This window comes from Pleurodeles waltl, chromosome 3_1, assembly GCF_031143425.1.
Source record: "Pleurodeles waltl isolate 20211129_DDA chromosome 3_1, aPleWal1.hap1.20221129, whole genome shotgun sequence".
Classification (NCBI taxonomy): Eukaryota; Metazoa; Chordata; class Amphibia; order Caudata; family Salamandridae; genus Pleurodeles; species Pleurodeles waltl.
Window position 1 is genome coordinate 820,255,814 of NC_090440.1, and position 72,089 is coordinate 820,327,902.

The following is a 72,089-nucleotide window of genomic DNA, read 5'->3' on the forward strand; positions in this document are numbered from 1 at the left end:
CATGACCCCTACCCAACGTCACCGGACTGGAGGTGCCAGACATATGCAGTCCCCCCACAGAAGAGGCCCCCAGTGACGACAGCAGCTCTGCACGCCTGGATCAAGATGACCAGCCCAGCCCATCAGGGACCTCGGGACAGTCGGTTCCCCTGACACAGTCACAAACTACCACTGAACCTCCCCCCTCAGGAAACACTGCCACAGCACCCGCCCAGCGGGCCCATCCCTCTGTCCCCAGGACAGGTCAATCAGCAGTGTGTCCACCACTAAAGGGAACCCAGGCAAACCTACTAACACAGGATGATCAGGGACCTGGGGACAGTGGCAGTGGGCACACGTTCAGGGGACAGAGGCACAGAATAAAAGGGAAGCTGGGAGGACAGCTGTGCGACAGAGGGAGGACAGGCCCAGGGAACCCACTCTCCACAAGGCACTCTCCAACATCATAGGAGCTTGCCACCATTCCCAGGAAACCATGGGCACGGTACTGGCCAAGTTTTAGGAGACCCAGTGGTTGCAGGAGGAGCACTACCTGGGGATCAGGGAGGACTTGAAGTCCATCAACACCACCCTGCTCACCATTGCAGGGGTGCTGGCAGACCTTGTCAACACCATGAGGGACACAGTGGCACACCAACGGGTCCCTGACACTAGCCTGGATGATAAACAACCCTCCACCTCTGCCGGCGCTAGTGGACAGTAGGCACCGCCACAGGAACAACAGGCGTTCCTCTGCCCTTGTCCTGCGCCACAGACACTGCCGCAAGTACCACCACCAGCCCCGTGACGTGCTTAGACAGTGGCACCACAGCTGACATGGCTACCATCCCCAGTGGGCAGGAACCTGAGGCTGGAGGAGACTTCCTGGACTCTGCCTAGCTTCCATGAGGCACGACTCTCATCACTGTTTGCACCTGCAGGTGGAAGGCAAAGCCGCAGCAGGGTGGGGTATGTCTCGGCCTCCATGGCGTATCATGCTACCTGTTTGTAGGCAATCTTGTGGCACACACACCCATGCGAGGTAATGGGACCAGCCACATTGCATGTGGAGCACTCTGGGCACAAAGCCCCCTCCAGAACCAGTGGAGAAAGACATCCACTACCTCAGTCCTTGGCAGGATGAAGCACTCTGGGCACAAAGGCACCTCCAGAACCAGTGGAGAAAGGCATCCACTACCTCAGTCCTTGGCAGGATGAAGCACTCTGGGCAGAAAAGAGAATGACACACACACGCAACACACAATACCCCCACCCCCACCCTCACCCACAACATCATACACACAAATACATGCAGCAACATTACATATACACCTCCTCGCCCCCTGGAAGAATGCAAGGACAAAAGGAAATGATTCTAACGAGTGTAATCAATAAAAATCAGATAGTGAAAGTTCAAAAATCAGTATATACAAATATGTACACCAACTACACAAGTAGATCAGAAGATGTGTAAATATTTTGGATCATGCAAGTGTAGAGAAAGATCTGTGTGAATTTGGTTGGGAAGATATTAATGGGGTGCTAAAACCTACAACATTTCTAAAGACTCTACTAACAGAACTTACATGTACATGTATTTGCCTGTTGATATGCTCTTCTCAAATGTTCAACATTCTGCAAATGTACCACAAGGGAAAGAAAATCAAGTGAACTATGAAAATGTATCTGCGACAGGAGTGATAAACATAATGTTTTTTATATTCAGATCATAAACATTGTTTGGTGAGTATATACAATTTTTTTTTAAAAAACATTATTATTTGGTTCATTTCTATAGATGTCTCTTCTTTCTCTATTATAGCCGCTTTTTTGGGAAACAGTGTGCACACATGCTGCTTGGTCTGCTGGTCCTCCACTGCCACAGGAGAAACACAGGACTTTTATATTACTCAAACTGTGGCGTGACATGACATTTGTGGATTGGTTTTGGGACTCTGTGTCACAAACAGCGTACCCACATAGCATTTTCCAATGCCTGACTCATGGGTAGTATACAAACAAGTGCCCAGGAAGTGGTTTCCAACATGCCAGGACATGTGATGGCCTAGCCTTGGAACTTTGCCATGATCAACCGTCTTCTATCTATCCTGTGCATGGTTTGTCATTGGCGATGCTTATGTCCCAAAAAAACTGCGAAGTTCACACAGCATTTGTTGCTACATGTATGACAAACACATTTCCTTTCTCATTTCCGAACTGAATAGCATCTGATGGTTGGCCACATTTAGAACACGTGCATTCAAGCACATTTGAGAAAACGTGTCTTGTGATGTTCACACAGTGGGACAACTACATTAGTAAGAGCCAATTAACACACATTGACACACAGGCGATGAGTTACTGTATTGAGTTGCGTAGCCTTGCTATCCTCTATTAACGCACAGCATGCCCAAACTGGGTAATACCAATTTGTATTTCACACGTTTGGCCATCTATTGCGTCAATGAAGAGTGCAAATCCGGTACAACAACTATAGGATCATGGTCCGCAGTAGTAGGATCTGTCACATGTGCCCATACACCAGAATGCACGATGTAGGTGCATACAGCCTATCTCTGTATAGTCACACCTGTCATATACTATTAAAATTGAGAAATGACCCAAACCCAGTCAAAGACAGAAATTCTGACGCATATGCGTCAATAAAGACACACATGTGCCAAAAAATTATTCATATGCGTGGAAAAATGACGCTCACTGCCATGATACATCCATTGGCCCTGAGCGGTAAATCCCACACTGTACCCCATGAAATTGGTTAACTATGAAAAATAATTGAAAATATAGATGCAGGGTGATTGCTAAGCATCTGCGTAAAAAAAAATGACGCTCAGACTGTAAGCGTAATAATATTTTAATGCATAAGAATAAAAACACACCCCATTTGAGGCAGGAAGTGATGTAATAGGATATCCTGTTTACAGAACTGGTACAGTGAGTCTACTTTCACTTTCACTTTGCAGTCTGTGATATTTCCTGACTGTGTGGCTGTGTTTGGACTTGTCTCTCTGTGCATTTTGTGAATTTGTCTCCTGTGTGGTCTTTAAAATGTCTTTTAGTGTTTTCCTAAGTGTCTGTGTTATCCTGTGTAAGTGTATTTTTGTCATTTCCAGTGTCTAATTTTGTCTTTGTACTGTTGGGAGTCTGTTGTGGGTAGTGTTCGTTTGGGGATAGTTGGGCTGTTTTAGTGTTAATTAGTTTTCATTTCCCTCTCCTACTTTCCCTTTATTATCCTCTGTACCCCTTCATTACATTTTTTGTTTTAAGCATGTTGGGTATGCCACATCTTGGTAGGATGGGAGAGGAGGAGCTGGGGGGATTTATTTGGCTGGTGTGCCACTTCCTACCATTAATGTTTGAAGCAGGTGGCCGTGTGATACAGGGGTATCACACAGAGGCAAGGAGGCTCCGGTGGGCAAAGGTCCTGTGTCATCTAAAATGAATCTACAACACACCGCGCAACGAACACCAGCTGAAACACCGTTGGGCTGACCTGGTTGCCAGGGAGCAAGACCTGCTGGACCACCTGGGGATTGTGATTGGTGGCCCTGTTGGTGAGTACTATTCAGAGTAATGTGCATATTTAAATACTCTGTAGTGACAGTAGCAGATTTTTTCATATGCTGCAGGCAATGTTTTTGGTCCTGTGGAATGCAAGTTAAACATACAGTTGCCGTGAGTTATACAATAATTCCTACACATTACCGTCATTTGTTGATGCACCAGCTGCACTAACTTACAAAACACAACAGGAGCCTGTAAATTAGTGCTGCCTTCACGTCAATAGATGATGCAAATGTGGCTCTAATATATGTTTTATGCATGGTCTGTGAGTGTACCAGGAAAGACCTGTTTTTAATCCAGATATTTTAAAGAAATAATGTGTCCCTCAATTATTTCTGATACATGTCTGAACTGGATTCTGACACATACGTAACAAGTTATATCTGACCTCAAGTAACATCTTAGACTAATATTTGGACTTGGTTGTGCCGCAATTAAATTAGGGATGGATGCCAAAAGTAATGAACACGCGTTCATATCAAAATGTTTGGTGCAACTTACCATAGCTGTGGCACATAAAATGAAGCAAATGATACAAATTGAGGGACAACAACTATCCATGGCCCTCTGTACATTGGTCCTGTGTGTTTTACATTGGTCTTAGTCACAATAGCTGGCCCGAGCTAATGCATTTGCCATCTCTGTCACTCTATTGCCATGTACTTCTTCTAAGTTATGGGATCATCATGGGATACATGACGTTGGGGAATGCATGATCACAATGGATTAAGTACATGATGTCATGCAAGGGAACACTGACCAATTCCATCATACATATAAAGTTGTACTTAGCTAGTTTAGTTTGGCACACTCATGCTGATCAAGTGCAGCATATCTTTAATAACTTAGCTCCCAGTATGGAGGCCATCACTGACATGGGCGTATGCTACGATCAGTAGACCAGCATTCCTGTAACTGCTCTCATTTTGAAGGTACATACAAATTGAAAACTACATCAGCATGATTGACACACTGGTACATGTGCTAAACCATGTACTAATGATATCACGGTGTCAGTTTGCTATAGATCCGCTGATCAACCAAATTGGCAAATGTAAGATGATGAATGTGGCTCATCTGTGATTTCGGAAACCCATACTGGGTAAACAGGGCAATGAGAGACACATTTCAGGTGCAATGACTACACCTGTGCCCAGGCAGTCTGTCATGGATGAATCCAATATACACTGTCAACATATATCTCCTTGTTGTATCCAAATATGAAAACTGCTCAATCCATGGCTAGCCTCAAACTGTCATGAAATAATGCACAGGATCCCTGCCATTATGGTGTCATACGGGGCATATATGGCTCAGGGGACCCTTTTAATGTAGCATATGTAACCTAGACACAACACAGGCCCTACATGTAAGGGACCATAGAAAGCATGATAAATCATGCCCTTAATTCAACCCACAGGTGCGTCACACAGTAAAGGATTGTCCTTTGATGCCCAAGCCACAATACCTGAGTGACTGGTATTGCAGTCCTCCAGGGAAGTGGCTTTGCATGTCTCTCATTGATACACATGATGAGAGGAATACACTCCATAAATTTGTCTGAAAACAAATGATGGAGCATGTTTGCCACCACATGATAGTTAGGGCAACTGCATGTGTGCAGATATGTGTGTATCACTCACTGGAGTGCCCGGGTCTGCACATGTTTGCAGTGAGATGTTGGTTGCAGTATCATCATGCCTGAGAGGCTTTACTTTCTGATTCAATCTTACACACAGTAATTGTATTTTAAAGTGTTTTACAGTGCACAGACATTGAGCACATTTCTCCCTGCCATGCTTTACAGGTGGACCTGCCCCCTACACTATCGGAGAGGTGGCTCGATTTGCGGACCCAGACATCTCCAGTAAGTGTTAATAATTCTGTTCTGTGTTGTGTATGCTGCTGTTGTGTGATTGACTCCTGTTTGTTGGACACATAGCAAGGTATGATGCGCTGGTAAATGATCAGATCCGTTCCTTGAGTGGAGTATCATTTTTATTTCCATCTTTGAGGTGGGCAATCATTAGCGTATAGTCATATTTTGGGATTGTAGGGCAGCCCTGTAGGCCCGGCCATGTGAATAGGGTGACCTTTGTGGATAAAACGTTTATTAAGAAAATTTAGCAGAGTACCATATTTATGATTTAGTCAGCAAGTCAAACCTTGAATCTCACAGAATAGGGAAGCCAAAGTCTTAACCACAGACTTGACCGTCCCTATTCACTAATGAACATGTTTGACTGTATGTTTGACTTCCTAGCAGCATTACCGCCACATTCTGGATGTGGAGTCTGCATTCCGCAACATGGCAAGGCGTTATTGCCATGAAAGAGCCTCCGGAGTGTGGGGGGCATTTGCCCAAGGGGGCCCATCCGTGTCCAGCACAGCCACCACCACTAGCACCACCACTACCACCCAGGTGGCACCTACCATAGCAGGCACCACTGCTGGACCCTCAACCTCCACTGCTCCTGGACCTATCATAGCACCACCTGCACCTCCTCCTACACCCATGGCACCGACAACGGGACATACAACTGGCACCCAGACCACCCCTGCTGCAGTCACTGACACAGCAGATTTTCAATGGATGCAACGTGGCATTGACCGTATGTTGAGGAAAATGAACAGGATGCAGCAGGAGGTGGCACAAGGGAATTGGAGGGTGCGTGCCATAAAGAAGACCCTGCGGAGGGCGAACTTGTAAACATTTTACCTTCAGCCATGATTCCCTCCCCCCTCTTTCCTGGTTCTTTTCATTAGTGGTTTTAGGGGGCTTCATGTTAGGTTAGATTAGGCTGTTAGTTTAGTTAGTAGTAGTTGGTGGTGGGGTGGGAGCATGATACTTTCAATATCTGTTTTTTATTATGTGTGTAGGGATAATATTGGGGTTTTGGTGTTTAAAAAAAAATATAGAGATATTATTATATATATACATATATATATAATATATATATGTATATATATATATAAATACAAAAAAATATATATTTGTTTAGTATAAGATAGTATGCGTTTAGGTTAGTATATGTTGTCCTCCATGTGTCCCGTCTTATAAGGGGGGGTGGGGGGTCGATGTTTAGATCATTTCGTTAAATGTGATAAGTAAGTTTAGCTTACGTTAGTTAGGGCCAGTTGTGGGTAATGTGTAGTTAGGATAGGTTAGGTAAGGTGTTTCCCCTGGTTTTAGTTTCTGTTTTTACTGTTAAATAAATATTTAGGTAACCCTTTACAGTATGTGTCACATGCTTGTGGATCAGGGCCTTGGCATGGGTGAACAGTGTCTCCTCAGTATTTGCATTTGTGTCCCATCCTTCAAACAAATCCCAATTGAGCTGTTACATTGGCAGCTACACCAGAGCTACTTTGCTCAAATTCTGCCATCCATTGCAGCCACCACTCAAGGTTACTATGTATCCCAAAGTGTTGTTAATTTATGAGGTATGTTTTCAATCTCACATACATTTGGACCAGAACTGGTATCTCATGTAGTATGGTATACATAACTCACACCTATCATTTGTTACATTGTTCAGCCAGGTTACATATTTGTACGTACACTCATACACATCCATTCATGCTGTATGGTGTGTGTTAGGTAAAATTTGGGTCAAATGTCACATACGTAAATTTTGGCTAGAAGAAAAAGTTGAAGGCAATAATGTTTGGCTTAGACATCCCTTGATGAAGCATTATTCTGTCCAACACAGCATTATACTGTATAGTTTCTATTTCCCCCGGAATTAACCCTCAGGAAGGGCAGATGATGGTACAATCCAGACCACAGTCCAAAGTTATCAGCCAACATTCTTTCAGGTCAGTTGTATTGACAATCTATAATCATTGACCTGAGGTAAACATCACTGATAGCCATCAAGGTTGATATGTCACATTACACAGAGACAAAGTTGTTGTGCAAGTGCTATTTATTTGAAAGTGCTGTAGTGCTATATGCACATTGTCCATGATTGTGAGTACATTAGTGTGACACCTTCCATTGTGATCCTACACAAGTGCAAAAGGGCATGTCATTGGACATGCTGGGGTGAAGTGTCAGGCAGTGCAGAGGGACAGGATTTGCCAATGAGTTAGTGAGAGACAATCACAGGGCAGGGTGGCAAGATGAACAGTGGGCTGGAGAACAGTGCTAGTGAGCAGCTGTTGCAAGACTGACATGTTACAAAGCACAGGACCTTGGTTATAAGTGGCCATGTGGCAGGGACAAGTGCTACCGGGTACTCTTACGGGTGAAGGTGATCTGTTCCAAGTCTTCATCTTCTGATGTGTGTGTTGTCTCCTCTGCCCTTGGTGGTGGTAGTTGTGAAGGGGCAACACACACCTCAGTGTTTGAAGATGTGGAGTCAGACATCCCAGTAGCTGCCAACTGTGGGGCTATTAAGGGCAGTACTGCAGCAAGGAGGAGCTGCTGGTTCTTAAGTATAGCAGGCACATCACTGTGGTAGGTAGCCAGGTCGGTCCTGAGGGGGTCATGATTGTACAGTATTCATGCATGCATTAACAGGATTGTTGTTGGAGGTGTTGTGTCAACTCTCTTACAGTTGTGCTGATTTCCTTCACACTTTTTTTGAGTTCATGCAAGATTGATGTTCTCCCTTGCATGGCTGCTGCCTGTTCAGCAGATGACATCATGCACAAATGCACCCCCTCTAGGCTGGCTGCCATATTTTCCATCCCCACCTGCACCTCCTTGGCCAGCTCCCTCTGTACTCCAAGTACAGCCCTCTCAAAGCTGGTGCCAGTGTCGTCAGAGTCCTCAGCTGGGTTGGAGCTGGCAGGTCGTACAATTGGGGTGGTGGGTGGGCCCTCTGTGATGGCTGCTGTATCTGTGCTCCTTCTTGCGACTGAAGGTAGGGTCTGGAAGGACCCCAGGACATCTTGGAGGGTCTGCTGGCTGATGTATGTCAGCTTGTCATCCATGTCATCAGGGTAGTCCAGGACAGGCATATCCCCAGGAGAGCCATCGTCCTCTGCAATGAGATATGGTACAATTAGTGTGTCTGTGTTGTGGGATTTGTAATGTGACATGCCTGCCTTCCTATTTGTTGCACATTGTGATCTTGGTTCCAGTTCATTACTCCTGTCTTTAATATTAGCATTCTCCCATGGCCTATGCCCCACCTGCATGTCACATGTAATGTGGTCAGTTTGTGGACTTGTCAGCATCACATCCTCTAGGCGTTGGTTCTGGCCAAATTGTGAAGTGCCACCTTCTTGTCCTACTCAACCCTCCGTCTACTTCCATTCTCATGGTGAGGCCTTTCACTGGCTGTGGGTGTTTTCACATCCAGCTACATGTTGCTGAGACCTAGCATATACTATGTGTAGCATTGGCATGGCACACTACATATGTCAGCATTGGTAGTGTTTAATGTTGATGTTGGGGAATGTGTGCTACATTGGATTGCACTGATGGTCCTAGCAGTGTTCCATTTCCTCTTCTGACTGTGAGGGTGAATTTCACTAGCCGGTGACATATGTCCTCCCCCTCAATGCTGTTGTCTGAGCAGTATGACATTTGGGATGTTGCATGGTGTCATTGCAGCTGTTGTGACCCAGGCACAGGGTGGACCCTGACATGTACAGCATGGGTATGAAATTAGTGCTGTGTACCTCATAATGTTTATGACAATGGCTAATGTTGGTAGCAACTATGGACAATCACATTTGACAGGATTGGAACATTTGTATTGATTACAGGGGATTGATAAAGTTGTCATCCTGAACCCTCTAATTTGGGTGTGTTTGATCCATGGGGACTTTACTGCCATTAGCTACTTGACTCGACACACAGCAGAGGAGGTAGTGACATGCCCCCATGCCGTGCCCCTTTACACATTCCACTCCCTGAATATCATGACTTACATGCATTGTGTAGTAGGTATGTCCCCTGTTTGCAGTTAACATTTGTGCATTTTAATTCACGATGCGACTTACCCTGCATCTGTGTTGTCTCCTAGTAGTCTGCGCTGTCCTGTCCTTGAATCCCTGTGACGATCTCCTCAGAGATGACAGCTGCCACCATCTCCTCCATGTGGTCCAGGGGCTCCTATGGTGCTGAACTCCCATCTCCATTCTGCAGTGCTGCCTTCCTGTTCTTGGCCATCTTTTCTTTGGTCCTGCGCTTGCCGTCATGCCAGCTTTTCTTGAGACAAAAAGTTGGTGCTGGTGTTCCGTCACCTCTTTCACCAGAATTTCCTGCTCCTCTGCACTGAAGCGACACTTTCTTTTCTTCTTCTCCCTCTCCTGGGTCTTGTGTGGGTCCTCCTGGCTGGTTCCTGGTCTGTTGTCATCTTCCTGGGGTCTGTGCAAGCATCTGGGATTCATTTTGGCTCTCCTTAGCACATTTTGCAGTGTTTGCACCGCGTTTTGACGGCGCGTATCCGGTTTCTGGCTCGTAAACTGGCTCACAGTCATTTTCGCCGCATTTTTGTTGTTTTTCTTTACCAAGTGACGCATTGGTTTGAGTAAAAAAAGATGACTCACACCAGTGGTTTGTGCTGCCATGCGTCAAAGTCTAAATTTGATGCCCGAGCGGCACAAATAAATGGAGTAAACCGGCAGTAAATATTTGTACGCAAAACTGCGTAGTGCAGTTTTGTGTCAAAAAGTAGAAATATGGCCCCGGTTGTATTTTGTACGTTTTCACCGGTTTTGCGTCAAAAGCGGCGCAAGTGCGGCGCTAAAAAAGTATAAATATGGGCCTTTGTGTGGTTGCCTAGTGTGAATACACAAAGAGCCCAACTTTCATCTTGACCAAGACATGCATTCAGCAGACAGGCAGAGGCACAGAATGGTTAAGCAAGAAACTGCCCAACTTTGAATTCACAAACCAACTTCACCAAAAGATATATTTTTAAATTGTGATTTCAGATACCCCAAACTCCATATCTCCATTTGCTCCCAATGGGAAATTCCACTTAATACAATATTTCAAGGCAATCCCCAGGTTATCCTAAGGGAGAACTAGGCGTTGGAATACTGAAAAATAAATCTAGCAGCATTTCGCTATCAGGACATGTAAATCACACCAGTACATGTCTTACCTTTTAAATACACGGCACACTGCCCATGGGGCTGCCTTGGGTCTACCTTAGGTGTAACTTACATGTAGTGAAAGAGAAAGTTTGGTCCTGGCAAGTATGTACACTTGCCAGGTCAACATGGCAGTGTAAAACTGCACACACTGCTACTGCCTGAGATATGTTTGCAGGGCTACTCAAGTGGGTAGCACAATCAGCTCTGCAGGCCCACTAGTAGCGTTTGATTTACAGGCCCTCTGCACACCTGATACACTATACCAGGGACTTATTAGTAAATCAAATATGTCAATCGTGAAGAAACTAGCCACCAATACAATTTAGGCAGACAGCATACACACTTTAGCACTGGTTAGCATTGGTAAAGTGCCCAGAGTCCTGAAGCCAACAAAAACAGGTCAGAAAAATTAGGAGGAATGATGTAAAAAGTTTGGGGATAACCCGGCAAAACAGGCCAGGTTCAACAGTTAAGTATTTATGCATTATCCCCACGCTGTGGAGCACTAGGAGTAGAGACACACTCCATTTGGTGTTGTTGCACCCACACTTAACTGAATACTGGAAAGGAGTGGTGCACTGTATTAAAGATGTCACACACAGATCAATTCCACATACTCCCCTAACTTGTCTCCTGGGGGGGCTTTCCAAAGCCCACAAAATGCAAAACAACTATATGGTTTGTAGACCTGGAGCTGACTCTTGCTAAGAGACAGACTGACTAAATGGAGGGAAGAACTGTTTAGATGGGCAGGATACGAAGGCACCACTCTCCTTAGAGAGACGAAACTGGGCTGAGTTACATTAGACAGGGTAAGAGCTTAGGAATATCTGGTTGATCACTGAAATACGAATGGACCGAGCCCTACAGTGTGCAATTGTGCTGCCTTGACCATGTGCTACTGAACTCCAAAGGTGTATGTTTATAGTGTCTAAACTGCAATAACGTTTGTTTAAGAAAAGAAGTATTTATGCATTACCAAAACAGTAATAAAGTAAAAACAAATTAACAAAATTACAAAAAGCCAGTTAGGGGAACAGGAGATATGCGTTTTTAAAGATTTAAGGGAAAAGAGGTCCAAAAACGATTCCAGTGGTGATCAATAGTTGCGGTAGACTGGGACCTAGGTGCAATTTGAAGTTGATGGCGATGGAGCCAAGGCTGAATAGAGCAAGTGGATTTGTCATACTGAGTATGGAATTTCAAGTTAAAAAAAAAATTCAAGTTCTAATTCAATAATGGACACCCCACTGGTTGAAACTGAAACTTTAGCTGCTGCCTTGGAACCACAGATGGGATACCGGAAGTAAGTCAGTCCATCTAAGTCTACGGAGCTTTTACGTTTATGGTATAGAAATCTTTGAAGTTCCAATACATAAAGGGACTTTGTAATTTTTTCAGGGGTGCAAATATCTCCATTCAGGACATAGTTGAAATTTAATGCAATACTGTGGAACTGCAACTCAGATACTTTTTGCATTGATTTTTTGCATTTAGGAAGGTATAAATAAGTCATTTAATTGATGTAAGTTAATTTGTAAGATAATTTAAATCAAGTCTCAGTGCTAATAATCTTTATCAATGTAAGGACATGTTCTAATTATAGTAAATTTCTTAATTTAGGAATATTGTTATGCTGTTGGTTATGTTACGACAATCATTTTTAACCCCTTCACTGCCAGGCCTTTTCCCCTCCTGTGGCGAGCCTTTTTTTGACTATTTGGGGCAGTTCGTGCTTAGGCCCTCATACCTTTTTGTCCACATAAGCTATCCATACCAACTTTGCGTCCTTTTTTTCCAGCATCCTAGGGATTCTAGAGGTAACCAGAGTTTGTGGGGTTCGCCTGAAGGAGACCAAGAAATTAGCCAAAATAAAGCAAAAACTTTGTTTTTTTACAGAAAAATGGGAAAAAGGGTTGCAGAAGAAGGCTTGTGTTTTTTTCCCTGAAAAGGGCATCAACAAAGGGTTTGCGGTGCTAAAATCACCATCTTCCCAGCTTTCAGGAACAGGCAGACTTGATTCCGAAAATCAAATTTTTGAACTAAATTTTGGCCTTTTACTGGGACATACCCCATTTTTAATATTTTGTGTACTTTCAGCCCCCTTCCAGTTAGTGAAAGAAATGGTTGAATGGGTGTGAAACCAATGCTGGATCCCAGAAAGCTAAACATTTCTGAAAAGTAGACAAAATTCTGAATACAGCAAGGGGTAACTTGTGTAGATCCTACAAGGGTTTCCTACAGAAAATAACAGCTGAAATATAGAAACATTGAAATTTCCTACAATGTCATATTTTCAAAAGCAATATACCGTTATGTTTGCTGGATACTTCTAGTTGCGGGCATATATAGGTCTTGTAGGTTCATCAAGAACTCTAGGTATCCAGAGCCAATAAAGGAGCTGCACCTTGCAACAAGTCTTCATTGTATACAGGGAATACAGCAATTCATTTGGTGAAATATAAAAAGTGAGAAATAGGTATCAAGAAAACCTTTCTATTTCCAAAATGGGCATGAGATAAGGTGTTGAGAAGCAGTGGTTATTTGCACATCTCTGAATTATGGGGTGCCCATACTAGCATGTGAATTACAGGGCATTTCTCAAATAGACATCTTTTTTCACACTGTCTTACATTTGGAAGGAAAAAGTGTAGAGAAAGACAAGGGGCAATAACACTTGTTTTGCTATTCTGTGTTTCCCCAAGTCTCCCGATAAAAATGGTTCCTCACTTCTGTGGATAGGCCTAGCGCCCACAACAGGAAATGCCCCAAATCACAATGTGGACATATCACATTTTCCCAAAGAAAACAGACCTGTTTTTTGCAAAATTCCTAGCTGTGAATTTTGGCCTCTATCTCAGCTGGCACCTAGGGAAACCTACTAATTTTTTTAAACTAGACACCTAAGGGAAGCTAAGATGAGGTGACTTGTGGGACTCTCACCAGGTTCTGCTAACCAGAATCCTTTACAAACCTCAAAATCTGGCAAAAAAAAACACTTTTTCCTCACATTTCGGTGAAAGAAAGTTCTGGAATCTGAGAGGAGCCACAAATTTCCTTCCACTCTGCGTTCCCCCAAGTCTCTCAATAAAAATGGTACCTCACTTGTATGGGTAGGCCTAGCACTCACGACAGGAAATGCCCCAAAACAAAATGTGGATACAACACATTTTCCCAAAGTAAACAGACCTGTTTTTTGCAAAATGCCTAGCTGTGGATTTTAGCCTCATGCTCAGTAGGCACCTAGGGAAACTTACCAAACCTGCAAATTTTTTAAAACTAGACACCTAGGGAAATCCAAGATGGGGTGACTTGTGGGGCTGTCACCAGGTTCTGTTACCCAGAATCCTTTGCAAACATCAAAATTTAGCTAAAAAAACACGTTTTCCTCACATTTTGGTGACAGAAAGTTCTGGAATCTGAGAGGAGCCACAAATTTCCTTCCACCCAATTGTACCTCACTTTTATGGGTAGGCCTACTGCCTGTGAAAGGAAATGCCCCAGAACACTATCTGGACACGTCAAAATGATCCAATACAAAACTACCTGTTTTTGCGGTGGGGGGCACCTGCATTTTTGGTCCTGGGCTCAGCAGCCATCTAGGGAAACCTACCAAACCCAGACATTTCTGAAAACTAGACACACGAGGGAGTCTAGGGAGGTGTGACTTGCGTTGATCTCCCAATGTTTTCTTATCCAGAATCCTCAGCAAACCTCAAATTTAGCTAAAAAATAAATTTGTTCCCACATTTATGTGTGGGATCACCACACCAGGACAAATATCCTACCACCCAATGTTCCCCTCAGTCTCCTGGTAAAAATGATACCTCACTTGTGTAGGTGGGCCAAGTGCATGTGACATGGAAGAGCCAAAAACATGTTGAAATTGAGGGGGAACCAAAGCGGATCCAAAAGGGCAGTTTGAAAAAAAAACATTTTTAGGCTGACAAGTGAAGCAGAATTTTTACCGGTATAGATGAGACTATGCTGAGTGGTAGGAATTGTCTGGATTCCTGCAGATTCTGGAAGGTTCCATCACAAAAATGTGGGAAAAGTATGTGATTTTCAGCAAAGTTGGAGGTTTGCAGGGCATTGTGGGTAAGAAAATGGTGGGGGTGCATGTGAAGCACACCACCCTGGAATCACCCAGATGTTTAGTTTTCAGATGTGTTCAACTCTTGTGGATTTTTCTACATGGCAGCGTCCCAAAGTCCATAAAGTGCAGCCCTCACCATTCCAAGTGGGCCAATTTTGATAGTTAGCCAAGCTCTCATGGCCCAAATGTAAAACCAGAACCCAAAATAATCAAATGTCCTCTTGCTTGCCGTGGGATAAGATGTTTTAGTATGTGGGGGGAGATCTGAAAGACTGTTACCCTCTTCAGTTGGGGTGGGGGCATAACCAGGCCCATACTGGTTGGTAGCCACCACCCCACTATTTTTTGTTTTTTTAATTCCCTGGCATCTAGTAGACTTTCTGCCCCTCGAGGTGTGGAAAGGGGGTAATTGCCCCATCTGCCCACTGGTGGGCAGAACTACTTTGGACCCATTTATTTGGGGTGGGGGAAAGGCCATAGCCCCACCCTCTTATTTTGAAAAAAAATCTTCCCTGGTCTCTGGTGGGCTTTCTGCCCCCCCTTGGGGGCTGATGGGCCTTCCAGAAATAGGCCAATATGCCCCCAAGGGGGGCAGATATGGCCACCAGTAATGTGCCCCCATGGGGAGCGACCCTTGCCCAAGGGGCTGCCCCACCAAACAAAACACAGACATACACACACAGCAATCCCTGGTTCCTTAGTGGTTTCTGCCCCCAAGGGGAGCAGAAATGGCCTAAAATAAATTCCCCTCCCCCGGGGAGCGACCCTTGCCTAAGGGGTCACTCTCCTTGTGTGAAATTGGCACCCCAAAAAATCCACGATGCCCAGTGGTTTCTGCCCACCTTGGGGGCAGATTGACCTAATAAAAATAGGCTGATCTGCCCCCCAGGGGGGCAGAAATGGCTTAAAATAAATTTGTCCCCCCAGGGTAATGACCCTTGCTTAAGGGGTCACTCTCCTTGCATGAAATTAACACAAATAAATAAAGATCTCTGGTGTCTAGTGGTTTCTGCCCCCCTTGGGGGAAGATTGGCATAACAAAAATCGGCCGATCCACCCCCAAGGGGAGCAGAGATGGTCTAAATACAATTTGCCCCCCCCAGGGGAGTGACCCTTGCCTAAGGGGGCACTCCCCATATATAAAAAAACAAAAGTAAACATAAACCTAAATATATCCCTGGTGTCTAGGGGTTTCTGCCCCTCCTGGGGCAGATCGGCCTAATTATAATAGGCTGATCCGCCCCCACGGGGGCACAAAAGGCCTCAAAATATTTTGCCCTCCTGGGAAGTGGCCCTTGCCCAAGGGGCCGCTCCTCTTTTGTACAAGTATAAAAAAAAAATCCCAGGTGTCTTGTGGTTTAAAAATAGGCCAATGGGCCCCAAGTGGGGCAGAAATGGCCTAAATACAGTTTGTCCCCCACGGGAGCGACCCTTGCCTAAGGGGTCACTCTACTTGCGTAAAATTCGGCTTGAAAAAAAAACTCCCTGATGTCTAGTGCTTTCTGCCCCACTTGGGGGCAGATTGGCCTTATAAAAATGGGCTGATCTGCCCCCACCGGGGGCAGAAATGGCCTAAATATAATTTGCCCCCCATGAGAGCAACCCTTGCTGCTCCCCATCTCTAAAAAATGGAAAACAATCTAAAACAAAAGAAATTATCCCTGGTGCCTAGAGGTTTCCTATCTGCCCCTAGGGAGGGCAGAAAAGGTCTTGAAACAAATTGACCTCCTGAGGAGCGACCCTTGCCCAAGGGGTCGCTACCCTTATGCCAATTTCCTTATTGGAAATAATCCCTGGTTTCGAGTGGGCATTTCAGCAGCCAGATCGCTTCACGATCCGGCTGCTGAAATGCTCTGAGAGACTTCAAAGGGAAGGAAATTCGTTTCCTTCCCTTTGAAGCCTCTCAGGCCCACATCACATGATCGGAAGAGAAATGCTTGTATTTCTCTTCTGATCGCGCTGGAAGCTGATTTTCCATTGTGATGGGAGGTGGCCTCCGATAAGGTCAGCGCGCGATCGTGCGCTGACGTCATCAGACATCACTGGAGGAGGGTCGGGTGGAATGGGACGGGCATCCCCTTCCATCCCTGCCCTGGGGAGTGGGAGGGAACCCCACGGAGGGAGCACTAGCACTCCCTCCGAGCTCAAGTGCCAGAATGTAATGGTTACGTCCTCGAGCACTGTGCCGGCGGACGTAACCATTACGTCTCGGCACAGAACTGGTTAATTTAAATGTAATTTATTTATATCAATTAAAGATTAAGGTACAGTGCTTGACCTGGCCCTCTCTGCAGTGCCACCTCTAAATGTTTTGCCATTGCTCCTCTATTTAGGGCTGAATTTGTTTTGTTGGCCTTAGGACTCTGCATTTTACCAGTGTTAATCAGAACTAAAGTGCTTGTACTCACTCCTCTAAACATGGTTGAAGTGACTTATGCCCAATTGGCATATTCATTTTAATTATAAGTCCCTTGTAGAGTGGTATACCATATACTGAGAGCCTGTAAATTCAATGCTACTAGTGGGCCTGCAGCACTTATTGTCCCACCCTCTTACGGAGCACCTTAAAACATGCTCCAGGTCTGCCACTGCAGCCTGAATGCAGTGTTGTGCAATTGAAAGGCTATAATTTTTTATTTTTTATTTTGCATGCCCTGGTAGTGAAAACATCCCCATTTTATTTTTCACTACTGTGAGGCCCACCCCTCCAATATCATAACATTGGGTATTCTTTATTACATTTAATAAGCTGTGCATTCCGAATGGAAGCTTGTTGGTGTCTTTGGAACTGTGTTGAAGAGTCCTACTTAATGATAAAGTAGGGTTTTTTATCACAATTTTAAAAATGCATGACACTTTTAGAAAGTTGGCATTTTTCTGCTGTCAACCCTCTTATACCTCTAATCTGACCTGGGTCAAATGACTGGGTGTACCTAACAAGCTTTGTGAATTCATCCCAGACAGTCAGACAACAGAGAAATTAGGTGTGCCTCCATGGCTCATCTGTTAGCCATATGGCTGGGGGGAGCTGAGCACAGCCCCGCTTGCAATGGAATAGCTTGTGTGCTGCCTTCACATAAAGGGCCTACCAATCACACATTGTCACTGCAGCCAGTTTGGAACCAGGGAAGGCAGGACATTCCTTGCACTTCAAAAGCCACTGCCCAGAAGCTTATCCCACCTTCAAGAACCAGGTTACCAGGATGCAAAAGTAGGACCTCAGACATTAGCTCTTCAGTACACTTCTGAACCTGATGATACTTTGCCAGGAAAGACTGCTGTGCTGTTTGGAGGACTGCCATTCTGCTAGGCTGCTGCTCTGACGCACTGCTACACTGCTAGACTGATGCCCTGTTGTTCTGCTGCTCACAAGGGCTAGTTTGCTGGCCTCCTTTTCAGAGCCACAGGGACACCAAAGGCTTCATTGATCTTGGTCCCGCACCTAGACCCAGCCTGAGTGAGTCTTTACTATCCAAGTCGTGGCCCTATAATCCTTGACCCCTGGGATGTGATGCTAAAGGTGCCCAGATAGCCAAAATGCAAAAGTGGGGACTTTTCTTTGGCTAAAAACTGCTTTGAGATCCAGGAGGTGACTGGGACCAACGTGCTTGCCTATCCACATGCAGTGCACAGCCTGTCAAAATGACTTTGCTGTTTCTCCTGCTGTGTTATTCTCCATAACAGCAAATACATTTCAGCAGTCTTTTGCAAAAGGGGTTAGCAACTTCGAGGAACTTTCTTCGGCTACTACCCTCTGCCTCGTTCAACTGGAGATTTCTGACTTCCATTTCAGAGACTTAGGGCCGATTTAGAACTCGGCAGATATGTTAATCTGTCATAACTGATGGATATATGGATATCCCCTCTGCTAAAATCTAAATCCCATTATATGGGAACATTATATTTATGTTCAGGTATTATTAGTGTTAAACAATTCATTTTGTTTTAGTTTAGTTAAATGCAATTTACATCCTTTATACAGTAGTTTGTATCACTATAAGGTTTACAGGAAGGTATTTAAATTAATTGAGAATAAGGTTAGGTTAAGCATTAATATTTTAGAAAAAAATATTATTAACTAAAGTTAGAGTTGGTTTAAAGTACGTTTAATGAAGGCTCATGTTTACAGTACAGTACAAGATTGGCTTAATTAGAATAATTTTACTTTAATTTTAAAAGGATGAGGTAGTTGTAGGGTCATTGAAGTGGGCATGTTGTGCAGCTAAAATACATTAAAAACTTACCTTATGGATGTAAATGCTGCAGATGTAGTGGCATCAGCGTGTTGATCAATCAGTGTAGCAACATGTAACCCCTTCAGATTTAGAGATTAGTGTCTGATCTGTCATAATGAATAATTAGAACAATTGCCTGTTGTGACCAATGTATCTGCCAAATGCCTTCAGATGGAGATGGGCTAGGATAGACAGTTGTGAAGTGTATGTAGCAACTATTGTAGTCATTCACTTATACAGCAATAATTTTCAATTTCTGTCACTTTCTAACATCATTAAAAGTGATGCGAGCCACAAATCTTCCCATCTTTTTATGTTTGTTAGGACTGCTAATTGTCTATTGGTTTGATATTTTCTGTGAGGAAAAAGATCTTTGAATGGTTAACATTTATTTTTCGCCTATACATCTGTTTGCACCTCAGTTTCACTCAACCAGAGGGAGACTAAGCCTTGGTTAAAACAGGGAGTAAAATAGTCAGAAAGTACCACTTTCTGAGTAAAACTTGATTTAAATTAGTTCCAGCTAAGTAAGTTTTTGAGGATAAGCTTTTGTTAGATAATATCAACTTTGCTCAACTCTGAATAATGAAATAGGGCTTTCGTTTTGTAGACTACATTTGTTTTATTTCTCGAGATAGCCTCAACAATATTGCTAAACTTCCTTAAAGGTAATTCTAGCACCTACCACCCACAGAGAAAGACCAGTCACAATTCATGCACTGAAGCTGGTTGGTACACATGTCAGAATGTGTCTACGGGTTTCACTATAGCTTCAGCTGGGACATGTTTACCCCGCTTTTAAATTTGAAACAAGTGTCCATATTACAGTAACATTTGTAGACCAGATTAAGTGATAACTAGGTGGGTGCTGGTAACTATCAACTCTCATATTGTAATAAGTCTTTTTTTTTTTTGCGGGTAGTCCCACAATAAGCACCAAACCATGATAAAAAATCACATGGCTAGATATGTCTCTGACCTTCATAAGGGGAGGCTTGGCACTATAGTGAGCAATTGAACCAAGGTTGTACCTTTCTTAATAGAATGTTCATATTGATATAAAACTAATTCGCAAATTATTGTTGGAAGCCAAATATTATATTCTATTACAGAACACCCTCATGCAGGAAGAAAAGTGCCTGTCTGTAAGTTCAAACAAGCACTGATTTAGCCAAAAGGTTTGAATTTTGCACAGATGCAGATACACAACATTCACACACATATCAATATAAGTACTAAATATATGCAAATATGAAGGCAAACCTGCATACCTACCTATATCCATGCACAGAAACACCCTCAGACACAGGCCAGTATATAAATAGACCCCTAAACATACAGACCAAAAGACCTATGTTTTGTTAAGTTGGTTGCTGGTATAACACTGTATACTGCTTAAAGGCAAACTCAAAGTTCTGCATGTGACAGAAGGGTGGAAAAGATTGAAAGAGTGAGAGGACATTTCTGACCAAAATGGAGTGCTAATCAGTAGACGACTTTAGGCAATTAAAAAGTAGCAGGAAAGGGTGTGATGTATCAATGTGGAGAGAAGACTAGTAGTGCTAATCATTTTGCAAATAGGCCAAGCCTAATTTCAGTGAATTATTATTGGCACTTCAGAACAAATCTAAATCAAACTTTATGGTATCCTTATTTTATTATTTATGTCTCAGATTAAAGCAACATAAAGCAAGAAATCATCTACTATCTCACAAATATTTATTTTACAATTTAATTTCAACTCATGAAGATAGAGTGGGATGAAAAGAGCAGGTCCAGTCTTCCTTTTCAGACAAAAGGGCAGGCCTCAGTTAGCAAGGCAGTCCTCTGACTGACTGCAAGGCAGTCCTCCTTTCGTAGTATCCACAGGTCAAGGAGTGTATTGAATAATGCTTCTGAGAGCCCTATTTTTATACATGGTGGTCACTTTGAAGTTCAAGAAACATCTGGAGTTTTCCCCAAAATAGAGGTGTCTGGAATATATTTCCTGCCTCCCTGCCCTGGTCCCAGCCTATCTGGGGTCTCAATAGGCTAGTGTAAAGTTTGTTTTGTATAAGCTAAAGCAGTGTCTGAATTAGAAGTAGGGTTGTACACAGCTCTGCCTCAATCCTGCCTTGGATATCCCATTCTGCCAACAACCAGTCCCTCTATTGTGTGACTGTAGGGGAGGAAAACACAAAGGCAAACTGTCAACTACATCTAATCATGTATGCCCAGGAAACAGGATGTTATCCTATAAGAGAGGGAGACCTCTCAGTAGTGAAAAATGAATTCACTACTAGGACATGATGACTTCAAAACTACACGTCCAACTGTTTATTTAGAATACAGTTTGTCCTAGTGGCTGTTTAGAGCCTAACCTGGGAGTGACTTATATGCATCTAAAAGTGACTTTTAGGCTTGGTATAAAGGATTATTTTGCCAGGTTGAATTTTCTGTTTAAATCTTCATGCAGGTTTTTAAATAGGCTATGTTAGTTGGTGCCACAATAAGTGCTGCAGTCCCACTAGTAGTATATAATGTACAAGCCCTGGGCCCTGGGTACATGTATTATCACTTTACAAGGGACTCACAAGCACATTAAGGGCCTTATTATAACCCTTGTGGTTTTTAGACTGCCGGGTTTCCGGTGGTGGTCTGACCACCGCTAGAGCAGTAGTCCAACTGCTTTGGCGGCGGTCTGACCACCACATTACGACTGTGGCGCCACCATCGCCATTTTACCTCCACAGGAGGGGATGGCAGTGCTGGCAGTCCTAATCCTCCAGAGCAGCGCTGTAAGCAGCGCCACCCTGGGGATTACGACCCCTGTCTCCGCCAGCTTTTACAAGATGGTAGCACCGCCATGTAGAGGCTGGCAGCGACGGAGTATAGGGGGTATCGGGGGTAGTGGGCATAGGCAGTGCAGGAGCCCCCATGGCCAGCTCCATCACGCTGTCCACTCTCTGCATTGTAGAGAGTGATCAGCACGACGGGTGCTGGTGCACCCTAAGCACTGCAACATTGCCGCCAGCTCTATTATGAGCTGCCGTCAATGTTGTAGACTGTTCCCCGCTGGGCCAGTGGGTGGAAACCGCATTTCTGCCTGCTGACCCAGTGGGGAACTCATAATAGGGCCCGCATGAAGGCGACCGCACTGGTGGCAACCTGACGGCAGGAGTTTGACGAGTGGCCTTTACCATCCGCCAAACTCATAATGACCCCCTAGGTGTGCCAATTCCATGTAGGACAATTTTAACATGTTTTTGAGGAGTGAGTACAAGCACTTTCACACTGGTTAGCAGTGATAAATTGTGCAGAGTCCTAAGACTGAAAAAACAATTCAGCAAAAGAGGAGGGAAGAAGGCAAAACGTTTGGAGGTGACCCTGCCGAGAGGGTAAAGTCCAACAATTACATAACGCATCTATACAGATATCATTACACATAAAAATATAAAAACATTAAAAACACACCTATCCAAGCATACTGCCACTCACACTCTTGCAAACTTAGTAAATGGAAGCCTATAAAAGCAATACAATTTCCTATTTAATAATCAAGTATGCTTTTATGCAGTTAAGTCATTATAATTCTTTTCATTCAGTTAATGGGAATAGGGAGTTATTTGCACATAGTTTTGGTTCCTGAGTCATAGCTGTCATCAAAATATCACAAATTAGTTGGCTTTGCATTTTTGTGTTCTTGTTTACAATTTATTCCAAACATGTGTGTCTAAACATTCCTATGTTGGTCAATGTTCTGTATTGCTTCAGAAGGTTTTAGAAATTCATTTATATATTGAAGAGTTGTCTTAATCATCCTGCTAACCTTAAGATCCACATCCATTTATCACTGTTATATTTTATTTGGGTGTTGTTGCTCAATATTCCTAAATTTCCTACTTCAGTTAGTTTCTCCTTTCATTTATATCCTTAGTGACAGGAATTAATCCTACATTTTGGTCATGAAGTTTACTTCCTAGTCTTCATCTTCTAACTGTGGCCAGTTTCATGTGAGTCCTGGGCTCAGTTGTCACAGTAACTCATTTCCTTTAATTTCACAACATTATAGAATAGTAATTTGAAGCCTTTGTTCAGTATACCTTCACTTTGGTGTTCTACTGCTGATGAACTGCTGCTCCTATGCAGTCTTCATGTTCAACAACTGCTTCTGCATCTTCTCCTGTATGATTCTTGTCTTATTAGCCCCACACCCTGATATAGAGCTGCCATATCCTGCAATCTTTCATAAGTGAACTTGCCTTTTGTCTTTCTCCTTAGCTCTCTCTGCTGCCATAAGCTTCAACTGGTTAAAATCCATCAAGAAGAAATGTATTTTTCAATACAGCCCCAGGAGCTACTCTGTGTTGACACTGCCCCCACGTCAGGCATGCTTCTAGTTTTTGCAATTCATTTCTATGGCTGTTCCACCTGAAGCACTGTTCTACATTTAGAGGTCTTATTTCAGTAACCCTTCCACATTGCTTTTTTTGTGAGCCTGTAACTCTCTTCAAGCTACCACATCTTGAGTTATCTACAAAGGTTCAGCCTAGCTGCTTTCATGACTTTTCTCTCCTGGAAGTCACATGTCTACCTCTCAGTACTTTTCTCTGTGATTTGCACATTACCATTACACTTTTGGGCATATTTATTGTTTGCTAGGCTGTACTCTATTCCATTAGGTCAGTAGTGGTATGTGCTTCTTTTCCTTATAGGACAGTCCATTGTATTTAGGGATCTATGCTAGGCAGGCTGAGATCTCTGTGGCTTCCGCAGAAAAATACTATGGTGGCTTCACTGAACATACTTAAACCTATGGGAGAGAAAGCAGGAAACAAGCACTGTCCAAGGAGTGCCCAAAGATACAAAAACAAATTTGTTCAAGCCAGAAGTGGAAGAATTCAATTCATCAAACCTAACAGTGCACATGAAATGCTAATCAGCATGACAAACACACGAATAGGGAGATAAGCCACCAAATAAAGCTGAGACATATGAGATAGACAATCATTGCCATCCAATTATGAAGCTGAAGCAAAGGCCACTTTAAGTATATGATATGTGATGGAAAGCTATCTGTAGATGAGACCTAAAAAACAGAAATGTTGTTTTTCTCTAACTCCTCGTAGAAGAAAGACTAACATGTGCAATCTTTGTTTTATATAAGAAGAGATTTCTATTTGCAGATTTGGTTTACACCATAGCTATAGACTAGAGATAGGCTGTCTATGTTTGTATGACATTATGCTATTCATGTGGTCTCATTCATGGTTGGTATTAGTAGAGCTTCCGTTTATGTTTATAGTTCAAGAAAGCATAGCAGAACACACATACAATCTAGCTATTTGAATTCACCAGTCTTTGGGATCCTGGCTTAGGCAAAATGAAAGACATGCATGCCTGATACTTTAAAATGTTATACAACAAGGGTACACCATGTAACGATAAGGCAATTACATGCAAAAAGCACTCATGACTAATGTATTACAGTTCATTGCTACTATATAGGATGTTTAGTAAAGAACTGCTCTCTAGCACAACTTTTGGATTCATTATACTGCTATTGTTAGTGTACATACTAGACACCACTATTTGTGCTATTATCATATGTTCCCAGACCACAATGCATTAACTATGTAATGCATTATTCACAAGTACTCTACTATGTTTTGTGTACAATAGTGTTGGCAGGGATTTTCCCTGCTTGAAACATACATATTTTGGCAGAAGATGTGCTGTAGTGTGTTCAGCACCATTGCTATAAGACTATTGAAACTAAGAGAGATATGCAACTAATAGATCACTGTTGCCTTGAATTAAGCTTGAGTAATGATAAGGCAATCTGGCTAGAAACATGTAGGAAAATGAGAAATCTATTTTTCTAGTACTACACAGACTTGATGAATAAATATCCAAGCAATTGTGACATAGCATCCAAAGAGAACGAAGTTGGGGAGTAGGAAGAATGAAGAGAGAAAAGAGTAGGTTCTATAAAGTGATTAGAACATGGACCAAAGTACAACTCTAAAGAACTCCACATACTACAGTCATAGACTTGAATGTAGGATTCTCTATTTTATTAACAAATAGATAATAAGCAAATTTACAATCTCAGTACCTCACTTCTTATGCACATGCAAGTCTGTAGAATATTCAGGGGTCTAGGATGAGCAATAAAGTCAACCACTGATCAGATGGCATGCATCACCATTATCCAGCCTGGAGTGAATATCCACAACAATTTTGAGTATGGGAATTTAACCACACAGTTCAACTCAAAATTTCATTTGCAGCTTAACTCAACACCATACATGCATAAGGGTCTATTCACAAAGATCTCTTATGTCAGTGTTGCACATTGTCATGCCTCTATTTAAAAAATGAATCTCCTTCATTGGACCGGTAGCAAACAGGTAGGAATGTAGATTATGTTATGATTCCTACCATGAAGTATCTGCTTCAATAAGCAATTTCATAAGAGCATCTGTAAAACCCCAATGGCTATAGCTCAGCCCATAAACCCAGATGATTTACATTACTGAACACACAAGTATATGAATGAGGTGTACACTGTTTTTTCATAACTGTATACATTCCTGTACTCATTTTGACTGTTAGTATATTATTTACCATCGAGCCAATTGACGTGAACAAACACTATGCTCACAGATTATTTTTTATGTCTGGACCCCTTTAAAAAAATGTGACAAGATCACTTTGGCAAATAATTAACAAAAGGGTCAAATAGCAATAGGTCTATAATTTTCTAATTCAGTTCAAAGACCACAGACCATGGTATGTGCACCATTTTGGCATAAACCCATGTTTGCTGACTTTAGTAAATATGGGCTTGTATCAAAATGCATGGGTGGTGCACAGGGATGCCTATATACCACTGATGTAATGCCTCCCCCACACAAGGTAGTGCTATGCTCTGTCTTGCATTACATTTGGGAAAAAAAACCACACAAAGCCATGTAAGCCTTTATTTATATGGTTTGGCAAATCCCAACATGAATTTTATGTTGAGCTGTTCCACAAAAGTGGTGCAACACTAACACAATATCTTTTTAAATGTGGGTGCCTGTTTTTTGCAGCCACCATTGTGCAGCATACTCTAACCTCTGCCATCACTGAACAATTCATAGGTACTGCAAAACTAGGACCCGAAGGTAATTATTTTCTTTTTCTATATAGGGTTTAATCCAACAACACAATATAAGCATCCCTACTGCAAGATCAAACACACAAAAATATGTTGAAAAAATTAAAAGCCTGTAACATACATTAAGTTTGCCAGAAAAATATATACATTTCAGATTCAGATTTGGTTAAAATACTCTTGTCAAAAAATAACAACAAATAACACCCTCAAAATAATTTCCAATAATTTAATTTCCAATCAAATTAATCCATTCAACAAATTACGTCCTCAAATTTATTTTGTTGCGTACAATAAGAGCTGGAAAAATACATCAGTCAGAGCTTGCCTAGGACAACTATACAATTGATCCAGTTGATACATTAATGCAAAAAGAAAGGACTCTGATGTTTCTGAACTTTCACTAATATGAAATTGGACATTTTGGTTTACTACTTCACATACTCATTAATGCCTTTGTCAATTGGGCACTAAATGCTTCAGAACTCATTCAAAAAGCATTTTTGAATACATAAAGTAGGACTGCTGGAGTATTACTTCATACACTCAAAAATGCATTTGTGGGTTGGCCCTGATTAACATACTGCATTTTATAATTTTATAACTCAAAATCTTGTACTACTATTTCCATATCACAAAATGCATCTCATAAACATACAAGTATAAATCTAATTCTAGTTCAGTGTTTTTGTATAGTGTATAGTCACCCAAATTGGCCTTCCAGTGCTGACACAAACACATCTGCTGGTTTCCCAGAAATACTTTGAATTGTGTAGTGGGCTATGGTTTAAAAAGATGTGTTTACCAAAGCGTTCTAAAAGTGGATTCAGGTTAGTCCAAACTAAGGTCAGAAAGCTTGAGTGAAGGATATGTGGAAGAAGGATTGCCCACCATATCTTGCCTTGTTAACCTCGGTTACTCTCAGCAATTTTAGATTTCCAGACCATAAAGGTCTTCTGGGGACCTATTGGGTAAGAAGTTGCTGAATGAGGGGAGGACCTTTTCTGTGTATTGGCCACTGAGCACAAAGCTTAAAATGAATTATTTTCTACACTGGAAGTCAGTGCAGGACAGCCATGGCTGGGGCAGATGAGTGATATTTTGAAACTTCATGCAGAATATGTGTATCTGTATTCTGCATGACCTTTAGATGTCTTATAACATTCTTGGGACTACCCAAAAAGAGGGAATTTCCATAGTCAAGACAGGAGTTGATCAAACCCTGTATAACCACTCCTCACGATGTGGGTGGAAGCCACTGAGAATTACTTTTTTTGAGAATCTCAGTAATCTGAAGCATGTTCCTGATAGTTTCTTAGCATGTGTTTCCAATGTCAACTTAACATCTAACCAAAAACCTGGACGTTTTACTGCATGGGAGCATTGTTGACACTCTTCCATGTATCCCAGTCAAGCTAGCTTGTTCCGTCTTGAGAGATTATTTCCTCCAACCAGCACCTCCGTTTTCCCCCCATTAAGCTTAAGGCTACTGCCTGACATCCAGCCTGTAACCTGTTTAAGACACAAATTTAGGTGTGAGGATATCTGACTTGTTTCTGGAGTGAGGGCTAAGATCTGCTGTGTATTGTCAGCATATGATACAAGTGCGAAGCCGTGTGCCTGACTATTTCTGCCATGGGGAGAATATATATATTGAAAAGTGTGGGGTTTAGGGAGGAGCCTTCTGGTATGCCACAGTTAGTGGGGTAGGTGGCTGAGAAGAAGGTTTCTTAACAGACCTAAAAGCTCTTCTTGTCTAGGAAGGCTGCAAGCCAGTTAAGAGCGTTGCCTATAATTCCAGCTTCCCCATCTGTTTAAAAGGATAGGGGGAGAAACAGTGTCAAAAACTCCACTTAAATCTAGCATTATAATGGCTTTTGAGTTGCCTCAGTCCAGAATTGCCTGAAGTTCCTCCGTGGCTATTAGGAGAGTGGTCTAAGTGCTACTGCCAGGTCTAAAACCAGTTTGTGTGGAATGGGGGACTGAAATATTGTCTGGGAAGCTGGAGAGGTGCTTTTTGACATGTTTCTCCAGCACTTTCATTTCTATAAGGAGCAGGGAGATGGGTCAATAATTTGCTATGAAAAGTGGATTGGCTGATGGGTTCTTTAGCAGGGTTTTCACAATGATGTGTTTCCATGTGGGAGGGATGTTACCACTGGCCAGGTAGTTATTGAGGATGCTCATTAAAATTGGCAGGATGATGCTCTTAACTTTAATTAAAATATATGGGGATGCTGGATCTAATGGTGAGCCTGACTGTATAGAGGCACAAAATCCCTTCTATGTCTTCCTTCTTTTGGAAGGGGGGGGTTTAATTTGGCTTTGCCCCAGAGTCCACATGCAAAATGCAGTTTATTGCCGATGTTGATGGCAGGGAATTTAGGATGTTTTTTTACTTTATTAATAAAGGCATTTGTGCACCTGTCACCATAGTCCACCGACTGTGGTGACATGTTCACATGGGCCTGCCGTGCTACTAGGTGTCTTCATTAGGCTATCAACTACGTTAAACAATTTCATGGACGAGTTGCTGGCATTTTTTATGTGTTGAAATAGGAAATTCTGGCTTATGGCATGTTGGTACTTTTTTGTAGCTTTTCTGTAATTTTCTTTCTAAAGATCGTCATAAGATTTCCTACAGTTATGTTCCTTTTTTTTAGACCTTCTTTTTAGTTCTGCCAGCTTGGGTGTATAACAAGGAGCATGGCCCTTGGTTTAGTCGGGCTTTTGAGTTTAATATGGGACTCAGGAATTCAGAGAACTATTGATCCAGCTCTCGAAGTTTCCATACCTTTCTATGGTATCTCCCTTCAAGGCTGTGAGGAATTTGCTAAGAGTTCTTGTCCATTTGTCTACATCTAGTTTTGACCATGCCCGATTGGGTTTCAGAAGAGGAGCTGTTTTTGTGCAGTGCTAGGCATGTCTAACCAGAAGGGAACTGTGTAATGGCCTAACCACAGAATGGGAAATGCATCTTCTGTGGCTATAACTGTCATGTTAGTAAAAACTGGGTCAAGGAGGTGACCCTGGCAATGTGTGGGTGTCTTGACTATTTGTTTTAAATGAAGTGCCACAAGATCCTGTGCTAGCGATGTGGTAGCAGCATCAGTACTATGCTCAAAGTGAAGGCTGAGATCTTCTAGCAAATAAAAATGTGCTTTCTGGAGATTGCACTCAGTGACTATTTCCAGTAGTGCTTGAACAAACTCTGCAGCAGATCTTGGGGGCTGATAGGTTAAGATGCCTGGGTATGTGAAAGCGGGGAGAGCTCAATTGAGAATTGAAGGTTTTCACTACCCTTGATCTCAATAGGTGCACACATCCCCTTCAATTCTTCATTCAGAATTGCCGCTAACCCACCACCCCTTCTATCTTTTCTATTGCATCTGCCAATTGAATAACCTAGGGGTAGGATGTCATAATGTCTGGTGCAGTTTCCTCTCTGAGCCATGTTTCAGTGAGAAACATGACATCAGGTTTATTATCTTCCCGAAAGATTAATAACTCTTGGCTGTGTTTAGGCAGCGACCTAAAATTCAAATGTTAGTTTAACACCATGTTTAAAGCATTATTAAGTCACAAGTAAATGTTTATAATTATTCAGTATATATTAGAAATGTAAAATGTTATGTATGTAATTAATCTAAAATAATTGGATTTTTAATAAATTGGTTACTTCTAAAATAAAAAGGTTATGCAAATATTTTATTATACATTTGTTATGAATTACATTTAATTTGTTTAACATAAAATTAATTGCCATTTCCAACCATAAATAACATTTGTTAACCATTCAGTGCCTGCTGCCTGTGTCGTTGCATGGGACTGTGATCAGCTTGGGAGTTGGTCAAGATTGGTAGACAAATGAGGGACGAGATGTTAGCAGGATGGGCTATCTTTCCAGGGTGTGTGGCACCTACATTAAAAGAGATGCCTCAATCACACACACAGGGACCTGACACCAGTATTTTATCACCCCAGACTACCTGGAGCTTTGGAAGAGGAAAAGAAGAACTTGCCAGAATCAGATGTGGAGGTAACCAAAATGTCACACTCACTTCAAAGACTGGCATCAGGTATAAACACTGGACCTTTTGAACAACCTCTTCTGTATACTCTTGGAGCTATGGACATTACTGAAAAAGGACTGCTTTGTTACTCAGATGACTGCCCTGCTGCTTGAATTCAGCCTTTTTTCCCAGGGGACTGCCCTGCCAGTTGATGTCTTACTTGTTCCTCAGAGAACTGTCCTCTACTAGTGAACTGAACTGGTGCTTGAGGCCTGGGTTGATCCCCCGAAGGACTGTCTTGTAGCTCAACATCTGTCTTCTTCCCTAGATACCTTCCCTGCTTCTTTAGGCTTGCCCTGCTCTGTGAATAAGAAGACTGAATTGCTCCCTTTATCCTAAACTAAACAGAGTAACACCAAGGGTAAGTTGGCTGACCTCTTGTTCTGAGCTGCAGGAACACAACAAGCTGCAGAGACCTTGAACCCCGCACTTGGCGTCTGCTAGAGTGAGGCATTGAACCCTAAAACGTGCCTTATCAGGTCCTGGACCCTTGACTGGCTTTAGAGCACACATCTCAGTGAAGGAGTGTGAAATTCTGAAGTTCTGGGTTCTTTGTGATCTCAACCAGACTCGCTTGTGCCAAGACTCTGCCACCCACTACGATTGATTAAAACTTAAAAAATGAATATTCCTGGGTGTACTGATTAGATGTCTGTTGTTCTGGCATCATTGTATTTATTAAAATGTACTGTATTTTTTTAGGTTGGTTTAGGATTTTTCTAGTGCTGTGTTATCACTTTATTACTGTTTGCTTGCTGGTTGAATACTTAACACAATCCCTCTTAGTTAAACCTGAATGGTTTTGTGCCAAGCTACCAGAGGGCTAAGCACAGGTTAATTCAGTGACTTTTGTGGTTCACCCTCACAAGGATTGTGGTTGCTGCTTGAATAGGGTTTCCACCCACTCAAAAAAGAACTCAATTTCATACATCATACATAATAGATAATAATTTATATTTTATCTGTTATTAGTCATTGACAATTATCTTGAATGCATACACAAATTCCATTGCAACATTATTCCTGGTTATATATAGCTGGTATTGTGCATGTCTACCAACTATGGTTCATGTCATTTAATAAGGCAGATCTCATATCAAAAACTGAACTGGTTACAAATGTTAATGTCAGCATGAAAGTCAACAATGTTTGCCACATGTCCAATAAAATTAGGGAGCTTTCATAACTGCCTTACTCTCCAATTGGTCCAACCTATTCTGAGTTAATTACAATGTCCATAAAGACAAACCTTCTGAAGGAAATAATCACATTATAGGTCGATTTGCATCTCCTGGGAATATAGATCGATTTGCATCTCCTGGGTGTTGTGGTAAACCAAACACTAATACCTAAATGTATCCAGGTGAGATGATCTATTACTTAAAAATATACATCCTTGGTATAACCTCATGTTACAAAAAATAAACAATTAGTGCTCACCTATCACACACTCTTCAAATGTAAGAAAGAGAATAAAGACTACATCCATTAGTAGTTTCACCTTTGATGCTTTATCTTTCAAAGATCTACCATTGCTAAGGTATGCTAAAAATGGACCAAAAGGAATTTACAAAGGAAATGTTAATTCAATGTACATAAGTTACTGAATGAAATAAAACATGATTGACATCTATATTAATTAGTTATGTCTAATCCTATCAAACCTCACCTTTATCAATACATTGCTACAGCTTCAACTTTCATGTCCATCAGCATTTTAAATGGTACAACATTTCCTATTCATTTCATCCTGATGACCCCATGAACAAAACTGAAGTCTACATTACCCATCCTTCACCGGAAAAATATTGTTATATATTCTACAACCTGCAAAAAATATGGGTCTAGTTTTTACAATAGGAATACACTTTAAAAAAAAATATTTATGCAAAGTTTATTTTAACTTGAACAAATACAAAAAGACATCACATCTGAAAGGCAGTAATATGAAAATGAACCAGTCAAAATATTTTTTAATCAAAATATTCCCAGGAAAAAAAACCCTCTCAATTATCAATTATAATATAACTAAGTGATATTATCAACTGTTACACTATTGCACAGACATTTTCTATGGGGCATCAGAAATCAACTTTCAAGCAGATACTATCCTAATACGATCGTAAATAAGCTTCAGCAGTAGCAACCTATTGCCATAACTAAGTGATGTATTCGACAATTATGCTGCAGCACAGATCTTTTCTTTGGAGTATCAAAAATGGCCTTTCAACCAAATTCTTTAAAGAAACAAGCCATTGAAAATAGGCCAGTCAAATATAAAGTTGAATTTGTTGTTCTAGACCTAGAAATCAAACAGATTCATTAATTTAGCTCCAGAGCATTTCTGTTGACCATACTGCATCAGCGTCAATCTAGACAATCATAAATAGATTTTCTACAAAAACCTGTTCTTCAGATCTCTGTGGGTGGACTGATCCTAGTGCTAATAAAATTACTGTCTCCATCTTACCAGTCCATTCACATAAATATAGTTTATAGGATCTCCCTATTATTTGTATGGCTATTTCTTAATTCTTTTGCCTCAACAACACATCCACACAATAAAATATGACGTAACATGAAAAGGAAAAGAAAATTGGCAATGTGGCTTATTCACATATCTAAAAACAATTTATCATAGCCCCTATTCTGATTGAAATTGTTCACTGGTTGATTCCTAATTTTTGGTGATCTTAATATCAGGAATGTCCAGGGATGTCCAATTACCTATGGTCATTGTGACTTAATCAATTGTTTATTCATGGATTGAAGGCAATCCGTTACTCCTTTTACAATAGAAAAACCAGGATTAAGTACTCACAATTGAGGAACACTTTGCAGTGAGTACATCATAGACAGATTCCCGGGATATCAGGTATGTTAAATCTTTGTACTAATGTTTTTACTACAGAATGTGTAATCCTATGGCAGTGCTTAAACCCCATCTAACTGTGTTCAATTTGTTAAACTATCTTGATTCGTCTTTTTTTTCTCCCTGATTTGTCCCTGATTTTCATCTCTCCTATGACATTCAACATGGTTGGTTCTCAGAAACCACAAATTATTTAAGTCTATGATATTGTGCTTTTCTATACAGAGAACAACCTGCAGCTGTATTATATAGACATGGCACACTTTACCAGTTTATGCCATGGCACACCATTCAAAAGGTGCGCCTGATGCCAACAGGAAAGGTGCATGGTATTATGCAAAATGCACTGCCCGATGGGCAGCTGTGAACATGCACTGCCCATCGGTCAGCACATTCATGTGAAATACAGAGCAGCTGCTTAGAAGCCCCTTTGCATTTCATAGTGCAGCTACATGTGCACCAGCACACTGAGTGGCTCATTATGACTTTGGCGGGATGACCACCTATGCAGCCGTCCCTCCGTGGGCCATATTACAAGTTTCTCGTTGGGCCAGCGAGTGGAAACAGTGTCAGCGCAGTGGAAAACTCACCACAACATTGCCACCGGCTGGTGATCGAGCCGGTGGCAATGTTGCGGTGCATCCTTTGATTGTAGTTGACACATGACACAGATCCAGAAGGGAAAGGGAAAGCGCTGACCCAGAAGCAGCAACGAGAGCTGCAACTGAGCTGTGGCTGCAGCACGAGCCGAGTGAGCACGGTGGTGCACGGCCATCTCCGGCCATCCATCTCCAGCTATCCATATCCGCGCACACCAGCGCCTGACTCTGTGCCCTGCAGGAGTGCCGCAGACGGGCAGCTGGGATGAGCGGGACCTGAGACGAGGGGAGGTAAGGCTGGGCTGGGCACCGAGGGAGTGCGTGTGTGAGGCAGTGCAAGAGGGGAGGAGGCAGAGAGGTGCTTGAGCAGCGATGTGTAGTGCAGTGTGGTGTGTGGGGGCGGGGGCTGGTGTAGTGTCTGGGTCAGGCTGGTTGGGCCAGGCCGGGCTGGGCTGTTACTCTGGACATGGGGTCGCTTGTGGTTTGCAGTTGCAGTTGCAGGGCCGTTGGGACCGGCTAGGTGGTGGCCCCACTTACTTGCTTCATCTCTTGGCTTGTTGCCCTGTTTCCATTAGCATCTGCACCCCTCCATGCCCCCATGCCCCATTTCCTCCCTCCTGGTTTCCCCCTCTCGGCTCTGCCCTCCCTGTCCCTCCTCACTGGCTCTCCCACCCCTCCTCCCACCTCCTTGCAGTTGGGGCCCTCCCCTTCCTCCGAGAACTTGCCTTGTGCCTTGCGGCCTGCGGGCCCTCGGGCCCGAGAGCCCTCACCTCCTGAGCACCTGACCTCTTGACCCTCCTCCTGAGCCTCACTCCCCGCCATGGTCAGGCCACTGGTGGTGCCGATAAGTAGGCAGGGCCGGGCAGAGGGCGGCAAGGAGAGTCGGCGCTGGCCAGACCCTGCTGAGTGCTGGCGTCAGGTGACAGGCAAGTGCAGTGACCGCACCCAGTGATCGCCAAGGTGTGTCCCAGCATCCGCGGAAGCGGCCTACCAAGGGTGGGTGTGGCTTGCGGACCACCAGTGAGCTCCACTTGACCAACTCAGCAACATCAGCAGCACCAGCATTGTGATCTCTTTACCCTTCATCTGACTCTATCTCAGCCAAGCCCAGTGCATTCATGAGTGACAGGTCAACCGCCGACCATCAATTCCTCCTTGACACTACTTCAACTTCCACTTCCACTACCACAATCACCACCACAATCACCCCACCAACCGAAACCTGTGGGCTCCACAGGAGGGGTAAAAAGCGAAGGTAATGTTGGAAGGAAAGCATATGACCATGCGGTCAGGCAAAACAAGAAAGACGCCCCCCAATAAATTTGCAATGGGAAAAAGGAAGAGGAGACCTCAAGCTCAGGACTGCCAACACGAGGCACAGAATGCCTCACTCTTCATTGAAATCGAGTTAGAGCCACTCCAGGGAGGAACAGATGAGCAATCTGTCTTCAGACCCCATGTTGGGCACAGACTGGAACCAAGAAACAGCCTGGTTCAATCCAAAAAAGTCACACCTCCAAACTGAAAATCTACACAAAGTTCTCCTTTTTTTAAAACAATAGACCTGCCCTCCCCTCCAATAGCTATGACACACCGGGGTTACAGTCACCACTAATCCCGTCGATCCTCACATATACAGCAGATAGCCATCCATCAAGAATCAACTCTGCAACAACAGGGGCTTCTTCAAGCCCAGTCCCGGCTCCGCCTCCCGCAGCTAGCACAATCTTGACACCCTTGGGGCAATGTGCAAAATTCCTCAGGGCAGAGGTGCACGAGGAGCCCAGACGGACCCAAGTAAATTCATGGTGGACTTCCCCTCAACAGAGTGCGGCCCATCAAATTCACCTAGTGCTCTGTGGACTGAAGACGGCGCAGCCTGACTTTGTCAACAAGGTGGAACAGCTGCCCACAGACGCTCTGGCCACACCTTCAATGGCCCCTGATGATGCTCGCTTGGAAAGTGCAACAAATGTTGTCCCTCTGGCCCCCTCCTGTTCATCTCCTTCAGCAATTATGAAAACAGAGGACCTCAACACAGGGGGGAGTTGAAACTCTATCCTATCTAAACTCAAGAGTGGGAAGATATGCTTGTTGCATACTGTCAAGACACCCCTTCAGCCACTCAATTCACCTCAGAGCCCAGCCACCAGTCTCCAAATGATGAAGCAAGTAACAATGTGGCCACTCCACTTCTTAGTCAACCGTCCCCCAATGACAGAGCAAGGAGCAGAACAAGCTCCGTCACAAGCGCCACATCAACTGGACAGAACTTTGCCTCAAACCGTCTCAATCCACATACGGATTGTGCTTGGGCTTCCCTGCTTCACACCATGCATCTCCTACTTGAAGCACTCCATTTTCAATCGGACAAAATAGATGTACAGCTAAACCTGCTCAACACCTTGGCAGTATCTGTAGCAAGCATCAATGAGAAACTAGGCGACCTCAAATCCCTGTACATGAACTCACATGAAAACTCCATGAGCCTTCCCACAAGTTGCTCATGTGGCCCATAATAGACAAACTAGCCACACTACCTTGATGCTAACCAACCTCTGCGCATCTCTACAGATGGAAGCCTCCAGCCAGCACCCACATTTGCATCCCTCACCTGGTCTTTCCACACAAGTCCTGGGAAAGATTCACTTGGAGCAAATCAAGACTACAACCATCGGCCTGGGAATAAAAAGCGATGACAGAGCAAACGGCCCCACCCAGGAGATTCCAGCGATAACAAACTCTTGCAATCTGACTCCAATAGTAACTGTACCCGTACCTTTAAGGGATATACCCTTAACTGGCAGCCCTGTGGACGGCAACGCCATGGTGAAACTCAATGCCAAACAGAGACGCACTCATCGGAGGAAAGGTCGCAACACGCGACTCGCAGGGAATGGAGCGATCTCAGAAGAGACCCCCAAACTAACAATACCTGACATCTGGGTCACCAATGAAACTATGTGTACCGGGCTACCTGCCCAAACAACAATCGCTGTGGTCCCATCCTTGAGTTTGGCCACCAAGCAGATGAGCGCTGCCAAAAGTGACTACCCCTGGTCTGCTGAAAGGACGGACATCCCCGGAGAACCCCAAACTTCATCTTCCTTAAGTCACGGACAACCTACACAAGTAACTTCCCCCAATCCTTCACCGGCCCAGCTAACAGCCTCTCCTCCGCAGGCCCTGGGAGCAACTATTATACCTCCTAGCCCCACACATCATGCACAAATGGGAAACACCACAACTCGCTGGTCAAACAATAGCAGGAATCAGGGAGGGTACTTACCCCTAGGGAGCCCTCTACACCCACTTAAGAAATCTAAAACTCAACCAGATCCCTCAACTACCAACTCACTAATCTTTTATCCTCACTACTCACATATTTCCTTCACAAGGGGCATCAACTCAATGAATCTCTTAGCAGTAGAATTTCTCCACCCAACTAACATCACTGCTCCCGAATCTACTAAAGCCACATGGAAGACAAGCCTAATTGCCCAAACAATCCTAGGAGGAAGCACAACCTTCTAACACTGGGGTGTCATTATCACTGTGCACTGTGAGGTTGGATACCTAACTCTCTGCTATCACCGGATCCTGCCCTTGATTCAGGCCCCCAGTGCAGGAAAACACTCTCCGTACTCAGGAGCTCTCGAGGCTGCTCTCCGGTGCTCTCAAGTTCTTCCACGACTGCAAGGGGTGCATCTCGGCACCAAAAATCCATCTCCTCAGCCATCCTTTCTTCAAACGACAATGAATCAAGGTGGTTTTAAAAAACATTCACCAACTGCAATAGGCAAGGGTGACAAACCTCAGACAAAAAGATGGGCTCTATATTGACAAAGGAGACTCTCCACCTGTGCTCATGGAATGTTAACAGCCTCCTCTCCAAAGCTCCGAACTCCGACTTCATCCAATACATAAGCACTTTTAACATTATATTAATGCAGGAAACCAGGCTAGAAGAACCTTATCACTTGCACGTCTATATGTGCTTCATCACTCCAGCAACCAGGAAGGCGAAGTACGGACACCCACAAGGCGGCCTGGCCACCTTTGTCTCTCCAGCGCTCTCGGCCAGAGTCCCCTTTGCATCCCACCTCCTCCCCAATCAATATTGTGTCAATCGCCGCCATGACGAGTGCACCCACAGCAGATATAGTCCTCGTAAACACATACCTTCACCCCAAACTTAAACTTAGTGACACCAACAATCTAGTTGCTCTACTTGAGAACTTCATAAGCAGCGGCGTAATAGCCGACGCAGCCGATGTCATCGTCTCAGGCGACTTCAATTTGCATCTACTAGGATCTGCAACAGATAAAAGCACAATTGCTCATTCAAGCTCTTGGGACCTTCCCATACAAGGAGCCAATGAACACGACCGTCCCACAAAGATCAGCAGGACTTTGCTCAATGGCTTAGCCCTGAACGGCAGATTTAATGAGGCATCGCCTCTGGCTGCATCATATTTATTAACTGCAGCCTCTACCACAATTGACTACACGTTTGTTTCCCTTCCATTATTCAAGCAAGTAGCCTCCTTCCAGCTAGGCAACAGGAGCAAGAGAAATCACTGCCCACAGGAATTATCCATCATCCTGGGGATAACCAAAATGGAGAAAATGAATATTGCACATATCACCACCTTCACCACAGACTGTAAACATGTCAAATGTGGGAAATCGACCATTGATCAAGTCATCGAAGCAGCAATGGATCTCACACTTGAACTAGAAACAAATAATGACAGCGAAGTGCAGAAATGGGCATAACTCACAACCAGGCTTAGTGGAATTTTTGCGGAACCAATCACTAACAGGCGACTGCCACCTCCTGCAGCCGCAACTCACCTGGCACAAGCTGACAGAACAGCACTATGAGATACAAAGAGAAAAATCAATTCCAGTATAAGGTGACTTTCTTGGCAGCCCGGGCAATCCAGACCTTCTGACAATCCTAAGGCACCACAAACAGGCAGTGAAGAAGCTAAAATGGGATATCAGTAGGAGCCGCAATGAAGACTTATGGGCCAGGCTACATTCAGATGCAAGGAGTAACAACTGCACACGCTTCTGGTGTACAATATACAACTTCACACGTCCACATCATGGTGCCATTACATCGCATATACCAGAAGCTTTCTGGGCCAGACTTCTTGGAGTCCATTTCAATGGACCGATATCACTTAGCATGGTTGCAGAAAGCACCCTCTCCCCAGGAAGTCTTCCCCCACACAGGCCCACACTAAAGGCTGCACTCACATTACTCACTGACTCGGTCACTATAAAAAATCAGATAGCCAAGGGCCGGAGAGAAGGTGCCCCGGGACCTAATGGCCTTCCACCCGCAGTCTTCAAGCACAATAATCCCTTCTGGTAAAAGACTCTCGAACCCCTCTACCTGGAAACATGTCTGACAGGAATGATTCCGCAGTCCTAGAAGGGGTCTGTAATCTTCCCCTTCTTGAAAATAGGGGACAGGTCGCTGCCGGACAGCTATCGTCTGATTGCCTTAATGGATTACGGCGAAAAGTATTTTAAAAGCCTGTTATTGGAACATCTGCATGCATGGTCTAACTGAAAAGGGAATAATCCCTATTACTCAAACGAGGATTCTCCAAACACACCGGCACTATCACGAACATCATGGCCATTGCCCTGTTAACCGACAAAGCTGTAACACTGAAACGTCAGCCCCACCTATGCTTTGTCAACTTCAAGGCCACATTTGACCATGTGGACAGGAATTTGCTATGGAAAAAGCTTGAAACCTGGGGGCTTCCATATCCACTCCTAGGCCTGATAATAGCCCTTCACACAGACACCTGGGTCCAGATTATACTGGGCACAGTCACTCATCTCTCAAGGAGAATCCCTACTACCAAAGGCATAAAACAAGGCTGTCATCTGACCCACCCACTGTTTAATCTATACCTAGCAGACTTAGTGGGTGAACTCACCCTCACTAACTTGCACCCTCCAAAAATTGGGGACCTTGAACTACCATGCCTCATGTACGCCGACGACCTGGTACTGATCAGCTACACGGAAATAGGCCTTCAGAGACTACTAAACGCCACTGAGCACTACTCAGCCACTAATGCCTTGACAGCAAACATTACTAAAAACTGCATACTGTCAATTAGACCATAGGCACCCTTAAAACCTGGTTTTGAGGTGAGACACGACTTTTTCAAATAGACAACTATAAATATCTTGGAGTTGTTGTTGACAAATCAGGGAACTTCGCGCACCAAAGAAAAAGCCTAATGGGAAAAAGCCTAGCCATAGTGCTCTCTCTAAAAAGACTAAAAACCCTCCTGAATGGGCCCTCGTACACCCCCCTCTTAAAAGTGCTAAAAGCCAAGCTCCTCCCTACAATAACATATGGGAGTGAAGTACAAAGAGGAAGGGACTCTGACATCCTAAACCGTGCAGTGAGCAAAGTTTACCGGACGATCTTTAACATCCCCAGATACACCTCACTTGCCCAACTGAGACTGGGGTTTGGTCTGCTGAATCAGTCCCTGGCTCGACACGTTGCCTACATGAACTTCGGGAGCAAAGGCTGTGATGCCTCTCTGGGCACTCTTAACTATCATATGTGACAAGAGCTTGAACGCAAGAACACCTCCCTGTTCAGAATCCATTTAGATGATTCGCTTAAGAAGACGAGGCTCACTGACTTGTGGAGGATCCCAATTGCACACAATGCCTTCAAGAAAGCAGCTGGAAAATCACTTAGGCTTCAGTCACTACTGGAGGACAAAGCAGCTTTCTCATGCATGGATGACTTTGCACACCTAAACGTCCTTGACACCACAGTCATACCTAGGCCAGGGCTTCTAGAGACGTACAAAGGATGCATTCTTAAGGTATCGACTAGGTCTCCTACCACTTGCTATAAATTTGGCCCCCTGGCGTAGAGACGTAACCAACTCTATCTGCCGTCTGTGTGGTGAGGACACGGAAGACCTCCTCCATGTCCTCTGCTCATGCATCCATCTTGCACCAGAACGAAAAGCCCTACTAAAAATCAAATTTAATGAAAAAGGTATATGGACACGGAGACAAGCAGTAATGATGTGCTTTGCACCTGGGGACCTGCAGTTGAATTGTGCTTTGGTGAAGTTTCTAAGGGAGGTGTCACAAAATCAAGATTGAATTAATCAGCACTGCCGCCCCTGTGATCCACACGAGGTTAGCTCACAGCTCAATGCCTGACAATGGACTATAATGCCAACAAGCGATGCTGAACTCATGCTGGAGCAAGCATAACCTCAAATAGCAACACTCTTTTAAGCGTTAGAACGAGTTCCTAAGGAGCTCAAATTGAAACGTCTGTACAATGTGAATAATCCCTCGATGAATACTTAGTAACATCAGAAATGTATTTTTCTTTTTTAAATAGTGTATCTTCTTTCTTTTTTCACTTTTGTTATGGTTTTAAGTAACTAAACAATAAACCTTTTACTTACTTACTTGCTCTGGGCACACACAATTGAGGGTGCACCATGGTACTGGCCGGAAATGTGATCCCGATGAGCATTACGGCCCTTAGAGTCATTTATATTGGATTCCGGTTTGAGTGAAAATAGTTCAAACGTCTAGCCAGAAGAGTGTTTTGGATCATATTAGATGACAGCTTCCACACTTTCTTCTTGGGCCTTTTTCTTATTTGGAACATTTCTTTGTATGACTATGATGTTCTATGTTTTGCCATACATCTTACTCTTATTTAAGGATCTGCTTATAGGGGAGTCATAACTGCTTGGGAACTTTTTTTTCTATAGCCTACATTTTACATAAAAGTAATAGTTGGACTTCAGTGACTGGTTGAAACAAACATGAGCAGTAAAGATGTTTTATTTGTACATGTTCAGCTTTTTGAAGGATGTTTTATTTGTACATGTACGGCTTTTTAGGCTGATATTTTTCGGGAAAATGTATTTTGTAAATATTTTGTTTCTTAAATTATCCTCCTCCCACTGACATTATTCACAACCTTACCGATTGTTTCAAAGATATGTGAACTTTTGTTTTTCACTATACCATATTCTACATAAAATTACAACATGGGATTCAAGAGTGATAAGCATATTTTAGCTGTCTGCACATGGTTCGGTTAGGCTGATAAATGCTAGGGAAGGGTGTTGAGTAAATATGTTGTTGCCTAAATTCTCCCACTGACCTCAGTCACAATCTGTATCAAATATTTCCACACAAGACCAATTAATGTAACATTTATTACTGCATAATTTCGGATTCAAAACCGCGGATGAGGGGGGTGAACAAATGTGGTACAGAGAAGTCTATAATAGCGTTAGCTTTCTAACATGTCACTACCACAATACAATGCACCATCTGGCAACTTTTTTCTCCTACTCCAAATGCCATGTATTGCATAGGCCACTGAAAGGATGTGGAGCACCCTGTCTTTGACCATCTCTGTTTGTACATGATGACTGCATTCCATATTCCTGTGTATAGAGCATCAGTAAAGTAAAACTGCTGTCCTACTATATGAACCAACACAAACAGATAGGGGGTCATTCTGACCCCCGCCGGCGGCGGAAGCCGCCCGCCTGGCGGGAACTGCCAGAAGACCGTACCGCGGTCAAAAGACCGCGGCGGTCATTCTGACTTTCCCGCTGGGCTGGCGGGCGACTGCCAAAAGGCTGCCCGCCCGCCCAGCGGGAAAGCACCAGCAACGAGGAAGCCGGCTCCGAATGGAGCCGGCGGAGTTGCTGGTGTGCGACGGGTGCAGTTGCACCCGTCGCGATTTTCAGTGTCTGCTAGGCAGACACTGAAAATCAATGTGGGGCCCTGTTAGGGGGCCCCTGCAGTGCCCATGCCATTGGCATGGGCACTGCAGGGCCCCCCAGGGGCCCCACGACACCCGTTCCCGCCAGCCTGGTTCTGGCGGTGAAAACCGCCAGAACTAGGCTGGCGGGAAGGGGGTCGGAATCCCCATGGCGGCGCTGCTTGCAGCGCCGCCGTGGAGGATTCACAGGGGCAGGGGAAAACCGGCGGGAAACCGCCGGTTTCCCTTTCCTGACCGCGGCTTTCCCGCCGCGGTCAGAATTGCCCTTGATGCACCGCCAGCCTGTTGGCGGTGCATCCTTCAACGCCGGCCCTGGCGGTCCATGACCGCCAGGGTCGGAATGACCCCCATAGTTAATTACCAAGATTCCTAGTGTGGATACTGCTGTGGAAGTTAATGAGAGTTTTACTTCACTTGCCTTGTTAGGTATGTATTCAGCTTTGCTCTTACAGATGTTTCGTTTGTAATATATCACAAATGCCCAAACTTTATGGATTCTGACTTATAAAAACACATTCAGCAATCTCAAAGTTGTAGAATAAAAGCTTCCTTTTACTGTGACAAGTCCCAGCCAGTATCCACATTTTGTAAGTTTTGTTTGATTGCTGTGATCTTCAAAGATTATGGTCTGACAGCTCGCAATGATACCTTCAGCAATGTCTTCAATAATTGTGCTTGCCTTGGCGACATCGCAAATGAACACAGACCCAATTATAGTATTCTTGTTTTCATACCTTTTCCATTTGCAGTCATAGCTTCAGATTCAAGAGTTTGCAGAATAGCTCTTAGCATTTACTGGGCATTGTTTCCACCACTTTTCCCTTCCATTCGTGACACATTGAAAAATTGTTTGACATCTGCAAAAATATATACATTCAAATGATTATAATGTTAGTGGCCCGCAAGACAGTTTGGATAGCATTAAATGCACTCACATTTAAAGAGAATGATATGCAATATTTTTCTTTCTCATGCCAATTTCATCTCGAACTAAAAAATGAATTTGGGTTACCTTGGCGATTTGGTTTTTTCATAACTTACTGTTGATGTGTCGGCTCTGCTGTTTGGCCCTGCAAAAAATCTAAATTATTGTGCTCCATTTGGGAGCACTCTCATACAACATCTAATAATGCTGTTATTAATATTATTTATAATAACAGTCTAATAATCTTACATCATAAAAGTAAGCTATGCCTAAAACACATTTAGTCTTTCAAGTCCTTAAACAAAAACAATAATTTATATCTATAACATATTGCAGATATGCTAGCTTATACTTGCACCTTTTAAAACGGACAGTGAATGATAAGCCCTTGGTTTGGATTAATGAGTTGTAAGTAATAACGTGTCCAGCCCTTATAAATTACCTGTACCTGGACACGTTGGAGGTCGGTGAACCTTTTAGCCGAGTTGGGCTCTCCTCATCCTTGAATAGTCGGGTCACTTAAATCAATAATCAATAACTGTTGTGCGCGATAGCCAATACTCAATTAGTAGATCAAAATAACACATTAGGAATCAATAACAGTTGATATTTCGACGCGCCATGACCTTTCAGTCATGAATAACCACACCAGTTTATTAAGAGTTAGTGAATTTATTTCCCTATATTAACAAAGGTAGCACAATGTATATAAGTCTCAAAACTAAATGATATATGTATACGAACATTACTAGCTGTCCATAGCGGCGGAAGAAATGCAATCTACGAAATATCTGAATGATAGTACATTCAGTTACGGCAATACAAATCACTAATATAAGCAACTGAATTTGACTAATTTCATACATCGGTCAGCATGACAAGATTTCAATTCAACATGGTGCATCAAATTCATACCTCGACTAACCTCTAATTAGCATTGGCATATGGGGGCTTCATGCAAAACGAATTTAGTCAACACAAATTTGGAAAACTTCTAGCTTGGGCCCTATCAAAATAGCAGTTGGTACCTAAAAGGAAAAACACAATGCATAATACAATTATCCTTTCATATTTACCGATTACAATCAGCATTCAAGAAAGTCTTCGTCCTTCAGGTACCGGTTCGATCGGCATGGGGCAGAATTTCAAAAGGGCAAAGTTAAGGGCAAGTTTCCTTGCAGCAGCAAGGAAGATGGGGCAAAATTACTGCATGGGCAAGACGGGACAAATTAAAGTTAAAGTCTCTAGGGTGAGAATTCTCAAAGTCTCTTTCTCAGTAATAGAGAAAAGGACATCAGGATGTCGTCTAAGATGGCGTCTGGCATTTGGCTTCGAAGATGGCATCAAGGAAAATGGCTGACATCTCTTTGTCCAGTGGGTTTAAGTAAGAAACATTCCAAATTCTGCAGAGTCTTCCATTGGAGGGTTCATAGGGTAGCTTCAAATTGACCAATGAAAATGTCTTTCTACTAGTACTCTTTTATGCATACATTGTCCTTGGAGCCTTGGAACACAAGTTGCAACAAGGTTTGCCAATTATTTTGATATCTGTACCCTCATTGCCCGCACCTGCAGACTGACCTTGGATCAGAGGGAATGAAACCGGCCTAGTACGAAACCTTGGAGATAAGTGTATTAGTCATCTCTACTGAAAAAATACAACTTTAAGCAAGAATATATGTTACATTGGTTCAAGGAAAAGCCACGCAGTTAGAATTTGAGACCAGGCAACTCGACCAAAGCCTCTACTAAATTTAAGCGAAGCACAAACAGTCTCAATAAGAAATCATGGCACACATTTGCAATTATGACGGATTACTACATTTTTCAATTCTTCATGATTAATAAAGCACGTTTATAATGCTGGCGAACTACCCCGAGGGCACAATTTCCCCTGTACATTATTTTCTTTACTAAAATCACACTACATTATACGATTTTGGTTACATGATATATGAATATATGTCGGACCCTCTTTTTCTGCGTCATCATAAGCTTGGCGTCCATTTCACAACTAGCATATGGTTTTGTTTTGGATAATTATTTGGGTATTTTCTTCTCCTCATCCTTCTTAAATCAAACGCTGCATTGGGAGCATTTCCTTGGCAGATGTTCACATTTCATTTAAAAAAAGAAGAAATATGATATTTGTAAATTTTAAAACTTCACAATTACTGAGGATTGTCTAAATGACTAGCTAAGAATTCAGCAGTGTCTCAAATCTTGTGGAGCTTTACTGTACTTCATTAGTGGAACCACAAAATTCGAAATGTCCACTGAAGAAGACACAGTGCTCCATGTACGTCGTAACGCATGCTTAAGCCTACTAGAGGTTTTCGAATTTTTCCTACCTCTTTAAAATCACAGGTTTGTGCAAAATTGTTTGCAATTCCCATGGCATGCACTTGTTTACACTTACAAATTGTCATCATTGCATTACATTGAATGTGTACTACCGATACGTTTACAGTAAACAGCATTGTATTGCTTCTCTTTATTTGATCCCATGGAGAATGCTCTTCCAGATATTTCCTATAAAACGAGGTTGTTGCATGCACTTACCTACACTTACAGCATCATGCATGTTTGATTAATTAGGATAAAAATGAAAAAGACGGCATCGCACCTTTTTGTGAATGACCACAAAGGATCGTTTTGCGAGGTGTTCATATTATTGCATTCCTCACCCATGTGAGACCAAGTTTCCCATTCCTAGCAGTTACTTATGCTTGGAAAATCTCTAAAAGCAGTGGAAACGTCTCTGTCATAAGTGGGATCTCTGCATGGAAAATTAGATAGCCCCGGTCTTTATGTTTCTGGAAGTGAGATTCATGTGTGGCAATGTACCAATTATCCCATAATATGTATCACGACAAAAACAGTATTTTCTGTAGTCTAATCTTTGCTTATTTAATAGCGGGCTACTCTCTCTAGGTTACCACCTTTGGGCAATATAGGGCCTGATTCCAACTTTGGAGGACGGTGTTAAACCGGCCCAAAAGTGGCGGATATACCACCTACCGTATTACGAGTCCATTATATCCTATGGAACTCGTAATACAGTAGGTGGTATATCCGTCACTTTTGGGACGGTTTAACACCGTCCTCCAAAGTTGGAATCAGGCCCATAGTCTGCAATCATGCAGATTAACTGAGAAACATCCAGTATTTCCGGCAGGGCTGTGTACAGATGCCTCAATTTATTGAATCCAGAGCCAAGAGCCTACATGTAACCACTAACCTCCTCTAATGAACCCTATGGCTCCCTCTTGCGTCCACTCCCTGGCCCCTCTCTCCTGTCTTTTGTCTCTAACTCATATCCCTCTGTTCCCCTGGTCAGTCCACATAGCATTGCTGTGTCCGCTGGAAGTCTTGCAGGATTAGTGTGGGAGAAGAACATTTCATAAGGCGACCACAGCTTTTTACTTTCCAGTCCTACTTAAACTACTCTCGCAACTGCTGCTCCTCGCTTGTCTTTCTATATCTTGTGTAGATAAGTTTGTGCTTGTTTAAGTCCTAGCTTTCGCTGCTCCCTTACTCACCTAGCAGCATCCAATGAAAGCACGAAGCATACTGGATTAGGTCGGTTCAAACTTTTGAATTTACTGCAACTTTCTGCAACCAGGTACTTGAAAAGAGAAACAAAAAATCAATGTATCAACTGCTAATTTATCCATGATATCACTTGGGAGTAGGATTACAACCAAACAAAAGAGCTGCAATATGCAAAATGTGAGAGTCATTAACACAAGTCTGTGCAATTAGCAAGCATAGTCATAACAGTATGAATACAGAGAAGGAACAGTTTAATGTCAAATAATTTGAAGTAAGTAGGAAGCATTTGGAGGTGAATAGTTTTGGATGTAGTTTTGTTTAACTTTCTTTGTCTTGCTGTTACAATTCAGTGTGGTATATTGCTGTGCACTTATCTACTGATGATTTCTTGTATTGTGTTCAATCAGCAGTTACAGACCACCCGACAATGTCGAGATTTACACAATTAAGGGTTATTATAAGGAAAGCTGCAGTCCCCTGACAAAACTAAAACATCATCTTAAGCCTTTGAAACTCTCCATGTCCCTTTCATCTTTCACCCTTGCTTCTACCATTAGCATTACTTTTAGAGTTTGTCTGATGGACACTACTGGATTTAGGATAGGGAAGAGTTTGAGACCGGGTAGCTTCCGTAACATCTGTCATGAAAATCAGGTTAGTGGTCGTCAATCAGTTTTAGGTGAATTGTGCTCTCTTTATTCATCAGATTATTTGAGTCATTTGATTCAGTGCTATTTAGCTTCAGCTTCATTGCCTCTTCAACTCCCAGAGCAATCCAGTCTTAGTGAGTGGGATCCTCAGCACATGTAATCAGCATTGGGCAATTTGTTTTTCACAACTTTCTCACCATATTTTATTTTCTAAGTTAGGTAAATAACGAAGACATTCATCATTGACAATCGTTTTTTGTGGTCTTGCCATGGACAGCCTTAGCTTCTGTGAGAGACAGCACTGCAACCACTACTTTAACATATAATTTGACTGGACTTAGAGACTGCCCATAGCTCATGAGTGGAAGCATTTCCTCTCTAGTGTATAGCCACCCCACCCTCCTCAGAGTGTATTACTTTCACCCACTTTTTTGTTTGGATGCCTGGATCCTTCCACTGTTCATGTCAGGGAACTATTTTCTCTTTTGGAAACTTCTATGGCACTTCTCTCACGTCATTCAAGCGAAGTAGAAGGCCGTCCCTTTTTGTCTTAGTATGAACCCTTGATCTATAACTATAGCACATCTTCTGTCTCTGGTGATATTTCTCTGTTTCCCACTACAATCACTGGTCTTTCTCCTCTCACTCTTTATTTCTACACACTAGCACCTCCACCCTTCTCTCTTTGCCCATCTTGATACTCCTTATCAGAGCCTGGACACAATATAGATGCCTGGCAACTGCTGCCAAATGCTTGTCATATTTGCAAGCCTATCTGAACAAAGTTGACATAAAATTCTAACGGCAAGTACATGCCCACCTTCTTCAGCGGTTTACATGATTTTGCATTTGTTTAGTTCTTATATTGCCTGGTATTGTTTGAATTAAACTGCTTAGGTTATTTTATCATGGCATTATCTTTGTACTACTGGAGGCTATGAAGTTTGGACCCACCTTCACAAAACTGGTGAGCTTACTTCACACAAAATCATTAGTAAAGGTCAAAAACAATTTGGGAAATATCTGAGGAATGGGAACTGGAGAGAAGCACAAGGCAAGGATGCTCGCTGCCCCCATTACTATTTGCTAGGCATGTTAATTCAGATCATAACTGAACAATGGGGCAATAGAAATTCACAACCGCCAGCATGTAGTGTCCCTTTATAAGGACTGTTAGACATGGCATCTATGGCAAGGTTTCCCCTGACGTTTTGCCGTCTGTCCTCCTATTGTCTGACTCATTTTTGCTGGCTTTTTGGATTCTGGCCAGTTTACCACTGCTGTCCAGTGCTAAAGTGCAGCTTCTCTGTACTCTGAAACATGGTGACATTGGCTTATCCACAATTGGCATATTTAATTTACTTGTAAGTTTCTAGTAATGAGCACTATATGTACTCCGGGCCTGTAAATTAAATGCTACTCATAGACGCATAGCACTGATTGTGCACCCACTACAGCAGCCTTTCAAATATGTCTCAGGCCATTCACTCTGGTTACCTGAAAGCATCCTTTAAGTGTAACTTACAATTGGGAGAAGGTAGAAATATTAAGTTTGAACTCACAATTGAAAATCACAAATTATGGGGAAGTCAAATTTTAAATTGTAAGTCCAAAAATTCCACTTTTAGAAATTAGGCATGTTCTTGCTCTAACCATTCTATGCCTCTGCTTGTCTCTGAAAACACATCTGGGGTGGATGACAGCTGGGCTTTGGGCATTCCCTCTAGACAGTCCCACACAAAGAGAGCTTGGGTGTGACATTAGAATCCCGATTGCCCATCACCTGAATAATAGGTGTTCCCGGGCTGGGTGGGGGGGAGCAACTAAACCTACACCTGAATAGGGCTGTACCTCTCCTCACAAAAAGGGCTGCATACCCGCCTGTAGAGTGTCTGGAGCCAGGGAAGGAAGGGACGGGACCTTGTGAATGTCAAAGGCCTCTTTTGAGGTTCCCCGCACTTCAATGACACATTTTGGTATAGGTATTGGACCCCAAAGACTACACAATCAGTTCAGTTTGAGGTCCTGAGGAGACTCTACCAAGAAGAACAGCCATGCTGCCAGGAGGAACTGCTACTTTGCTATTTGCTTTGCTGGGTCGACCTGCTGCCTGTTGATTGCTGTGCTGCTGGGAGAGACTGCCAGGTTGCAACTTGCTTTGCTGTGTTGGCCCACAGCCTGCTGCCTCTCATAGTGAGAATGACTGGAACCTCCTCTACAACCTTTAAACCCCCAGTAACTCCAAGGGCTTGTTGATTGGCCCCATTCTTGAAGTCTCAGGGCAATCAAAGACTTTAGGCCTGATTTAGATTTTGGCGAACAGGGTTACTCTTTCACAAATGTGACAGATATCCCGTCCACCGTATTATAATTCCATTATATCCTATAGGAATTGCAATACAGCAGACAGAATGACTGTCATGTTTGTGGAAGAGTGACCCGTCTGCCATGATGTAAATCAGGCCCCTGGTGTCTTCCTTTGTGTCATCATCATCCCAAATACTTTATTCGGTATTTTTCAAACCCTAAAAGCACATCAAATAAAATCAATGATACATACAACAATAAATAACATTTGAGATACCATTAAAATCATACTTTTTTTTTTTTACATAATTCACATTCATAATGCATACAAATGTAGATGCAAACAGCAGATCTCAAAGCTAAACTAAAAAAAACAATCTGGATGTGGTTACGTCAGAGCTAAGAAAACTCAGTCCATCACTTTAGCTTTTATACACCAGTTCCAGTAAAGAAATTCGGAGACTGAACAAACAATATTCTTATCAGCAACCCTATGGCCTCCTGATGTTGTCTACAGCATAGTTGTTTACATATAGGATATTATCCATGATTTTGCAAGGTGAGTATAAGAAGGACAGAAAAAAATAAAATATGCTAGGGATTCCTCAGCCTGCTGGCAGGTTGGAAATATAATATTCAGTAGACGGCCAGGGTTCTATTTTGCTTGTAGTGACAATAAGCGTAAGGTGTCACATTGGAATTTTAAGAATATGCTCCAAGTAGCTAATGGGTTCATATAATCTTGAAACTGGTCAAAACCCATCTCAATCTTAAAATCTAAAATGTTATCAACAAGAGACCCCTCTAGTACATTCCTGGTTTCCTCAATATACATGTACTCCCAGTAAGCTTTCTCAAGAGAGCCCCTAGATAGTTGATTTAGAACAGGGCTGGAAGAACAAAATACATCTAAACCAAGACTTGTTAAAAGATCTTTAATGCTAGATAGCCCATTTAATTTTGCCAAACGTACTGTAAGCATCTACCTCCTGAAAGGAACTATAATAATCTGCTAAAACAGGTGGGTATTTGAGTCTTTGCCAAAATATAAGTTGTCTAAGTTGGGCCTTGTGAACCATTGGGTCAATACCCACATCTCGTCTAAGAGGAATCAATGGTTTTTTTGGGGGGGAGATTGGTTAGGGCTCTTATGAAAGTATTCTCAGCCACCCACAGCATAGTCAAATCAGAGTTAACCCATATTTTTGCCCCATACAATACACTGCCCTCAGCCCTAACTCTATGCACCCTCAAAGCAGGGGATATCAACCTGACACTGGAGGCTTTATATAGCCTTAAAATATCTGCAGTGCTGGATGAGATTCAGACTGCTTCTCTCAACCCAAGACGTCCAAGATATTGGTTTAGTTAACATGATCCCCAAATAAATGAACTCAGATACTCTAGCTAGTGGTCTATCCTCAAAAGTGATTGAACCCCTGAAAGACTTACGTGGGCTAATGGTCATAAATATTGTTTTAGAGTGGTTAATACCAACCCTCTTTCATTACAGAAGTCCACTAACTTGTCCACTAGACGTTGGAGGTCACTCGATGTCGTTGATATATGGAGGGTTTCATCAGTGAATAGTAGAAGGGGGATCTTCTGACCAGCTGGACATGGGGCATCACTTTAGACAGCCTCTAAGGAATGCACTACGTCGTTCAGATATATAAAAAATAGGGTCGGGCACAAACACATCCCTGGCATATTCTAATTTGAAAAGGTATACTGTTGGTAAGTACCCTACCCCTTCCTCATCTAACTTGGGCATATGCATTCTCATGCAGACGAATCAGGCATTTAATAAATTGTGTGGAACCCCTTTATCTTTAAGAACTTCGCAAAGATTTACTCTTTGGAGAAGGTCAAATGCAGACTTTCAGTCTACAAAGACCAGGTATAGATGCACTTTTTGGGGAAAAACTGTCTTCTTATATATCAATAAGAACCTAAAAACCTGGTCTATTGTACTGACTTCTTTTCGAAAACCTGCCTGCAGAGGTGGTAGGGCCTGATGATCCTCGGTCCAGCCTTCTAAAATTCCTAAATTTGCCTTACGAATGCTTTCTGGGCAACATCCATTAAACTAATTGGATGGTAATTTAAGGTTGAGTCCTGCGATCCCTTTTTATATATCAAGACAATTTTGGTTGCCTTCCAATTATGGTCATAGGAGCCCCTTGAGGAATACAATTAAATAACATGTTAAAATAGGATGCACAACCATCAATATCTGCTAAGAAAAGGTCATCTGTCATAAATCCCTGTGCCTTGTTTGTAGAGATTCAGTAACTGAGACAACCAAATCTCTGCGATAACAGAGTCAGTCATAAAGTTAGCTGGTCGTTGGTCATCATTACCAATCATTTTTCAGAATGTCAACTTTTATTAAAAACAGCAGCTTCATGTCAACTTTCCCATAGACCAAAGGTAGGCATAGTTATTATAACAGCTGCGCATGGTCCTTAAAGAAGACCAGTCAGTATATTATTCCGGCACACAAAACACTCCCCTAGCAGCCTGAAAAGGTCCTCGTTAACACTAAAAATAGCAGGCTGCCATGCTTTTTCCGAGAATGTACTGACGCTAAGTTATGTAAACCCAAAGTAGCGTCCCCTAAAACTTTAGTGATGTGATCGGTAATACTTATAACCCCTTCTACTTTGTCACATTTTATTCTCCTCTTTTCATTTGTGGGAGCCATATTTGTGATTAGTGAAACTGGGATATTTGCACAGTTTCCCTAATCACAATCTTTTAAAGTGCAATGAACGGGATTATGAGCACTGTCAACCAAATTGCCTCAAAGATGCATGTAAAATAAGCAATAGACAATCTTGCTTGTGTGTCCTGGCAGATTAATGGTGTGAGTGGCATGCACGTCCAAAGGTGTGGGGTCATTACACAACCTGCCACCATGAGATAAGGTGAATGACAGGAGCTGATAGGCAACTCTTGACCAGCGTTTCACGGAATAAACATTTTGGGGCATTATTATGAGTTTGATGGAGAGGAAAGAGCATCTGCCAAACTCCCAACAGGGTGGCCAGCGCCTACTTGATGACCTCTCTGCCGGAGATTTTAAGAGTCTCCTGCTAGGTTGGCAGGCAGAAACTTGTGTTTCCACCCACTGGCCTAGCGGGAAACAGGCTACAGCATTGTCTCCAGCTCGTAGTCAAGCTGGCAGCAATGCTGTAGCCTGCAGGGTGCACCAGCAACCTAGCAATGTTCCCTGTCTGCAAAGCAGACAGGGAACAATGAGATGGTGCTGGCCAGGGGGCCTCCTGCACACATTCTCCACCAGCCTTTCCATGGCCATGGTACTGCCATGAAACCGCTGGTAGAGAATGAGGTCGTAATCCCTAGGGCAGCTCTATTTAAGATTTGTATTTGGACCGCAACCATCCTCCAAACTGCTGGGATCTGAGATCCTGGCAGAGCTGGTGGATCCCTGATTGTAATGTCACTCGTAACCAGGCCCTAAGTGTTTTTTGATTCCCCATGCTTCATCGTCATCACTAATAGGGGAACCACAGTCAAGGATCATAGGTTCATATGTCATTTTGAAGCCACAACAGATAACAAGATAATCATGGGGATCAAATGATCCCCTGTGTGAAGATAAATTGCATAATGTCTGGATCTCTCCCCTACCATCCCCCACCCGGTTATAAACATTACATATATGAAAAATATGAGCATCAGCCCTAGTGATAGTTAGACCCAGAATGTCGTGAGAGATATACGGCAAAACAGAAACTTTAACATCTGAGGCCACATTGACCCAGATGAGTTAGGCCATCCAATGGGCGGCCCCTCATTGTTGGAATAGTCAGTATGTGATATGTTATATAACTAGATCTATGCAGAGGTTTGCTTGACAAAGTTTTGTGTAGGAGGCAGAGATCAAACTCAGCAAAGAAATCCCCCAGAACGGATCACCCAGGTTAGATGACAAGATCATCCAGCTTTGTGTCACTTTGCTATCGGAGGCATTCTAAGAACACCAGCATGTCTCCAGCACATTGCCATGCACAAGGAAGGACTTTGTCACAAGTACTGAGCCCTGCATTCCCAAAGAAGGAAGTGCTCATTCTTTATATTGCACCCAGGGACAGTGACACGCGCTGTTTGAAATCACCGCCTTTGAACAGGGTCATTGCCGCAGGACTGAGAGAAGCCTCCTAGCATGACCCTCAGCATTGCCATAAAAACTGGGCTGCCACACGGTGACGGGCCAGATAAGGCTGCACTGCATGCCACAGAGGAAGGTGAACTCACCAAAACTCTTATCTGCCAAGGATACCCAGACACAGCCCCACACAGCACCGCTTGCATCAGAAGGGCAGCTCCTGCACAGAGAGATACTGTGATTAGAAAGGGACTTACAAAGCCCTCTGTGTTCATCCCACACCACATGGCAGCTAAGTAACTTTTTTCTATCAGTCCAGAGGGACCTGTGGCTCATGTGGGTGTGTGGCTTGCTTAACTACCTCACACAGAGTAGGTGATCTCCCAGTGGGGGATCCCTGTCAATCACCCCAATTGTAATGAGACCGCAATGATTCAGTAATCACAAGTGCTTCTCTGGCCCTCGTACAAACGACGGCATTACTTGAGACATTAAATGAATATATGGAACTGCTATAACTTGAAAAGTACTGATTGGAACTTTGTCAATTTTGTCTATTCTTAACCAGATAAATATAGTCTATTTTCTAAATCAGTGTGGAGGCTTTTTGTGGTGTCTTTCACTGTGTTTCTGTGCTCAAGTGTTGCACAAACACAATACACATTGCCTCTTAAGTTGTCTGACTAACCTGTGCCAAGCTACCAGAAGGTGATAACAGGTAAATTTAGGGTATGTATCTGACTTACCCTGATTAGGATTGTGGTCTCAACTTGGACAGGGATTATACCTCTGCCAATTAGAGACCTAGGTGGTCATTACGAACACGGCGGTGTTTACCGCCGTGTTCATGCTGGCGGTCACTTCACTGACCACCAGCTCCCCTGGGACCCCGTTGGCCGCATAATGAACATTCTGCTGGGCTGGCGGGCAGAATGCATGGTGGGACATTGCCGCATGGAGCCGTGGTCAATACAGCTGTGCGACGGGTGTAGCAGCAACTGTTGCGCAGACCTATGCCCGTAAATCAGGCAGTGACCTGTGTGATTGGGCCCTCAGGGGGGCCCTGGAGCATCCTTCCACCAGCCTTTTTCTGGCAGTGGAACCCGCCAGGGAAAGGCTGGGGAAACCAAAGTACATTATCCAGAGGGTAGCGCTGCTTGCACCGATGCCCGATAATGTTATCCGCCATCGTCAGGCTGTCTGTCTGCCGTAGCCTGGCGGTGGCGGAGGGCCCTCCCTGTGTTGTTTATATGGTGATTCAGACCGCCATGCTGGTGGTGGTCTTTTCGCCGTAGCTGGCATGGCAGTCTGAACCGCCATGTACATAATGAGGGCCCTAGTTTCTAATAAGGACAATTTGTTGCTTTACTTTAACAGGATGAGAAGAGGCTTTGTGATTGCAAATATCATCATCGTCATTAAATCTTTTTTCGATTGTGATTAAAATAATGAAAGCACAGAAAGTCATAAAATACATCCTTATGTCATATTTAAAAAAACAACAGTATAAAAAAGACATCCAGTGCAAGTAAGAATTGAACTGTTTGGTGAGCAATCAGGACTCTGCATTAATGAACAGAAGTCGGTCTTGTTAGCCAATACACCTGTGAATAGACTCTCAAAGATGGAGATGCCTTACAGTTGGAGACATTTAAATGTCTGATGATCATGGTGACACACACAGAACGTAAAGGGCATGATTAAACATGAATAGGCAGATCAAAGACATATAGAGTTTTTTGGCGTTAAATAGCAGGTACTGGTGAAACACAACCTAATGACTGTGGTTGATGCTTAATGCTTTTTGGTGCTATTTTCATTTAAAACTTTCAAAATTGATATACAAGACTCTCCTTATTGGATTTGTGTTGTTTTGTTTTTGTTTTCCTCATTAAATGATTCTCTATGTTTATAAACTGAAGTGTAATTTGTATTGTGTTGTGTTTTTGACTTTTTAATTGTATCCGTACTTCTAAATGCTTCACACATTTTCTTAAGTTCAGCCTGTCTGCTCTGTGCCATAGCTACCAGGGGATTCAGCTCAGGTTTAATTTACTGAACTCTTTACTGGACCTAACAAGAATAATGACCTTATTTCTTGAGGTGACGACCATCCACTCCAACTAATGATCTACTTTCTCACAGTAAGTCGAGAAAACATTCTCCTCAATCTGTGGCAAAACACAGCCATACGCACAGGGCCTGCTACTCTGGTTATTTAATGAGTTTAAGCGGTTAAGTGAGAGCTTAGATATTTCTAAATCAAGAGCAGTGGGGTCTATGACAGCTGGAGACCTATATGAAAGCAGCTCCTTGGACTCACTGAAGGGAGTTTTGGAAGCCTTCCAAACAGATGCAGACAAATGTATCCAATATCATGCTTTACGTGCAGTAGGGAAGCAGGTTGGGGGAAACGCAAAACATTCCATGAGCATCAAATGCATTAGAGCTGAATCTTAAAGGAGATCAGGGCAGTATCACAAGACTCTATGTTGTCATGAAAACAGATACGATTAAACAACAACGAAAAGCACAAATGAAATGGGAGACAGACTGTGAATATATTATATGTCAAATTATGATAGGTGAAAATTGTTGGAAAGTGATGCGAGAATACCTAACTGTCCGAAAACCGTGTTTCTAGAGGCCTAAATACAGGTGCAGTTATAGTTGGGCAATATGAAATACCAATAATATACGTTTAAAGTATTATTCAGTTTATGTACATACACCTTATTTCACTTTAATAGCTCCAGTTTTCTAACGCCATGAGGTGGTCATTGCCGCTAGGGCCTGAAGCTTGGACTCTCTTAGAGCTTGGGACCTCTCTTAAAATCCTTTACAAATATCTTTTGGGCAGTTTTTTAGGTCGAGCATTCAAGACCTCTTGTATATAATTTAGTATATACTTCTATGTGGGCTCTCTGCTTTATCACTGGTTTGTTTCAGTGTCCTTAAGAAATCCTTGCTTGCTAGTAGTCAATCCTTGCTCTTTGTCCCACCTTTTCCGCAGTTGTACACTCCCCTGGACCATGGCCCCTGTACTTGTACTCTTCCACTTGTGCCAGTGTAGCATGTGCTTGGGGACTACTTTTTCTGAGGCTAATAGCATTTGACCAGAGCGCTGGATGTTTCCAGTGGCTCTAGTCTGTTTTTGTTAACAGGGCTCTAAATCATGTTCTTCTCTAGTTACATGTGCTGTGCAGTTAAAAACCAAGGTCAAATGTTAGAGGCTGTTTTATGAGGGTGCCTATTTCTGCCCCCTGCCTCCCTGGTGCAAAGACAATCGATTTTTTTACGCACTGCCAATGCGTAGAGAAAATCGCCACTATTACAATATTGAAAGTAAATTCCCCCAATTCAAAATGGCCACCACACATAATGCGCGATGACGTCATTTACATCATGACGAGGCCATCTCTTTTCCTTCGCCGTTGCTTGTTGTTTAACTATAGTGCTCTTTGTGCATTCTCCAATCCTGATATCAGCCCTGAATAAAGTAACATCAAACCTTTTATTTTAACATATTTTTGTTGCTGTGGGACTAGCTTTGCGGTCACTGCGGTGCGATTCTTTTGCATGGACGGAAGTGTCTACAGTTGTGCCTGATGGATGGTACTGACAGTTAAATAGCGCCTGCTGCCCGCGACATAGCGCTGTAGCGCTCTGCAGACGGGCTCTGCAATACTTAGGTAGGACTTGCATTGTGTTGACCTTCTTTAGTTGCATTGAACTTTACGCCCCATAAACTGTGCTCCCCTGCAGCCCTCCTGCTTCCCTCAGGGCTGCTTCACATGCACACCACGGCACCACTGCCATAGCAGGCTGTATTTTCCTTTCCTAGCCCACTAGCTTCTTTCTGCAGAGGGAGATCTCCTGCCACGGATTGCGATGTCACTGTGCCAGGATGATCTACAGCATGCCAAGTGCTGAGCACACAGCGTTCCCATACAGGGATCCAGGACACTTCACCCAGCCGCAGAGGTTCTCCTCCTGTTCTGAAGCTGCTATTGTATTCAGATTAACTCCACTCTTGCCTTGCCTCTTTAAAAACACTTGTTCCTATGTATTTTGTAATGCAATATAATCGAAATCCACACGTACATGGCATGCCCATCAGAGGTATTTGACAAATACCGCATGCGTGTGTTTGGTAACCGCATTCGATATTTGTGATTTTACATTTTAGTGGCACACTGCACAAGTGTTTGGTGCATCTTGGCTGGCTGTCATGTGGGCGGGTTTTCGTTTCAAGCATTTCTTTACTACAAATTAGCGTACCTACTGTTTGTTTGAATAGCTGAACTGGCCAGTTCTTTTTCACATTGTACATTGGATTCGCTGGTTACTTCTTTATTACTACTTGAAATGCAATCACTAGTGTTAAATACAATGAGAATTAATTGTGTTCGCTGTAGAGCATTAACAACACACCATTGATCCTATTTCGGCGTTACACCCCAAACTGGATTTGCTTTTACAAAAATTTACGGTATTATTATCCCACTCAAAGGTATTCATGTTATAAGTATCGACTGGTTGAAAGGTGGAGTCAGGGCAGTGATTTATAACTGTCTCCTGCGTTACTCATGTCCAACCACTGAGCAGTGACATAGCAGCTTTCTTACTGCAATTAAAATGCTATGCTCTGTCATCCATGCAGACAAAAAGATTTCACACGTTGACCCTATTTTACCTGACTCTCTTTCTAAACAGCCTCATAAGCGCCCACCTAGAGTCTGCTCCCCACAGCCACTCCTACACTGTGGCTACCACAATCTGCAGAACTTGCACAACCCATGCCACGCACTACACAACATCTACAATATCTACGCATCCATGAGACATGCTCTGTACTCCTTCACTTGTACCCTTCTTACCCTCAGCCATTCCCTGTGCTTTCCCCGCCCTGTGAAGCAGGCCCCAGCCCAGTGCTTAATTTGTGCTTGTTTTTTCCGATGCGGAGCACCGGCACATATTTTTGTGGGCCGGCGCTGCCTCATGCATTTGCTGCGAGCAAAAGACACAAATGGGAAAGACGGAGGAAGAGAAAAATGAAAAAGCGTCACAATGGAAGAAAACAGAAAGCTGCAGGAGTGAACAGAAGGGACAGAGAGTGCCTTTAAATGGATTGACGAGGCCAAAGATGGCTTCACAATTACTCTGCCTCAGTATTCCGTGTTCGCACATTTAATTGCAGCAGCCTCGTGTTTAAGAGGAAGGCTTTGGGCACCGGCACCTTTTTATTTACAAATTAAGCACTGCCCCAGCCACATAGCAGGTATGATCCCCACTGTGCTCATTCTCGACCAAGCCCAGCCCCACCCTCTTTCGCACTGGCTTCACTGCCCGTTTCAGCCCAAGCCGTGTTATGCTCTGCTCGCCCCCGGCCACTGCCACGCTGTGCATAGCCTTGTTTAAAGTTGCACACCTTTGGCCATGCCCTGCAAAATATTGTCGTGCATGCCCATGGCGATAATAAGCTCTATGGACTGTACAGCTCTCTTTCACTGCACATTTTAAGTCAATATGCACACCTACATTTTGCAGTCGGTGAGCCAAAAAGAGCACTTGTGCGCATCCTTATTCATACTAGTCGCTGGCTGCGCTCTGCAGTGGCCCTCCCTGCACACCACCATCTATTCATGTCCCACACTCTTTCCATGCGTATTTTCATCCCACAATCTACATCAAGTTTCCACATCTTGCACAGTCTCAGCCATGCTTTAATCCGCCCGTTGCTTATTAGATGGAAACTGCAAGGGAATGTAGGCGAAGCACATGAGCCAGTGCGCTAGCAGTTCAGTAGCCTGTGGCCCCCAGGTCTCTTGATGATTGTGAACCCTGAAAATATCAGGGACAATGCAAACGTATACCCTTCAGCCTCTGTTTTGAGGCTCAACTTTAGTGGCTTCTGTGTGCAGAGATATAGTGTAGCAGTCCATCTTGCTCAGTTCGGTTCGAGTCATCACTGGGAAGGAAGATGCAATGCACGGTACGATGTCGGGTTGGAGGGAAGATGGGTTGTTGCAAAGTGGCATGTGGTGTTTATCAACTCCTCCTTAGCCGTATCTCACCATAATGGCCAACCCAAAATGTAATACACTAATCACCCTTGAGGGCAAAAGTAATGCTATGCTTAGACTGAATCATTGATAAATGGGTTTAGGACCAGAATATCGTAAGCAAACTAGCATCTCACAGAACTGTCTTATTCTAAATACCGTTTACAAAAAATATCACTTCATTAAGAGTTAATGGGACTATGTTTTGCTAATCGATATTTAGGACACAGTAAGTCTGTCAGACGATAGTCTTGGTACCACTATTCGTATACACACCTCGGTAAATGCATATAAATCATCTGGTAATATCAGTTGTCTATTAATTCAGGTGTCCAGAGCATCTGTGCCATTAACTCAGAGTGAAAGTTTCAATTTTTCAGAGGATTACATTCATGCCGAGTACAATCCAAACATTACCTCAGTGATTGACACTTCATATTGGGCTGCATTAGTACCACCCAGTATTTCGCAAACCTAATTCCCTAGATCCAGAGAACATTTGCGTGTCTGTCCTGCAGGATAATGTAATCGTAGCAACCTGTAGAAATTTCTCAATTAAAAAAAACAACATGGTGCACTACCCATATTCTAATCTTTGTTGTTTTAGAAATAGAAACAAACAAAAAAAAACTTTGGACCCTATCATTGTCAGGTGCTATATAGTCCCAGGATAAAGCTATATCTCTCTGATGAGGCCTAACCAGCCCTAAACCTGCCTGGGGTTGTTTGTGGTTCCTCCTCGAGGGGTCCTCTTCTGACAGTTCAGGAAAAACTATTGCCACGAGGAGCAGGATTATTAATGGTTTGCATAAGACTGGAATGGTACAGTGGGTAAAAAACAGTGGGTTGGAATGCTACCTAAAGCAATTGCCAGTGCTTTTGACTATTTGTTAACATTCCTCCCATCACTTTTTGTATGTTTACTACCAAAATGTGATCTTGACTTGATTCTTCTTTTATCTTCCATTCTAGTTGGTAGACGTTAGCATGATCCAAATAAAACAAGATTGCCTTTACTTCTGTCCACACACACATGAGATATATAGTAAACATGTGGCTGCTGTGTTGTCTTTTATCACAAAGCCACTTTTGTGTGGCCATGACACACCAAGAACTTGATGACACACACTCTTAACCAAGAGAAGACCTGATGCGCAATACTGAGCACACCTCCATGGCTATGCAATTAGTCTGGCAGCAGCAGTTTTTTGTATTAACACAATAATTAAACATGTAAACATTGGGGGCAAAAAGAAACTTAGTGCAGTGTGATAACATTCCAGCTATCATGGTATCGGCGTGGAGGGGTCAGGCTCACCTGCAACTTTAGGAACAACTTTTACCATGCAGAGGATAGTGAAAGCATGAAGCACCGTCTTTACATAGTGTAACTTTACAACTATTTCATTTGCTGGCTGGTGCGTGATTCAGTTTTGTCAAGATGTGAGGTCAGGATAAAGACTGTCATTTTTAATGAGTTGTACATTTTTAGGTTGAGCACGCAAGCACTTTGACCTGTTCTAAGTGTTGTGGGCTTTTAACCACACCCATTACACACCCATCACTTTCACTCGTCCGTGGGCTTTCCTTTTAAAAAACAATTGATGTCAATGGTAAATGCTTTACGTTTGTCTTGCATGGAGCCTATTTTTGTCACGCCTTGCAGACTACCCCTGTTACATGGATTATTGCACGATTGCCGACATACTTCAGCGTGGGCAAATTATTTTTTTCTTTTGTCTCCCCAGCGCGAACAGGCACAACAGCGTGAACTCAATCGCGGTATTGGGGCGCAGCTCACATTGTTCACAGTTACCCAACCAGAGTAATTTCTTGTGACGCTCCCCTTAAAAAACTTGAAATTGGTAAATGCTTTGCGTAAAACAGAAATCCTCAGAGCGAAAGCGGCTCTCCCAGCACATCGGGAGAGCCGATACTACATTATTCACTGCACTTGGGAAACTCGCCCCATAATGCTTTGCAGGGAATTACTTTTACAAAATATGTTTGCTCATAACTCAGCCTGTGGTGATCCTAGGGCAATGGGACCACCATCAAAATGTTCAGCACAGCACACTCTTTCTGTCTAGCTCATCTCTGGGTTCCCACACTATGTTAATGGGTAGCTCAAAAAATAACCCCTCCCACCAGTCAGTGCCTTTTTAAGCTCCCATGACTGGAACATTTATTTTATACCTGGGAATAGCCTTGTTTGTAATATCATTGCAGTAGGCCTGCTACTCCTGAAAATGTATAATGTACTAGGCCCTTTAGGAGCTAAATATATAGTTAGGGTGCACTGCTTTCTGCCATTTTCTTTTTGTGTGGTTCTGTCCACTAGGGGCTAACTATATAGTTAATTGACCATGTCTCTTTCAAATGTTATTTTCATTGTGGTGTCTTCTATGGGCTGGTTCTAAGCATTACAGTAATAGCAACATACTGAAATATTTGTGGAACCAAAACTTGCCCCATAATGCTTTGCATGGCATTACTTTAACAAAACATTTTTGCTCCTAACTCAGCCTGTGGTGCTCCTAGGACAATAGGACCACCTTCAAAACATTGACCACAATGTGATCGTTCTGTCTACATCATCTATGTTAGTGGGGACATTGAACAATACCACTTACCACCATTTGTTATCTTTTAAAATTCTTTTATGGCTGGAACTTTTTGTTTTATAGCTGGGAGAAGTTATGCTTTATGTGTTTTGTTTGTAATATCATTGTAATAGGTCTTTTAGCCTTGAAAATGTGTAATGTACTTTGCTCTTTAGGGACAACATATATGGCTACATTGCATTACTTTCTCCTATTCTTTTTTCATGTGGTTGTGCTCTTTTAGGGCTGTCTGTATGGTTACATGGCCATGTTTCTTCCAAATGCTGTTTTTATTGTGGTGTTCTCTGGGGCTGTTCTGAGCATTGCAGTCAACATACTATGATATGTGTAGCACAAAAATGTGCCCCATAATGCTTTGCAAGGCTTTACTTTTATGAAACATCTTTGTTCATAACTCATCCTGTGATGATCCTAGAGCAATGGGACCACTTTCAAAACGTTCTTTCTGTCTACATCATCTCTTGGTCCCCAAACTAGGTTAGTGAGGACCCGAAAATAATAGCCCCCTCCCATCATTCAGTGTCTTTTAAGCTTTCTCGTGGCTAGAACTTTTGTTTTGCTGCTGGCAGAAGTTTTGTTTTAAAGGCCTTGTTTGTAATATCATTGCAACAGGATTGTTAGCCCTATAATGGCCTCTTGGGGTCAAGTATATGTTTACTCTACACTACTTTCTCCTGTTTTTTTCCATGGGGTTATGTCCTTTAGGGGCTAACAACATGGTTACATGACCATGTTTCTGACAAATTATATTTTTGTTATGGTGCCCTCTAAGGGCTGTTTGAGCATTACAGTTTAATGCCAAAACTATTCCTGATAAAGTTTTATGTGATAATTGTAAATGTTTCATTAATCTCTCCTTATTACGGTTATGAGCATGATTCAGGTCAACTTAACGTCCTTAATACACTATGACTGTATGAACACCCTTGATATGCTTGGGTGACCCTTCTAGTTCATTTCTCCTCTGTGGCTGTCTTATGTCTTTTTTGGGGGGAATTGTTTTAGCCAGCCAGCAACTCTGATGGTGGAGTGGTGAAAGTGATATTCTTTTGGAATTAGCATGGCAGATTTAAATTAGGATGCTAAATGGCAACATTTTCATTTTTTGCTGCTGATAGAGGAAGAAGGTAAATGGAAGTACTTTATTTATATGCAGGGCTACTGGAATTATGTGGCAGGAAAAGACGAAATTATAAGGCAAGGTTGATCAATTTATGTGGCAAGAAAAGTCCACTTATAAATGTACAATGCCAATAGCTCTAACTCATGCAAATGCGAGACCTATTGCATTGCAAATGCTTGTTTCCTTAGCTTGCATGCACTTATCTTTCTGGTGAACATCTCTCCTCTGCCCATGCTCACACCCAAACACCTCTGCGACAAACAGACTAGGAATTAGCGGTTTTTTTTTCTAAATGACTGCACCGCAAGAAATTGTATTATGAAAAGTACTTGCAGACACCAGACGTAGCGCGCAAGGAGATACGATAGCTGCCAAGACAAGCAATTGAAATGGCAGGCAAATAAGGTATTAGAACAGGTATCTTCAAAAACATAAAATGCTGCTGGAAATACTGGGTTCCCTGGCTCTAGAGATGGCTGCACCCCTGGCACCAGATTCGGAACACAAAAAGACCTAACAACTAAGACCAGAGATTGCTGTACCCTGAAGCAAAGCTTCTTGGCTTTTAAGAAGAGCATTTAAGTTCCCACTAGAAAACACAGGGCACACTGACACCAGAGATGGGTGCACCTCAGGTGCCAAAGCTGGCACTAAAACAGAGAGCCTCGAGGCTCAAGAGATGATTGTGAATAATTATGCAGGTTATTTGGGCATTAAGAGAAGGGACTAAAGAACGTTCTAGGAAACAAAGGCCTCCCTAAACCAGAGACGGCAGAACTCACAAATACTAGACATGGCTGCAACGAAGACAGTAGAGAAAACACATTGCCCCTAGGCACTCAAGATCCTAGTGCTCTCAGGAACTCATGATGGTACAATCCATATACATTAGAGATGACACTTAGTAAGACAGAGCTTCATTGGCATGAGCTATGACAACAGACACATTCACTAGAGATGGCTGCAACACAGACAACACAAATGCAACTAGAAAACGGAGGATTTCTGGCACAAGATGTTGTAGTGCTTCTGTGTACTAGAAATAAAGGCACCCCAGACACTAAATATAGTATTAAACATTGAGCTTCTAAGATATAGAGGCTTTGGAATCCAGAGGCCTTAGAGATGGATGTATTCACATATAAAAGATAATGTATTGTACTTTATTGTAGCTTTTTCTCTTATGTTGTTCTAAACCTTGATGAGGCCATATATAGCTTCCTCATTGCTTTAGTAAGTCGCTACACTGACTTTTAGTGTATGATTTGAGAAGGGAGCTGGATGAAGCTCAAAGTGTGAAATCACCTATTTTTCCCCTCTGAATTTTCATGAAATTTCACAAAATTGCATATAAATGTTGCAAAGGAATTTTAGGTTATCTTGGTTGAAAAGTGAATGGAAGGGCATAACTCACGTTGAAAAGTCACTACAGATATGTGAACTGGAACTCGCTAGAGCAGAAAATGTCTCCCGAAATTCATTTTATACTCAAACTTTGTGTGGATAAACCAGTCCCCTGCACCAACAAAAGTGAGTAATTGTGTACATGCATATTTCCCAATCATACACATATTTTACACAACACGAAATTCTAATATTATACAAATTACACAACCATAATGAACGTTTTTCACAACTCCTACAAGCCGATTGAAATAGTAGTCCAAAAGTCATTTGCATCATGATTTTGGGGACAGCCAGGTCTTTGCAGCCTTTATGAGTACTAAATGTCTGTTGGCGATCCTTTTTACGGGCGAGTGCAATACGCTCTGTCCATGATGTAATCTCTCTTTGGGCTTCAAACCACGCCCAGGTCACGTCAGTCACTTTCATTGGTTCCTGGGCTTACTCTTTAAAATCTGCTTGCTTTCATTTGTTAAAGGCATGCATACGTCATGCCTTCTCCGGTGTTTAGCGCACCTACACAGCACCTGTAAAGTACTGAAACCATTCGAGGCTCGATGTTTTGAGCCCGGGTTTCCGGACTACTTTATCTGCATATTTTCCCCGCAGCACGATCGCGCTGGGGTTTACATAGCGTCGATCGTGCTGTGTTTTTTTTTCTTTTAATTTGTGTGTCAAGAAAAGTCCGGTTAGGAGTTTACAACGCAAATATCTCTAACTTGAGCAAATGCGAGCCCCGTTGCATTGAAAATGCTTGTTCTCTTTTGGACCATATTCCTCAGCATGCATGTCAGTACGGACAAAGATCTCTCCAATGTAAGGTTTCACTTAAATCTAAGAATTATCAAGAGAGGAGCTATTCACAATCTGAGGTTTCTTCTTTATACATATTGTATCAGTTTTGATTTTGAAAAGATTGGTTCAGTGCTATGTTCCGAGCAGTGCACAATGCAGAGAGCTTTCAATGAGATGTTTCTTGCAACTGGTAATGAGTAGAACCTGGAGTGCACAGGCAATGCAAACTTGTCTACTCAAGGTTTCGGCTAGATCTGTACCTGCTACCTTCTGGATTCATTGTAGCTTGAAATTAAAGTATCAAGAGACACAGGCCTAGAGCCCATTGGCATAAAAAATTATGGCAAAAATAGGGAAAGTTAAGCTCATCTGTTGAATACTTTATTTGGTTAACATAACCATAAAAGTGTACACAATAAGTGCGAAAAATAAGATAAAATATTAAAAAATTAAAAAATTCAAAGTACATCAATTATCAATAAATTCATATCAGACAAAAAGGTTGTGGCGTACATAATTTCAGACAATTCTCAATACATGAATCAGAGTGCATGCCTGGCAAATTGAAGCGAGAGGAAAACATTATTCACAAGTACAAAACGGGGTGATTTGCATAAATGGATTTTAGCAAAGCCCTACAAGATTAAAGGCCATATGTACTAAAGCATTTTCCCATAGACACAGAATGGGTAAAATCCTTTGGTACATCCGGCCCTAAATATCACCGTCTCATGTTATCATACAGTGTTAATAGTAGAACAAAGCATGGCATAAATCAGTACATAGAACAAAATGCAAACATTGCAAATCAAGTATAAGCAGATGTTACAAATTGTTTATGTAAAATAAAAAACAAAAAAGTAGTATAATATCACCTTACTGGGGCAAAGCAATGCCATAATAATAGACACAAATCCTAGATCGTTAAAAAGCTTGGGTAAACCTATCAAGGCCCTACCGTGTTAAGTAACTTCTCCTTGTGGTGTTGCAAAGGCATGAATAGCACTTGCCCAAGGTTAAGGCTACCCCAGTAATTTGGCCTTTATAATCCAGGTCCAGTGTGGAAACTTAGCTACACCGCAGATGATGAACTCATTAGTTTCCTAACACAAGAGCCTCACCATCAGATAGTTATTGTGTGCAAAAAGATGTGGCACAGTTTCATCTGCCCCTAGGCAAACAGAACAAATATTTTTCTGGGCTCCAGAGTTCTCCCATTTTGAATTAAAATAATTGACAAGGAGAATTCCACACCAGAAATTTGAGTTGCCTAACAGTTGGTAGAGAAATGTAGTTGAGGAAATCTTCAAGCTTACTACAATTCGGGAGGACCAATAATTCAGATAAGATCCTTGCCTTTTCTTGCAAACTTCCAATCCCTAGTGGTGTGCCCCAAAAAAATTCCTTAACACCTTCCTTAGCGACTAGTGTTGAATGCACCCAGAGTCCCATGAGTCTACAAATCCTAATTGGGATAAGGTGTCTTTAAAGTAGTGGATCCATTTGATTTTCCTACTTTTATTGAGATAATTTACCTCTAAAAAGGCACTACAAAACCTTTCAAGGGCAGGGATATGCTTCAATCTCCACCAGTATAGGATGGGTCTTGAATTAACCTTAAGCATAATGGGGTCAATACCCATATCCCAGCACAGTGGGAGCAGTTGGGTACTTTTGGGCAGGCTTGATAGAGATCCTAAAAAATATTTTCAGTGGTTGCCATACTGATCAGCCCTAACTGGCCCCACAGCTCAGCCCCATAAAGAGCACTTCCTATAGCCTTTGTGCTTTAGACATCTATGGCTAGAGACCTGTTTTGCCTTGGTGGAAAAATAGAACTTTAATATTCCTGCTACATACTAACACAATTTTAAGATGCTTCTTTAACATGGGCAGACCAAGACAATTTTAGAGTTAATCTGATTCCCAAGTAATCAAAGTTGGAAACCCTTTCCAGGAAGCTACCACCCAGACTAATGGAGTCTCTGACTGACTCATGGGGGTTTAAGGACATACACTTGGTTTTTGAATGGTTAAACTCAAGTCCCCTGGCTTTACAGAAGGCTGCAAAATGATCCACAAGTACGTTCAGTCCAGCCAGAGTTTGAGATACCAGCACTGTATCATCCGCAAAAAGAAGCGGAGGGATCTTCTGGACTGCAATATTAGGTCAATAAATCAATCAAAGCATTTGTAAAGCACACTACTCACCCATGAGAGTCTCAAGGCACTGAAGGGGGGGTGCTACTGCTCGAACCGCCAAGTCTTGAGGTGTCTCCTGAAGGTAAGTAGGTCCTGTGTCTGTCGCAGGTGGATGGGAAGAGTGTTACACGTCTTGGCCGCGAGGTGGGAGAATGATCTGCCACCGACGGTCATTCTGTGGATGCGTGGGACAGTGGCAAGGGGTTGGAGTGTAGAAATAGAGCCGTCAGTTGAGGTATTATGGTCCGGTTGTCAACATCAGGGCAGTGCGCGCTCTACGGGTGACTAGAATGCAAAAACCCAGCACTTTTAAGATAACGTAATTTATGCATTGTGCTGATATGCTGTTGTTTAACCTTTTGCATGCAGAGTTTAATCCTGAAGACTTATTTTCAAGGTGCTTATAAATACTGTTCATTTGCAATGTATTGCTGCAGGCTTTCAGAGTGTGTCAGGGTGTGGTCCCTTTCCAGGTCCTTCTAGAAGGTTTCCCTGCAGCATGCCTGGGTGTGATTTGTGGACTGGGCCAAGACTCTATTTAAGGGAGCCAGCCCAGCTCCACGTGCTCACTATTCAGAGGTGCCGATGCAGAGCAGCAGCAACTTTCTGAGCTCCTGTCCCGGAGGCCTACTTTGATCCTCCAGGCCTTGCCCTTTTACTTTGTTGGTGATTCTTGATCAGGGCGGTAAGATGGAGGTCGGGCTGGGCCCCCGCTCCCGTTCTCGAAGGCTTTCGAGTTCTTGGGCCTAATTTGCATGATAAAACATTTTGGCTCTTGTGCGTGTGAATGTGCGCTTGGTGTTTCATGGCATTTACATGCTGACATTCGAATCGGCAAGACGCGCGATTCGTTGCTCGTGTACAACTCTTGATATTCATTGTGCACTTCCATTTCATGGCATTCACATGGTGGCATTTGAATCGGCAAGACGCGCAATTCATTTCTTGTGCTGAATTCATGTTATTCATTGTTCGCTACTATTTCATGGCATTCACATGGTGACCTTCGAATCGGTAAGATGCGCAATTCATTCCTTGTGTTTAATTCATGATTATTCAGTGTGCGCTACCACTTCATGGCATTCACAAGGCAGCATTCGAATTGGCAAAACGCGCGATTCATTTCTTGTGCTTAATTCATGATATTCATTGTGTGTTACCATTTCCTGGCATTTACGTGGTGACATTCGAATCGACAAGACGCGTGATTCATTTCTTATGCTGAACTCATGTTACTCATAATGCACTACCATTTCATGACATTCACATGGTGGAATTCGAATTGGCAAGACGCGCAATTCATTTCTTGTGCTTAATTTATGTTATTCATTGTGCACTATCATTTCACGGCATTCACGTGGTGGCATTCGACTCGGCAAGACGTGCAATTCATTTCTTGTGCTTAATTCATGTTATTCATTGGGCGCAACCATTTCATGGCATTTACAAACTCTTGTGGAAATCCGCAATGTGCGCAATTCATGTTCCTGCATTGTAAGAAACTAAAGTGCTAGAATTCTAGATGTTATATTGTGAGTGCATAATAAGTTCCTTAAGTACAATTCCTATGGTGTCATAGAATTCATTCAGATTATTTTCTTGTCCTCATGCAAAAGACTATGCTTGAATTTGAAAACGTAATTCTAGAAGGTTCTGATGTTTTCTAATCCATGTGTAACATTTCATTGAGAGGTTCATTGAACAGTTGTATTAATCCTTGATTCCTTCACAGGTAACTAGTCATCTTGAGGCCTAGCTATTTAGTCCATGCTTAAGTTATCCATGTTTCTCGTATGTCAATGCTTAGAATCATAGTCTAGTAATGATTAATATGATATAATCTTGATATTGTGTGTTTTAACCTTTTTGCTTCCTACAGGTCTCCTTCCCAGCTGTTCCCTACCTAATCCCCTTTTCCCCACTTGGACTCTCTTAGACTCTGTGACATTCTAATCAGAGTATTGGAGCTGTCTTGTGGTGGACGTGTTGGGAAAGTTTGCTGACTTTGACACCAGTGTTCTGCAATGCCTTATGAGCATGTTTGAGGAGTTTGAACGTGATTCTCTTGTTGACAGGGAGCCAGTGCAGATCTCTAAGGGTGGCTGTGATGTGGCTGTGGCGGGGGATGTCCAGGATGAGGTGTGCAGAGCTGTTCTGTAGGCGTTGAAGTCTTTTCTGAAGCTTGGCCGTGGTTCCTGCAGAGAGGGCATTGCCATAGTCCAGTCTGCTGCTTACGAGGGCTTGGGTGACCGTCCTTCTGGTTCCAGTGGGGATCCATTTGTAGATCTTCTGAAGCATGCGGAGGGAGTTGAAGCAGGAGGAAGAGACAGCGCTGAGTTGCTGGGTCATTGATAGCAATGAGTCCAGGATGAATCCCAGGTTGCGTGTGTGTTCGGTGGGTGTCGGTGCGGTTCCCAGTGTGGCAGGCCACCAGGAGTTGTCCCAGGTGGAGGGGGTGGAGCTGAGGATGAGGACCTCAGTTTTGTCAGAATTCAGTTTCAGGCAGCTGTTCTTCATCCATTCAACGATGGCCTTCGCTGGTGCATCGTTGATTCAGTTATATCCTGTCAGAAGTAAAAGAAAATATATTGTACTCTTCCCATCATGTAGAACACTTCTCTTTATTTATTTGGGTTTGGAGGGAGAAGTTTCATTCCAGATTACACTACGTTATTTCATCCCAGGTACAATGGTTGCTCCTAGTTCTATCTTTAGAAGCCAAGTGAACATACGGTCATAATTGTGCCATGATTCACAGGTGAAAATCTTGGAGTTATTGAGTATACAGTGGTTCTTTACATCCACTGCTGAACTTTCAATAAACTTTTTGAAAATTCAGAGAGCTAGAAGTTGTATGATATTGGTGTTTTCAGCATAGCTGTAGCAAGTAAGCTTAGAGAAGTTTAAGAAATTGCAGACGGGGCCAGGTTTACATTAAAAAAGAGGAGCCTGTTGTTAACCCATGAGATATGGTTCTATGTCAGACTATCATATGCAAAAATATTGTTTGGCATGCGTATTGTCATTGAAATACCTTAAGGAAATATTGTCCTGCAGGGGATAATATTAACTCCAATAGGATTATATTTTTGTAAATGACATTTAGGGCACAATATTTATGTCAAAGGATATTCTGGCAAGAATAGCCAGGTGCCATATCCCGGGCCAAGCCAAACCAACAGTTTAATGGTGAAGAGCAAAACAGAGGAAATGTGACAATTTATGCTCTGTCTTTAAAGACTCAGGCCCTCATTACAACCCTGGCGGTCTGTGATAAAGTGGAGGTAATACCGCCAACAGGCTGACGGTATTTACAGCCAATTTATGACCATGGCGGTGAGAACTCCGATAGACAGCCATTTTACCACACCGACTGCCAGGGCGGAAACAACAGGCACCACGGCGGGAGCCACCTACAGCCAGGCAGAAGACAATGTTCCGCCCACCATATTAAGACACATTAATCCGCCAAATTTTCCGGGGTGGAACCGACAACAAAAGTCTGGCGGAAACACTGCACAGAAGGGAAAGGACTCACCTTTGGAACCACACCGCCATCGAGCCTTAACTGCAGATCTTCCCAATGATTTTCTATGTCCTGCTCCACCACGAACACCAAAGACAGCAAAGACAACTACAGTGAGTACAGCCGCCTAGCACACAGGGGAGGGGGGAGGAAAAAGAGAGTGACACACACGCAACACCCCCACCCCCAACACCATACACACAATCAGATGCAACAAGAAATCATATTGACCCTGTACCCCTTTAGAAAAAATCAAGGACCATAGGAATAGATGAAAGTGAGATTAATAATATAAATACAGTTGAAAAT